Source organism: Mytilus galloprovincialis, chromosome 8, assembly GCF_965363235.1.
Source record: "Mytilus galloprovincialis chromosome 8, xbMytGall1.hap1.1, whole genome shotgun sequence".
NCBI lineage: Eukaryota > Metazoa > Mollusca > Bivalvia > Mytilida > Mytilidae > Mytilus > Mytilus galloprovincialis.
The window spans coordinates 2,520,702-2,592,790 of NC_134845.1; the positions used below are offsets into that span (position 1 = coordinate 2,520,702).

The window sequence follows — 72,089 nt, forward strand, 5'->3', positions numbered from 1 at the left end:
TAATAATCAGTTTAAAGATGTTTAAGTTTTTATCATCTTTTTTTTTAATCTTTTTTTTAATCTTTTTTTAATCAATATATCAAAAACTCTACATCGAGGATACAGATTATGTACTCATCTCTAAAATTCAGCCATGTTTTTTGTATTGGAAGTGTTAACTATGTATTATAATAAGGGCAACCGTAGTAACACATTTTCTTTTCCCAGGCATAAATTACCTTGACGTATTTGGCACAACTTTTTTGGAACTTTGGATCATCAGTGCTCTTCAACTTTGTACTTGTTTGGCTGGATAACTTTTTGGATATGGGCGTCACTGATGAGTCTTATGTAGACTAAAAGCGCGTCAGAGTACTAGATAATAATACTGGTACTGTGATAATTATAGACATAATAGTGAATTAGTGATTTGAGAATAAGTTAAAGTTAAAAGTTTATTAACCGGCACAAAACACTTCTATTACATATATTGAAATATTCTATTTCTCCCATATTGGATGTTACCGGGAGAAGGGGTATTATAGACATATATCTTATATAATGAACCTGTGAGAAGAATCACAGAAAGATTCCTGCACAATATAATGCTAGTATCAATACATTAAATTACAAATTAAGAGAGTTATATGTAATTTATGTGAAAGACTTTTCATATTTATATTTAAAAAAAATTGCGTCTGTATTTTACAAAAACAGATTATTTATTATTTTTAATTTTGAATAATTTTATATTGATAGTACGTATATACTATGGTAATAACACCTTTTCACATACCAGCCTTTGATATTGGGCTGATTAAGTATGATGTCCGCCATATTAGATTTTGACGGAAGTGGTGCATTTTTTTTTAGATAACCTCCCTATCTGAAAGCTTTGTGTCAAGTGTAATGCTTGTTGCAGAATATGCACATTTTTTACTAAGCCGCCGTACTAATATGAAAATTACGATTTTCAACACAACAAACATTCATAAATACCGAAAGTCAAAGATTTAAACAACTACAGGTCATCATACTGTATTCAACAATGACCATAACTCATGGCTATGTTTTATGTCACGCTATGTAAAACAGCAGATATACAATATGGAAAAACTGAAAATAATAAACCAACCGCATCGCATGACTTATAAAACAAGAGGTAACGCAATATAACCAATCAGCGACAACCTCTGGATATTAGGCTCCCCGATTTGCAGGCGCGTTTGTACAAAATACAAAGAACTGATTTGAGAATACAATATTTACTGAAAACGGTAATACCAGCCTAATAACCTTTTTGAGTTCTTGTTGGTAAATAAATTAAAATGAAGTTTGTTTTCTCATTGATGTTTTACAACTTACTGTGTGTAAAATTGTTTCGTCGACAGAAAAATAGGTTAAGCTTTGTTTTATTGATTCTGTTTATATAAAAAAAAAGAAGATGAGGAAAGATTGCCAATGGGACTACTCTTTACAAGAGACCAAATGACATAGAAATAAACCACTAGTATAGATTGCTGTACTTTTTTTTATATACATCGTGTCTGTATTTTCAGGTTTAGGGTATTTCCAACGTTTGTGTCTTTCTGAATTTTAAATGATATAAAACCTACCCACACATATGCCATTCTTTTCCTCGTAGTTATTACAACAAAATCCTGACCGTGCTTCACCATCCCTGTACACACAATAAAGAAACCCAGTTAAACCTTTAGATAATGTTGAGGCCAAAAATCAATAGCAAATAAGCCATTTTTAATACAATTGATCTTAAAAATAAATTTAAGTGTTTTGATAGCCGATATTTATATAGTTCAAGATGATGTTAATACATATTACAAAATAAAAAGTAACCAAACCCTGACATTGATGTGTGTCAATATACTTGGTTGTCGCAATGAATAACAATTGATTTGTTGTACGGTTACTCTATTTTCAACTATGCACTAAATAAGAGTATTGTTTAATGTTGTTGTCATTTAACAAGTTGACCCATTAACAACACTAAATTTGTTTTTCTTTATATGAGAATTTTATTACACGTTACAACATTAAAAAAAAATCAAATTATTGGGAACATTAAAAAAGAGTTATCATATTTGCAATTATACAATGTCTTCATAATTTTGTTTAAGAATATATTAGATTACCTTGCATTATCATAACATATCTCACTCTGAACAGAGCCCAAAATCCAAACAAAAATAAACATTTTCATCTTCTGCAGATTTATGATAAAATATCATGATAAAAAGAATAATTTCCGTGATTCTACAAATATATATTGATTAAACATATTTCTGTCAATGACCAAATTTAACACGAGTAGCTATAGGTGCATTGATATTGAATTTGATTGGAATTTTGAATGAGGAAGACATTTCTGTAAAATTGAAATGTTTATATCTTCGGGGATTAATGCCGACTTGGTTGTCCATGTCAATTGGTTTTAGGGTATTAAATGTCTTCAAAACATTCTAGATTATTGACGAAGTGTTATATACACAAGACCTAACTTTTATTTAATTTTTAGCGTATGTCGAAGTTTTCACCTATGTTTATCATTGTATTTTTATTACAGTTACAAATGTATCACTTTATATTTCATTTTGTTGTTCAAATTATGGTAGCTTCAGTACAGTGCCTTCCTACTTTCTGCTAGTTCGATATCACTTAATGTAATTTTTTATAAGGCGTTTCCGTGGAATGATGGACAGTTGATTAAGGGAAACATACATAAATGTTGATCACATTTATGACTTTTGAACAACGGTATACTACTGTTGCCTTTGTTTAAATATAAAAATGTGTTGTCTAAGCATTCACGACTGCTTAGTGCTCAATTTATGTTAATTGGACTACTTCGCTGAGTGCGAGAGCTTTTTCAACTTAAACATATATCATTGTTTTGAGTCTTTAAAAATAAGACTAACACTGAAATGTGATGGGGTGTGCTGAAATATGTGCCAGTACGAGGTTATTGGAACCGTTGAACAAACTTACAGTTTGGTGAAGGTAAATCATTACGGAAACCATCTATTACAGAAATCCTTTAATAACAAGACATCGAATTCATAAGCATATATAGAGTGCTACAGGGTGACCTAGTTGTTCATTTCTCGATACGTCATTTGATCTCAGAATGATGGTTGTTGGATTTGATATCACATAAGAAACACGACGGGTGCCACATGTGGAGCAGGATCTGCTTACCCTTCCGGAGCACCTGAGATCACCCCTAGTTTTTCATGGGGTTCGTTATATACTAAGTATAATAAACAAATGACAATCCTAGTCGATAACGATTGCAGTAAAATGCACCAACCACGTGTAGGGAACTCAAAGACGTTCTAGACTCGAACTCACAATCCCAGGCTTGTGGTACAGTATTTAGAATACTAGTACTTAGTCCACTCAGTCATCAAGTAACCCTTACATTCTAATAAACAATCGCGTTGTCAGGCCGACTATCATTTATAATTGAGTTTTTTTCGAATGCGTTTTGTATAGTTCAGCTTATATACATGGGAGAAATTTATTCTTTCATTAATATTCCCTATGTACGTTTTTAATTACTGATTATTAAAATTAAACCAAATTTAACCGAAATTTAAACGAATTTGTTATATATTCTTGTTCTGTGTGATAGCCAATCAAATGCAAAAAGAAAATGGGGAATATTTTAAAGAGACCTAACGTCCTTCAATGCGACGGGCTTCTGCTTGCCACTAAAAATGTATACTAATTCAGCGAAAATGACGGTATACTTAACTCCGATGCTTAACATATAACGGTAAACGCATCATCTACAGTGTTCTTCATTTGTATCTGTTCCATTTATGTGTTGACGGTTCTATTCGTCTCCCTTTTCTTATTCGATATATCTTAAATATAAGGTCTGTTGGCATAATAAAATTAACGGTACCAATTTTCTTGCACCAGATGCGCATTTCGACAATACATGTCTCTTAAGTGATACTCGTGACCAAAATATTTGAAATCCAAAGCTTATATAAAAGATGAAGAGCTATAATCCAAAAGGTCCAAAAAGTATAGCCAAATTCGTGAATACATGGCTCGATAGAGTATATAAATTATTAAAATACGTGTTCGTATTAATAAAAAAAGAAGATTAAATAAATATAAATAATCGAATATGGACGACAATCCTACCTTAAAGAAAAAAATCTAGAAGCTCATAACTTATAATGTATAAGTAATAATGAAAACGGAAGAATACCTTTGAAATTTGAAGGTATAAAAAAATCCGGTCATATGTAAGATACATCAGAGTATTGTCACTTGTGTGCAACATGACACATGACATACGGTCGGGTATAGAAGTTGTGAAATTATTGCGACACATGATATTGGTTTGTCATTCATTACATATTTGTATTGTGTTAAATTGGAATAAGGGATACAGCTTTTTACTTATAAATTATCATAGTTTTGATTTCTTCGGTCATCTGCTGCTGTACTTTATGCAGTTGCATTCATTTAAAAGTTTTGTTTATTTAATTTTGCAAGTTAATTTGCTTTACAAAAAGAAGCAATCATTTCTTAAACTAGATTGACCTTCTTTATTTCAGATAAATATGCATCTTGAAAAGCCCGTTTCAAAGTTGCCGATAAATGTCGCACATGACGAATTGTTACCAGATTGATTCTGTGAATTTGTTTGACACAATGTTAATAAAAACCATCAGTTATTATATTTGGGATTGACAGTAATAACTGATCTCGGTTGAACAAGAACTACTGTATACTGTCTCATTTCAAAAGAAGGCCTCTGTATCTATATTTGCTGTACACACATCTCCATGATTTTGATATATAATTCATATGCCATTCCCTCTCAACCCCTTGTAGCAACAAATCAGAGTTTATAATTCGTAAACGATAACACAAATTATTACAAGTCGAAGTATTATTTCACATAATACTGATACCAACCTGGAACGATGTATTACCTTTCTTCATGTGATAGAAGTTTGACGTGAAAATGACCGTTTAATTTATTTTCTTCAAATATTCCTAATAATTTCCCCACTAGCTTTTTAAATTCCTCAACCTTTTTAAATCTGTGTGTGCAGTCTTGCGCATGCAGCTTTAAAATAACTGGAGTTGTGTCTGCTATCGTAATATTTATAGCAATTTTGGTGGTACAACATTTTGTAATCATCAGTACTAAGATGGTCTAGGTCTGAAGCATCATGTAATATACTAGAATAAATATTATCGTTCCGTGCTCCCAGAGCCTCGATAAAGCTTTTGTTTGTGCTAATTCATCGCATATTGATAAGCAACTCAGTAAAAGAGCCCTGACGTATAACACACTTATCCCATTGTATTTCATTCCTACTTGGTTTATGGCTTAATGGGCATAGTTTAACAGGACTGTGAATATGTTCCATATTGTTTGCATATAAGTATAGCCGTGTGTTATCCGTTAACTTAAACTCGTTAACTAGACGTGTTTGTCGATACTGGGCACCCTACTAAATATGATAGACAATCCTACCTAAAAGAAAAAAATCTAGAGTTCATAATTTATATTGTATAAGTAATAATGAAAACGGATGAATACCTTTGAAATTTGAAGGTGTAAATAAATCCGGTCATATGTAAGATATATCAGCGTATTGTAACTTGTGTTCAGCATGACACATGACATACGGGTATAGAAGTTGTTATTCATTTGACATTAAAAAAAATATATTTATCCTGTAAATCAAGATCGTGAAACGTATCACAAATATCACCAGCTTTCTTCATGAAACCATATCTTAAATCAGCATAAAAATCGCACCCTAAAAAATGGTTTTTATCCCCAACACAATTATCTGTACAATATATACAAGTTCGCTCATTTAAAGGAATTTTTGGTTTGGTGTATCTACCCGTTTTAACTGCCAGTGGTAAACAGCCACTTCTAAAATTAGACAAAAACACGTCTAAAGTGCGAGGTTTGGCATGCCACAAAATCAGGTTCAACCCACCATTTTTATCTTTGAAAATGTCCTGTACCAAGTCAGGAAAATGGCCATTGTTATATCACAGTTCCTTTCTGTGTGTGTAATATTTTTATGTTGTGTTTCCGTTGTGTGGTTTCGTGTATTTGGTTTTGATGTTATATTTGTTATTCCCATCGTATTTTGTCTAATGCTTAGTCCGTTTCTGTGTGTGCTACATTTCAATGTTGTGTCGTTGTTCTCCTCTTATATTTAATGCGGTTTTCTCTGTTTTAGTTTGTTACCCCAATTTTGTTTTTTGTCCAAAGATTTACGAGTTTTAAACAGCAGTACACTACTGTTGCCTTTATCTACGCTGCCTCTTTCGAACTGATTTTACATAAGAACTAGATTCTAAAACATGTTTAAACATTTTTCATCTTGGCGTCGCTGGTTGGTCTTGTGTGGACGAAACACACGTCTGGAGTATTAAAATTTAAACTTGGGGTATTTTGCTACCTATTATTCATGTTTTTCTCTGTCCTATTTGTTCCCCAATGTATTTGAATTGTATTCCTGTCATGTAATGTGATCATTTTAATGTTATATTTAACCTTGCCATAAAAGTGGGAGGTTTGACATGCTACAAAACCAGGTTCCTACATCACTAGGTCGATGTCACTAGTACTGCTGGTGGACGTTTCTTTCCCTATGGTATCACCAGCCCATTAGTCAACATTTCGGTGTTGACATGAATATCAATAATGTAGTCATTTTTAAAAATTTCCTGTTTACAAAACTTTCGAAAATTTTTTCGAAAAACTAAAGATTTTTTTTACCCCAGGCGTAGATTACCTAAGCAGTATTTGGCAATTTTGAATCCACATTGCTCTTCAACTTTGTACTTGTTGGGCTTTATATATATATTGATATGTGCGTCACTGATGAGTCTTATGTAGACGAATCGCGCGTCTGGCGTACTAAACTAAAATCCTGGTACCTTTGATAACTATTTACACGTTAACTGGGTTGATGCCACTGCTGGTGAATGTTTCGTCCCCGAGGGTATTACCAGCTCATTAGTCAATATATCGGTGTTGACATGCATATCAATTATGTGGTCATTCTTTTAAATTTCCTTTTTACAAAAAGTTTTTTACCCAACCATAGATTACCTTAGCCGTACTTGGCACAACTTTTGGGAATTTTGAATCCTTATTGCTCCTCAACTTGTACTTGTTCAGCTTTATAAAAAATTGATATGAGTGCCACTGATGAAATTTGTGTAGACGAAACGCGCGTCTAGCGTACTAAATTACAATCCTGGTATCTTTGACAACTATTTACACCACTGGGTCGATGCCACTGCTTGTTGACGTTTCGTCAAACATATATCAAAGGGTTCGTAGTTAAACTAGATAACAAAAATCATAGCATTAACATTACACAATTAGCTGATGATACGATTTAATTTCTCAGTAATAAAACGAAAATCAAAGCTGCTTCAAGTATGAATGAAATAGAAATTTTTGGATCACTTTCTTGGTTAACCTTGAATGAAAATAAAAAGGAGGGTATATGGATAGGTAAACTGAAAAATAATAAAGCAGCCGGGATTGATAAGACAAACAAACCAGTCAAAGCATAAGGAATATGTTTTGGTCATAACAGAGAACAATCTTAAAATATAAATTGGGAGAATAAAATTGAGAAAATGGATAAATTATTTCAATTAATATGGGGGTAATGTAATTTAACTTTGATTGGGAATATTCTTTTTATAAAAAAACATTAGTTTTACCACTTTTTACATTTTTGACAAATGCATGTACAGTTCCGGAGAAAATTAAGAAAAGATGTAGAAAGTAAATGTGATAAATACATCTGGGATAGTAAACCAGATAAGCTTAAAATATATACCATAATACAGTCATACGAAGAAGGGGGTTACAAATGATAGACATACAAGCTGAATACTAAAATTTATGATAAAAGGGATGATTTTTCATTTCCTATCGTTAATTATCCGTTTTTAGATGGTGACGTTCCCTTGTCACCATCTTACGGTGTTTATATATCTCAACTTGTACGATTCGCTCGTGTATGTAACAATGTTTTAGATTTTAAAGAGAGAAATTTATGTATTACTGAAAAATTATTACACCAGGGTTTTCGATATCACAAACTAGTCAAAACATTTACTAAATTTTATCATCGGTAAAAGGACATCATTCGTAAATATAGCTCAACATGCAGACTTCTTATACGTTTAGGTATTTCACATCCAATTTTTTATGGAAATATTCTTTTTAAAGCACAAAGGTGTCAGTATTCACCTCATAAACTTACAAAACCTTTGAATAGACTTATTAAGAAGGGATATAATTACGATACTGTTGTCAAGTCATTAAAGATTGCATATTTTGGCGTTAATATTGAGTCACTGATAATGTCTTTGCGTCGGAACTAAACACATTTATTCTCAAAACAGTTGTTGGCATGACACGGGTTATGTTCTTCTCATATATGTTATGATGATATGATACTAAACCCCTAACGGGAAGAGTTGTGCCTGATGTTCATATGATGAAATCATAATCTTTCAGTCAGTTTAATTGAAGTCTGGAGCTGGCATGTTAGTTAACTGCTAGTAGTCTGTTGTTATTTATGTATTATTGTCATTTTGTTTATTTTCTTTGGTTACATCTTCTGACATCAGACTCGGACTTCTCTTGAACTGAATTTTAACGTGCGTATTGTTATGCTTTTACTTTTCTACATTGGTTAGAGGTATAGGGGGAGGGTTGAGATCTCACAAACATGTTTAACCCCGCCGCATTTTTGCGCCTGTCCCAAGTCAGGAGCCTCTGGCCTTTGATAGTCTTGTATTATTTAAATTTTAGTTTCTTGTGTACAATTTGGAAATTAGTATGGCGTTCATTATCACTGAACTAGTATATATTTGTTTAGGGGCCAGCTGAAGGACGCCTCCGGGTGCGGGAATTTCTCGCTACATTGAAGACCTGTTGGTGACCTTCTGCTGTTGTTTTTTTATTTGGTCGGGTTGTTGTCTCTTTGACACATTCCCCATTTCCATTCTCAATTTTAAAGTTATGTTTTGTCTTTAAAAACCTCTTGGGTAAGTTAACTCAGAAGTGATGATGTTTAAAACTGAAAGTTTACGCATTAAAATATATCAGGGTGATTGGTAATAATTGGTTAATTTTAAAGATGCAATTTGGAAAGAAAAGAATTCGAGAATATTTCAAACATATCCCTGAATTTTATAGATAAGTATTCAAATGTTGTATAGATAACACTGAACCATCAATTGGTGCTAGCAAATAGAAGCGTATTTTTCAAATTAATGAGAACCTTAGTATTAACCAACTATATGTTTTCATCTTTCATTATTTAGAAGAAAATGTATACAGATAATAATATGCAGATGGAAACTTTTACAATTCATATTCCTAACAAAACACTTATTGATTAAATGGAAACATAAGAATGACAGTCTATGTAATGTAAGTAACGAAGAAGAAAATTTCTACCACTTTTTTTATAATTTTTGTCGATTTTTTGAAAAATGTTGGGAAAGTAATTATTATTTAATGATAAAATCTAATTTTAATTTTAGAATATTGTTAATTTAGTGAGTCTTTGGATATAAACTTTTTGACAACAAATATTTTGGTCTGATCTATTTTTTAACATTATTAAGGGTTTATATCATGCATATTATGTAGCTTATCGAAAATTGACAAATTGTTTATCAAATTCTTATTTCAGAATACATTTAAAGATATAACGCAAACAGAACAATGACATTTAATCCATTACTGATGTCACTAAAAAAGGTTTAGACAATTGATAGAATGAAACACAATAAATTAAAATGTTGTTCCAGAAATTTATACATATTATCATAATATGTACATATATACCAATAGCTGATTTCTAACCGGGCAATCGGTTGAACATAACAGGATACATCATAAAAAGCAGGTTTCTTGGTTAACCATTGTAATGAGCATATTCGGTGAATAAATATATAATGTAGTTAAACAAATAAAATAATGCAGATACGTATGTTAAACATTGGCATCATCCTCACATGGAAATTTATTAAATTTCTAAATACTATTTGTTCTGTTGTGCAATTCCTTTTTTACACTGGTTCGCATCTGTGGCAAACTTAAGAGAGTTTATGGTTTCCTCAACACAATCTATTTTAGGAGAAACGTTGACAAACATAAGAGTTTTACTATTTCCTCCTATAGATCTATGTAATAATTGAGTCAACTTAGACTCCCTATAAGGTATAACTGTTTCCTTGTCCCTAATAGCCCTGATGAATTTACCTAGTGAAGATAATGATAGGTTTATAGCTATGGCCTCCTGAAGTTGTTGTCCTTCTGTTCCAGATGTTTTTTGTCTTTCACTACCAGCCAAATCAACCAGGTTTAAGGTACTTTTAGCGTTTTCTTTTGTTATAGAATTTTCTCCCGTTAATTTAAGTGTAAATACACTGTGACTTCTGGATGACCTCAAATTGCTTTTCGTTTCTGCCACTTTTCTTTTTTCAGATGCTTTTTGTAACAAATGATATACCTCTTTCTCTGTAGTGACTCGTGTAGTTACAATGTTAGTAACAGATACTTCATTTTTGACGTCTTGGATTTCTGGTTTTGGACCGCCCTTTTTATCACATAGTAAGTCATTGATTTCTTTCCCGTATATTTCTAAGCACGAAGCGTCTACTGAATATGTCCAGCCTTCAATTGTTAACTTTCTAATTGTATCAAAAATTTGTAGAACGGATCTGGGGATCATTCCCCTATCTACATCATCGGTATTATCATACACTGATGTGCCTTCCATTGTATAGGTCTTTCCAGAACCTGTCTGGCCATAAGCAAATATACAGACGTTATAACCATCCAATGCACTCTGAACTAACTCTGAAATTTCTTCAAATACTTGGTCCTGTGTTGCGTTATACTTGAATACTTTGTCAAAACTGAACTTTGATGTGTTTTCTTTAGCATTTTTAGTTTTGACAACATCTATCTTGTTGGGACCAGGAAAAGATATATGATCCAATTTGCAAATATTTCCTCGTTTTTCATGATCAAGTAAAGGTCGGACCCTACAAAATACTCTGATGTTGCCCTTCAATTCCTGAATCTGATTGTGCAATTTTCTTCTCTCTGTTTCAAAAGTTCTGATATCATATTTGCTTATCTTTATCTCATTTTCTTTTTTTTGTATCTCTATATCTCTTTCTTTCACCTTTTTCTCTCTTTTTGTAATCTCTACATTTTTACTTTTAATTTCTGTGTCTTTGATTTCTATCTCTTTATCTCTTTGTTCCAATAATCGTTGAAGTTCTGCAATCTTAGCATCTTTCGATTTCACAATATCTTTATATTGTAATTTAGTATTTTCTAATGCTGTATCGTTTAAACATAGTTGAGCAGTTTCTTCTGTGGTTGGTTGAACTACCTTTGTTGAAGATTCTGTTGTTCGTGTTGAATTTCTATCTCCAAACATTGGTGATGATACTCTTTCAAGATTTTCCACGTCACGATATATACCTGTAAATTCAAGAGTTTTTATTTATTTTATAAACTATATATTGGAATACTGGCTATCAATTTTATTATTATGGAACTGTATGAGAAGCTGTTGACATTTTCTTCAACTTTAAATATATTCAATATAAAACAGAAGATCAGGAATAATTGTCAATGAGACAACTGTCCACAAGAGACCAAAATCACACAAACATTAACAACTATAGGTCACAGTACGGCCTTCATCAATGAACAAAACCCATACCGCATAGTCAGCTATATAAGGCCCAGATATGACTATGTAAAACGATTTAAACGAGAAAACTAACGGCCTTTTTTTGTATAAAAAAATAAACGAAAAACAAATATGTAACACAAAAACAAACAACCACTGCATTACAGGCTCCTCACCTGGGACAGGCACTTACACAAATAATGTGGCGGTGTTAAACATGTTAGCGGGATCCCAACCCTCCCCTAACCGGGGACAGTGGTATAACAGTAAAACATAAGCACGAACTATAAAATTCATTTAAAAAGGCTGAACCCATCAGATGGACAAAAATACAAGTGAACATGACCGGGTACTTGTACATCCTGACAACAAAAAGACAATGTTTATTAATACTTTACATGGTTTTGATGACTTTAAATATTTGATGAACTGTTCTGAGACTAATCCTCTGAAAGATTTGTAATCTACCTAAACCATAATAACAATTTCATTAGCGGAACGATATGCGCAATTAACAGTTCCGTAGCTGATGAAATCACATCCATTTTTGTATGGGATTTTTGTTGCTTAGTCTTTAGTTTTTTGCATTTTGTTTTTTGTACTTTTGTTTATAAATATAGGAAGATGTGGTATGAGTGCCAATGAGACAACTCTCCATCCAAATAACAATTACAAAAGTTAAACCATTATAGGTCAATGTACGTCCTTCAATACGGAGCCTTCGATCACGTCGAACAACAAGCTATAAAGGGCCCTAAAATACTAGTATAAAACCATTCAAACAGAAAAATCAACTGTCTTATCTATATAAAAAAACGAGAAACGAGAATCACGTATAAATTTTATAAACAAACGACAACTACTGTACATCAGATTCCTGACTTAGGACAGATGCAAACATTTGCAGCGGGATCAAACGTTTAAATGGTAACAAACCTTCTCCATTTTTCTGAAACAATAGCATACCATCACAATATAGAAAAACACACGATAAAATATCAATTGGCAGGCTTAACTCAAAAAACGTAAATTAATACACTATGAACGAATAAATTTGATCTGTGATATCTGAATGCAAATGCATAGTTAATAAAATATTAGGGACAAACATTCAAGGCAAAAAAGCAAACAAACACGTCCAAACAAAGCCATGTTCAAACAAATGTAGTAAGAAGAAGTGAAAATTAAAAGATATTCCAAATAATCAAAGATGGTATATAGACAAGATTCATATTGATATAAAATAACAAAAAAGCATTATAAACAGTATCAACAGGTCGAATGAAAAAAAGAAAATATGATTTTAGAGTACTCGCAGTTGCTGACAACTAGTTAAAAGCCAAAAACAATTAATAATATACATCAGTGACTAAAATCAACTAAAACACATCCCTGGGATTAAGTATTCTACGTCATGAACAGTCCTAGAACTCTGCCTTGTGCAATGCCAAAAATAAAGGAATCGACAGGTAGTAAGATAAATATAGTGAGTAGCGATAAAAATTAACCTGTCCGTGTCTCCATACAACCCGCCTCAAAAGAAGATACCATTTAGTTATGTTTTAATTTGCTAATTATAAAATCGATATAAATGCCTATATAAACTATATTCAGAGATCTAATTACAATATTGGTACGATAACTCTTACTTATAAGTTGTTTAAAGGTTCGAAGAATTTACACGGATCACATTGTGATTTCCTCGCTTTAAGTACAATACTATCATAAAATTTAGGAAGTGAAATATAGTCTTTTCAGCTTGTTATAATTGTGCTGTCAGTTCATTTTCGAATGGTATATATAAATGTAAGTCTGGTATCTTATGCCTCTCTTTTCTTAGTTGGCACACATTTTTTGATCTTTTGGGTCTAATTTTGCTATTTCTCTAAGCTGACCAGAGCGTCACTGATGATTTTTATGATTTTTCATACAATAATCAGTCCGGCAGTGGGCGAAGCTTTAAAGCGATATCTGTATAGTATACAGATACAGCATAGCGATATCTGTAGGGTTGTATCTGTATAGTAGAGCACCCAATTGCAGGATAAAACCTTTTAATGGATCCAAACCTTCTCCCTTTTTCTAAATCAATATCATAACATAGAAAAACACACGGTAAAATATCAATTGGAAGGCTTCACTCAATCAAAAAACGTAAACTAATACATTATGAACAAATAAATTTGATCTGCGATATCAGAATGCAAATGCACAGTTAATAAAATATTAGGGACAAACATTCATGGCCAAAAACCAAACAAACAAGTCCACACAAAGCCATGGCAAGACACCACTGCGAAATATTTAAGCCTTCGAAAATATTCACTTTAGAAAAAAAACGGTTTTAAAACATACAGGTAAATCTTGAAGTTTATACAAATGAGAGATCTGTGTTCTTTTTAACATTGGACAGTTTAAGGTTACATAAGGGTTTCCCATAAGTAAATTATAGTTGAACTTGAGTGTTTAATGATACAAAGTAAAGATTGAAAGAATTTTTAAATTAGGGCAAGTGGAAATTAACTCTAGTGCTACCTCTTTAACGTATGTACATGTGTACCATGTTCTTCAATGTCTGCCGGTTTTACGATAACAGAAAATACGTGCTAAGAAGAGTGAGAAAATACGCATAATCAGAAGCATATATAGATATCCTCTTTTTTTTAATTACCGATTCTATAAATAGATATCTGATATCAAAAACTAAACCGATAGATATAAGAAGACGTGGCGTGGGTGCCACTGAGACAACCATCAATCAAAGACAAAATATGTACATTCATATGTTCACAGACAAAGCACTCATACACCTACATCTATTGCATGATGTTTGTCAAACTTGTGTGAAGTTTATAGAAAAAGCTAAAGCTAGGTATTTAAAGACTTTACAAGAATCATGCCTTTCAAATAGAAATGTATGAAAAAACCCCGATCTATATATCACTTATTAGCGTTTTAAAATGTTTTCACTCAGGCATGGGTCAAGATACGTAATTCAATTAATATAGGTGGTAATGGAATGCTTTCCCTCAATTTTTCTCCTGTATTGAGTTATAAAATATGGTTAAATCTTGGCTAAACAATATACAATTCACTTTCTTGTAAAATAGCACATCCAGAGCATATTACGATGCACCTTCTCGAGATACAGATATCTTTTTTCAGACTTAAAGGTCATTTGAAAATTTAGTTAGGTGTATCTGTGTATACATTTAAGAATTTAATATTTCTAATGCTATTTTTCTGTTCTTTTGGAACTCGCTAATTGATATTATTTCAAGGGCCGTACCAACTTTACAAGCAGAAATATAATTGATAACTCTTACCTTGCTTGCAATTAATTTTCGGTATTTTCTCCCATAAGACAGACACAATCACTGAAAAAGACGTCAAAGAAATATAAATACAACAAATTAGGAGATATGGTACAACAGTAATTATCTACAAGCGTTTCTCGGAAGAAGTTCAAATTGGAAAGTTCCTGGCTAAATGGCAAAATCAAAAGCTCTTACATATCAAACGATGGATTAGATTAAGATATATATCAAAAAGATGTGAGGTTATTGACAGTAAGAACAAATTTTACGAAGCGATACGTGACACAGAATTACTATATGTCACCGTATGCCCCTTTTACACAGGAAATTAAAAGCAAACATTTACAATCAAAGTGAAAACTTTTCATTCGCTATTACTAATGTGTCTTGTTTGGACGATGTGACACAACTTACAGTATGTTTATGTCACAAATCGCCTGCAATCTCCGTGTGCTTATATTTTGTTGTTGTTGATTACATTTGTTTTTCGTTAATGTTTTGTTCATATATAAGCTCAACCACTTTTCGCGTTTGAAATGTTTTACATTTTTTACTATGCGGTATTGATATTGCTCATTGTTAAAGCCTGTACGGTGTGCTATAATTTTTTTTTTTCACTTTTTCACATCAATATATATATATCTATCACAGTAGCATGGGTTCGAATCCCGGTGAGGGAAGAACCAAAAATTTGCGAAAGCAAATTTACAGATCTAACATTGTTGGGTTGATGTTTAGACTAGTTGTATATACATTATGTACACAGCCATGTATCACCATCATTGATGGCGATCCGATGGATAAATCTGTTGTAGAGTTGTCACTGACTCAGACGTACTTATAAATGTAATTATTTTCTGTGACTGTATCTTGCATTAATTTGTAGGATCCTTAACTATAGATAATTGAGCTGATCTGTCACAATAACATCTCCATGCCTTATATATCATGTACTGTAGTACGCCGCTAGATTAAAGCTGACGAGGAAAGGTAACACACGGCCACCGAAAGCTTTATTTTTGTGAAGCCCAGGTGGTCTAGCGGGACGGATGCAGTGCAGGCGATTTGGTGTCACGATATCTCAGTAGCATGGGTTCGAATCCCGCGAGGGAACAGAAAGCAAATTTACAGATCTAACATTGTTGGGTTGATGTTTAGACGAGTTGTATATATATATATATATATATAAATGTGGTATGAGTGCCAATATGAGACAACTCTCCTTCAAAGTAACAATATATAAAAATAAACCATTATAGGTCAAGGTAGGACCTTCAACACGCATCCTTGGTTCACACATAGCAGCAAGCTTTGAAGAACCCCAAAAATAACTAGTGTTAAACCAACGGTCTAATCTATATACAAAACCAAACAAATGTTCTCATTGGTAGTCATACTGCATCATTTTATTTCTTTTTTATTAATTTCTTTTTAATATGTTTAATTTCATTGAAGATGTATCCAATCTTTGATGCGAGTCGACAAATGGTTGCAAATCACATATTTGAATTTATTTCAAATTTAAAAAATAAATTCATTTAGATAACTATCGTTATTCGGTCCGTTTATATGTACTATTTGCATATATAATTGAAAATGCCTGTTAAAATAAATCACCGTTCATAAAAGCGCCTCTTCTATACTTTTCTAATCATTTTTTACAATGAATGAATTAGATCAACAGAATGTTACGGGTATTCAATATTGCGTAAATTGCGTAAAAAGATTATGATAGACACGTTTAAAGCAGTGTTTTGAATATTAATATATTATTTTGATACATATCACATCTATATGAATACTTAAACTTTTGTTTTTGTGGAATAAGAATGCATTTATAAACCGCCATAAGATTTCAGTACTTGTTTTTAATAATTAGATGCTGAATCTATGAAAAGATGCTAAATTTCTGTACGTGTTACTTAAAATAAAAATGTTTCTTCTCCTATTTGAAATAATGCAACGTCAATTACAATCAGTCGTTATAAATGCCTTTTGATAACTAATTTTGTAAAAAATGTGCATATTTGAGGGATAAATATGAGTAAACTTTTGTTTTTGTTGAACAAGATTGCGATCATTTCTTCATTTTAATGGACATTATTGACAGCCATTTGATTTTTGTACTGTTTATGTTTATGTTGGATTTTTGTTCATAGAATTGTAAGATTTTCAGAAAAATTTTACTAACTTGTTCGCTTTGTTTAAAATTACTAAAATAATTCTTTGTTTGATAAAAAAACATATTATTTCTAATTAATCAATGAAGGATTTATTAGTAATCATTTAGAAAGCAAACGACACCGAATCGTAAAGTATAATTTTTTATATTTTGCAAAACTGTCAATATTAATTTTATATAAACAACATATTTCTCTTTTTGCTGTTTCATAAATATATTCATAACTTTTCCTGAACAAAAAATGAAGCAGTGTATCATTTTTGATAAAGTAGTGCAATACCTGTATATACTAGAACAAGAACACACGTGGTGCTAACTGCAATCAAAATGATTCTCGATTGTTCTTGTTTGTCTGAAAGATATGAAAAAGATGTTATGTTAAACGGAACAAGTATGCACAGTAATAAACCTATTATACGAGAGAAAAAAAACTAAAAGAACTTGTGTTTCTGCAATCTAATATTTTTATGCCCCACCTACGATAGTAGAGGGGCATTATGTTTTCTGGTCTGTGCGTCCGTTCGTCCGTTCGTCCGTGCGTCGTACCGTCCGTTCGTCCGTCCGTCCGTCCGTCCGTCCGTTCGTCCGTCCGTCCGTCCGTCCGTCCGTCTGTCCCGCTCCAGGTTAAAGTTTTTGGTCAAGGTAGTTTTTGGTGAAGTTGAAGTCCAATCGACTTCAAACTTTGTACACATGTTCCCTATGATATGATCTTTCTACTTTTACCCCAATTTCACGGTCCACTGAACATGGAAAATGATAGTGCGAGTGGGGCATTCGTGTACTGAGGACACATTCTTGTTTTTAATATAAAATGATCGGTTTGAAAATGTGAAAACAGTTAAAAAAATATACAACTTGCAAAAGATGGTTTCGAATGATAATCAAAAATGGTTAATGTCTATTTTTATTCTTTCAAACATTGCTACCTTTACTTACCCGTATACCTTTTTATAGTTTGCCTCTGCCAACTGCCGCCACTAAACAAAAAAAACAGCAAATCAAAATAAGAAATTAAATAATCACTAACGACATTTAGATATTAAGTAGAGAATTGAATAATTTTGGACGTAATAACGTGTGTGCATAAAACATATGTCACATTTTGTGGTGTTGATACATCCATGTGACGCGCAGTTCATGGTTTTATTTTTGATGACCTGGTGAAATATCATAAATCACTTGGAGGTGTCCGATGTTATTCTGTGGTTTACAAATGATAATTTAATATTATATTATGTATTTATGTATTTTCTGTCAAAAGAGTTCTTGCCTTTATTTGAAGTGTATTAAAATATTCCTCTCAATTTATTATGGCATTTTTGTAGTTTTTTTTACATTGCTATGTAAGCGGGACGTTTGGCTAGTCATACGCCATGTTCAATCCACCATTTATTTCTTCAAATATTCTGTAATAAGTCAGGAATATGGCAGCTGTTATGAAATAGTTTCTTCCTATGTATGTTGGCGTTTGTTTTTGAAGTATTTCAGTGTTTCTGTTGTTCTTTTATTTTATGTGTTTCATTCGGTTTTGGTGTATGACCTAAATTAGTTTTCTGCAATTGATTTATGGCTATTGCACAGGGTATACTACTGCTGCTGCTATAATGTACGCAGAATTTAGCAAAACTAGACAGTTTGTAAACAGTGTAAACTGATTTTTTTTAACACAGAACACGAAGAATCTGGCCTATGACCCTTCTCGCTAGAAATTGCTATTTTGGTATGTTAGCATGTTTAATATGATGTCCTTTTCCGTTTATTGAAATCTCAGATCGGTTAATTCCGTATCCAATCGTCTAAATTCGACTGTGGTGTCATTATCGATTATCGGTTATCGGTTCTTGTCTATATTATAAGTTTTATAATAATAACACAAATATTTGAATCTTACGGGGAGAATTTTTGAAAAGATTGTTCGATTGTTTTTTTTTTTTGTGTATTATGTTGATGAAGTCGAAGTATGACTTTATAGTGTTTTATGTGGTAGCATTAGTTTCACAAAACAATGTTCCAATAGCACAGAGATATCAAAACACGACACAAAGTCTCTAATAAATATCACAATGATATCTGTTATTATACACTAGTTAATACTTTGAAAAAATTGAGAATGAAAATGAGGAATATGTCAAAGATATATCAACCCGACAAAAGAGCAGATTCTCAACAATTGTTGTTAATCAAAATATTCCTTTTATCTCAGAAGATGCACTTATCTTAATTTGATACCGTTTTAAGAAGAAAAAAAATATAGCGGGCGCTACCCTATTGGAATTTGATTTATAAAGAAAATATTTATATACCATTTATAACAACATCCAACTACTAATTAAATTACCAAAACTGAAATCGCTACAGAATAATTACTCCTTAAAAGAGGGACGTAATATACCAGTGGGACAGTCAAAGTCATCAATCGCAAATAAAATGACAACGCCATGGCTAAAAATGAAAAGACAAACAGACAAACAATAGTACACATGACAAAACATAGAAAACGAAAGAATAAGAAACACGAACCCCACCCAAAACGTGGGTTGATCTCAGGTGATCCGGAAGGGTAAGCAGATACTGCTCCACATGTGGCACCCGTCGTATTGATCATGTTATAACAAATCTAGTAACATGCCTAACTCACGCGGTAATTTACGAAAAATCCATGGTAGCGAAAGAGATTTGAACTGACACTGTCCAATAAAGACAACAGTGGTTTACCGCTGTTCGAAATTTTGTAATTTCTTATTGTAGAATACACTCATCTTTTTAAAAACATCTGATCTATTTTTGCTTCTCAAACTCGACTGTAATCAGAAATCTGTTCATCAAATTGTAATACTCTTTTCCACTGCTCATAGAAAGCTTCCCGTCCTTCTCCGCAAAAAATTTCGCTTCAGTGCAATTTTTAAAAAATCACCCAAAAAGAGCACAAATAATGCTGCATTGTAATGTGTATATTCTAAGTACTGACATTGTGTACTTATTTTTACCGTACATTTTTCCATTTGTGTTTTGTTCAGTAGAATCTTAATGTGGTACGGTAATACAACAACTTGCTTTCGGATTGAAGGCCGTAGTTTCGGGTTGGTTTAAATTCAAACGCATTAGGGTTTTATAGTGTCTTTATGTGTAGCTTAATGGGATATATGTTACTATAATCAACAGTCATACATGTGTAGGATGTCATGGACTTTCTCCTATTTGAATTTACATGAGACTTCGTTTTATTTTCTTCAGTTTGTTATATTATAGCGAAACACGAAACATACAATTTAAAAGATTGTGTTTACGTTTCTCAGTTACAATATTAAATAGCGTTATTCTCATATAAGTATTTTTATCATATGGTTGTTTAAGGGCATACGAAACAGTTACAGGGGAGGTAATGACATTGCTAACGTAAAATGTTATTTTCGCGACGTCAAACTATGACAGATGCATTTTTCGACTGATTTTTATTATTCAAACTGATTTAATTTGAAAACGAGTGCATGGACCCCTATTTTTTAAAACGACATTTTGTTTCATTTTGCAGTGTGATTATTTGGACCAAATTTTATAAAACTGTAAATAGTGCAATTTTTTTAATTTTGATAATTACACAGCAAAAAATTACGTTTTTTCCTCAACTCATTTCCATTTGATCCATATGAGTTATTTCTGAATAAAAAATTCATAATTTTTTAGGATACGTATAAAATACAGAATAGACAAATTATCTAACAAAAAACAATTTGTGTTTATCTTTTAAAACAAAAAAGTTATGACTTTCTTTCGAAAGGAAAAATACGGCCACAAATCCGAATCTTGGGCAAATATTCATAATTTCGACCTCATTTAACTCAAAAAGTAGCACATGAAGGTATATTTTTTATTACATATTTGATTTAATCAGGCAAGAAATAGCCTACATGGAAATTTTCATCAAACTGTAAATACGGGATCAAAACTGTATCGTATGCCCTTAAGGGGAAGTCAGAGAATTCTACGAGAAGGAAAGAAAGTCGTTCAGTACCTACTTCTCGGGTCACAATAGTTATGAGAACGTTGTCATTTTCTTTTTCTAATATGTTATCGCATTTGAACCTACGTTGGTTGCATTTACCTGTTAATGATACTACGATGTTTACTGAATATTAAAATTATATTAGTTTTAAAGAGATGCGACTAATTAACCGATTATGTATGTTAGTTTCGTTAACCGAATCTCCAAGAGTTCACGCCTATATTTTAAAATAGTTTGTTGTACTGTCCTTTATTCCCCGACAATTGTATTTAAAAATGGATCTATGAATTGTTGTTAAAGACTTATATCATATGTCTTATCATTTAATCAGATTTAATTGTGTTATCAACGTACTTTATCTTTTAAAGTATGTTGCATATCATTTTCCTTTATCATTGTTAGTACATCAACGTTTAATATGTAGCATTAACCACCAAACAAGGAAATACAAATATTAGAAGAATTGATTCCTTCATTTAAATATAGTTTAGATATTAAGTCATTGATTCAAATATCAAAGGTGCTTTACCTTTCAATCTCTATTGGAGGACACTTCGAGTCAGTTTGCGGTTTTTCCTCACATTCATAATCTGAGAAATAATAAGGTCAATGTCATTGTTAAAAAATTTTTATATACATCAACACAACTTTCAAAATCACCAAAATTGTTTAATAGAATTTGTATAGGGTTCCATATGTTGCAATTTCGTTCTTTTTGTATTATAATTACTGAATTTACCATAGATCGATTTAAATGAAATGCGAAAGATAACAAAGGGACATGTGAAATCAAAATAACCTGACATTGCCATGGCTCAAAAAAGACCAACATTCAAATAACAGTACACACAGCATAGAAAACTAGACTGAACGACACGAACCCCAATAAAACTTGGCTTGATCTCAGGTGCTCCAGAAGGAAAAGCAGACCCAGCTTCACAAATTTCACCCATTGTGTTGATCATGCTACACAACCATTAATAATGATAAATAGGAAAGTCACATTCGGGGAAAAGAAATGTAGTAACAACATTAGGAACATATATCCACCACCATTTGTGAAACTGATATTACATAATGGTTAACCGACTTGTGATAGCCTCATTAAAATTTACAAAGTGTTCAACTTCACCACTTGGAACACTTTCGGTAAATTGTACATTTATAAGCAGAAACTATCTATCAAGGAAACATTCAATTTGATAGAAAATACAACCCCGGGAATATCGTATCTGAGAGATATTTACTCCATATGCAGGCGGTTCTCGAATGATGCTACAAAGAAATGGACACACACGTTTGAATTATAGAAGTGTAGCCCTTTTACCTAATTATAAACCAGATTCAATATAATTAGCACATGTAGTGACAGAGACATGAGGGTCGTTTACATTAAAATGCAAATAGATAATTATATGTATGCCATGTGTAGAAAATCATATGCGCCACACTGTTAAGCTTTTTTTAATATCTTTTAAACAAATTAGAGTGATTATTTGAAAGATGACACATAATAAAGGGAACGATTTTATAGAGACATTTAATCCAATTGTCCATGGTCATTTATACAACTGTAATTCTGTACAGTTCAATTAATATCTATATTTGGAAAACAATTAAGGAAAATATAATGAAGTTCAGACTCTAAAGGAGAAACATTTGACAATAATATGAAGAAAAACATCAACAACACTTACTAGTCGACAAAACACTACAACGAGAACGAAAGACAGAGCATTACGATTCCAATTAAAAAAAAAGTAGAGATTATATTAGTTAAATTTAGAATGGAAATGGGGAATGTGACAAAGAGATAACAACTCTGACGAAGAGAATTTTTTTTTTTTATCAAAAACATATTTTTTTACCAAAAATCTTCGGTTTGAAATTGCAGATTTGATGATTGTAGGAATAAATTCATGTGCTACTTTTACAAATATACCCTTTTTAAAGAATGTAACCAGTAATATAAATTTAACATAATAATTTGAATTCACCGTCAACGAGCTGAAGCTGTATTCTAAATTGAACAAATCATATGCTACATATATAGACCATTTACTGTAACTTGACCCTAATAGGACTAAGGAGATATTAATAAATGTTAAATTTGTTTTATTGGCAATTATTGGCAATTATTATCTATATTTTATATTGGTATTAGTTATCTAGTTGTAAAATACACTTATTAATTAATCATTTACCAGGTGATAACACTGAACCACCAGGACATTCACTGATGTAACAGGAACAATCCTCCTCTGATGGGTTACAAGAACAGTTCTGTTTTGGTCGTTTGATAAATTTATATCCTTTTCTGTAATCGCATCGACATGCTCTTTCTTCAATGAGTGATCCATTATTGATGATGATTTGGCCTTCTCCTTCACATAGTGACTTTTTATACAAACACTCTCCACTTACATTTGACCATAACCGGAAAGGCTGATAACGTTTTGGCGAACAATCTATATTGCGAAGATTGCCAGATATAACATACTTTTCACCTAAAACAACAAATTGTAGTACAAGAAATAACAACCAAGACACTGATTACCTGCCCTTCGAAATGAATAGTTGATTTTTTTTTCTTTGTTCGATCGATCTGCCTGATAATTTCAACTTTAATGTGGTGAAACAGTGAATTTTTCCGGAAATTAATACATGACAATCTTACTTTGATAGTAATGAATGAAGGTAATGAGTGAAAAACAACCAAGATACATTAGAATATGGAAAGCCAACGGGGTCAAAATTCTTAATTCGTAACTTGTCAATTCGTAATTTGAAACTGTGTAATTTTTAAATTCCTAATGCATAAATTGTCAGTTTGTAACTTGCACATTTGTTATTTCAAAATTGTTAATTTGTAAAATGTCAATTTGTAACTTGTTACTGTGTGATTTCAAATTCTTTATCAGTAAATTGTCAATTGGTATATTGATGTTTTGTAACTTGTCGAATTGTGAAATGTCGATGTGTGAAATGTCAAAGTGTTAAATGTTGTCGTTGTATTATGCTAACGATCATTATGACGACAGATGGCGCCCGGTTTCGTCTTCTGTAAGTAGGAGCACCTCCATATTGAATACATTAATAACTAATTTAAATCAATTATAAACAGCACATACATATGATAGAAAACAAATAGACATTAAATATATTATCATACTTCACGTTAAAATGCCATATTTTGGTGATCGGCTCATACTAGGGTGTTAATTTACTCTATCACAAGACTGAGCGGGTGACAATTTTTTATCAATGTCACCCTCTCGTCCAGACCAATCACAAATAGATAATTTAAAAGACAATGAATTAAATTTACATCAAGTTATTAAAGACTATTTTTGAAGTTCTACGTTTCGGCCAATATTTTATTATTTGACTGTCAAAATAAAAAAAATAAAAAAAAACATCTTGTTTCACTTCAGGGTTCTGTTGATTTTTTCTAATAACCGTAATGTCATAGAAAATATAATTCATCTGTAAAAGACAACAATGATAGGACATTCTGTATAATAAATTGAATAACACATAGCTGAGAGAGTGATAGAGCAGATTGACACATGAGGGTCGGTTGAAAACAAAACTTTACGACAAAAGAGATGATTTCAGCTTTCCAATTGTGAACTTTCCATTTCTAAGTAGCAACATTCCAGCAGCACCTGCATACGGGGTATATATCTCCCAATTAATACAATATTCCCGTGCTTGCATTTCCTACCATGATTTTCTTGATAGAGGGTTACTGCTCACAAGGAAGCTATTAAACCAAGAGTTCCAAATGGTGTAGTTGAAATCATCCCTTCGTAAATCACGAGTTGGTTGACCGTTATGGAATAACTGTTTCACAAATGATATCGGATATGTTCCTTACGTCGTAACTACAATCCCCTTCCCTTTCATGAATGTGACCTACCGAATTAGACTATTTACCGGATTTGTAATCACATAAGCAACACGACGGGTGCCACATGTGGAGCAGGATCTGCTTACCCTTCCGGAACACCTGAGATCACCCCTAGTATTTGGTGGGGTTCGTGTTGTTTATTCTTTAGTTTTCTTTGTTGTGTCATGTGTACTATTTTTTTTCTGTTTGTCTTTTTCATTTTTAGCCATGGCGTTGTCAGTTTGTTTTAGATTTATGAGTTTGACTGTCCCTTTGGTATCTTTCGTTCCTCTTTTGACACCCCTCGAAAAAACATTGTCGACCTTGGCTTAGCCGCGGTTGACATTTTCTTCTTGAGTACCAATCTGCTCTATCATCTTCTCGGCTATGTGTTATTTATAAATTGTTTGTTTTATATGGCATGACAGCAATGTACTCAGTGTTATATAAAGGTTACCTTGAATAAATATGTATGATAATTTACTGTACTCGTCACCAAACATGGGAGGGTGTGTCACTTCCTGTATTAAAATATATACAGATGTGTCGCCGAAATGGGCTTCCTAATCAACTTTGCAAATATATTACTGTAACTCAGCAGGATATTTCTTCTTAATATTTGACCGAGTCAAAATTAGGCTAAATACATGAAATATAAGACGGAAGCTTTTTGAGCTGGAAAATTCATACTAATATCAGTGTTCTGGGTCGCAAATTTTTGACTAAATGTATGATATTCCTTTACATTATAATCTCAATATTAAAATTCCAGAAAATAATGTAATTGTCTTATGCTTTATTAATACATGAAGCAAATGGGCGAATAATCTTTATTTATTTGGCTCATGAGTAATGAAGATAAAAAATGTTTTATATCATATTTGTGCTTTACATAAAAAAATGAATGAAGTATTAATTTAAAAAAGTCACTTTGTTAATGTATACTAGATATCAAAACTGTATTGAATATGAAATATCTATAATACTAAAACAACGAGGTCGAATCTGTCAGCCATCATGAGGTAAAAATGACAAATCAAAGAATTCAACTTTATATATAGTTAATATAGGACAATGGTGTTGATTAAAAATAACAATACTCCAGACCCTTATGTTTTTAACATAATTAAAATTGTCAATAATTAACAATTCCCGTGTCGAATCCGATACCGATACAAATATTATAATCACCTCTTACCTATTACTTTATCTGTACATTCCGCATCTTACAGGCGCACCACCAAACGGTGTATTTGAGATTTGCTGTATACACGGGTCATAATCACAGCTTTGACACTACTAAATTCTATCATTGTCACATTGTTTCTTATTGTAGTATTTTAATCAGTATGAATTTTTAAGATGACAATATGAATACTAAAAATCTAGACTAAGAATAAGGCGTATTTGTACATTTTTCAATTTGTTAGCCGGCATGACGTAAAACAGCGAATCAAAGAATTAAACTTTATTTATAACTAAATTAATAGTGGACAATACTGTTGATGTACCGACCGTGCAAGGGCTGTATAGCCAGTCAAGGTCGTTAAAAACTTCCATTTGTTTGTTGATTGGAAATAACTCCATTCCTGGCCCTTTTGTTTTCCAAACAATTAATATTACCAATAATAGATTATAAGTTCAAGGGTTCAAACAGAAAGATTTTGAAACCAGAGAAAACTGTGCATCTTATAATCAGCATGACTTTATCAGATGACAATACCAATACTGAAAATCCAGGATAAAATCAGACTTACACGTAGTTATATATACTTTAATTCAGTCCTGGACCCGGGATATCACGGGTGTGTTTTAGTTTTGTAATAAAGTCTTAAGGAACCAGAAAACTAAACAGGGACCTAAAATTGCTTTTCATATTTCCAACGAAGAAAAGAAGTCCAACTCAACACTAGGATTCCTGATAAGAAATAAGAGATATTGCCCATCCCAACTACACAAAGTGTTTTGAGATCTCAACGAGCAAAATACCACAATATTCTACCTCATTTTTCATAAAATTAGTACTAGTACTTTTTAATTTCATATGAACTGTTCATTTATCTTTTTGTAGCTTTATTGATTCACATCGTAAATCAACTCTGTTAATTAACGATCCAATCGACGAAATATTAGATTTGGTGAGGTTACCGACCTATAAGAAGGGGTGGCAGCGGTTGGGGTTCTTACCGAGAGTACTGGGCGTTAAGGGCATACGATACAGTAAGGGAGGTAATGACGTTGCTAACGTAAAATGTTATTTTTGCGACGTGGAACTATGACATACCGGGAAAAGATGCATTTTTCGACTGATTTTTATCATTCAAACTGACTTAATTTGAAAACCAGTGCATGGACCCATAGTTTTTTAAAACAACATTTTGTTTTATTTTGCAGGGAGATTATATGAACCAAATTTTATAAAACTGTAAATAGTGCATTTTTTTTCAATGTTGATAAATATACATAAACAAAATTACATTTTTTTCTCGATTCATGACCATTTGATAAATATGAGTTATTTCTGAATAAAAAAAAAGTTTTTAGGACACCTATAAAATACAGAAATAACAAATTATTTAACAAAAAACAATTTGTGTTTATCCTTATGGTTTTTTTTCGAAAGAGAAAATAAAGCCAAAAATCCGAATTTTGAGCAAATATACAAAATTTCGACCACTTTTACCTCAAAAAGTAGCACATGAAGGTATATTTTTTATTACATATTTGAATTAATCAGGCAAAAAATAGACTATATGGAAATTTTCTAATATATTACATGGAATGGAAATGGGGAATGTCTCAAAGCGACAACAACCCGACAATAAAGCAGACAACAGCCGAAGACAAATCGGTCATCGATGTAGCGAGAAACTCCCGCACCCGGAGGCATCCTTCAGCTGGCCCCTAAACAAATCTGTACACTACGTCAATGATAATGGACGTCAGTCATACTAAACTCCTAATTATACACAAGGAGCTAAAATTAAAATCATAAAAGAATTACAAAGGCCAGAGGCTCCTGACTTGGGACAGGCGCAAAATTGCGTCGGGGTTAAAGATGTTTTTTGAGATATTAACCCTCCCCCTATACCTCTGGCCAATGTAGAAAAACAAGCGCACAACAAAGCGCACAGTAAATCTCAGTTTAAGAGAAGTCCGAGTCCGATGTCAGAATATGAAACAAAAGAAAACAAATAAAATGACAATAATACATAACAACAGACTACTAGCAGTTTCTGACATGCCAGCTACAGACCTGAATTAAACTGATTGAAAGATTATGTCTTCATCATATGAATATTAATAAATTTCTTATATCTGTCAGCCCTATCCCCTCCTGTCAGAATAAAAAGGTTCGATAGTATACACCTATTGACTGGGTGTGAGGGTAATAGCAAGTTTGTTGTCCCTGAGGTACCAACTATTGCTCGAGATAAAGCCCGCACACCCAGTCATTAGGTGTTTTATTATACTGAACAACACAGACATTAAGTATTTTATATATATACCAAATAAATAATTTTCTAAAAGTGTATATATATATCATCTGAAAGAAAACAAAAATGTCACATAACTTTATATGCACATGATAAACTATACTTTTTTTTATAATTCGTTTTGTATTAATAAATATTTCATTAATTTCGATCAAGACAAAAAATACTTATGTTAAACTTTCTGTGCTTAAAAAAAATTCTAGCTAAAATACACCAAACGCAAATTCACTTTTTATATAAGGAGAGCGAACCCATATTAAGAATAAGGTACTTTATTTTAGATCTTTAAAAAATTCCCAGTGAAGATTTTTTTTTCTTTTTTATAATTGCTTCTTATAAGTGAAATTACAATCAACACAAACAGATTCCACCGTTTACAATATTAGCGGGAGTTTGACGTTGCAAAGCATACGTAACCAAGCAGAGTAGTCAATGACATCATTATCGTCCAATGAAAAACAAGCATGAAAAGTACGGGAAAGATGATTATGAAACTATTAACCGGTGTAATAGTCTTTGAAACTATTGACTGGCAAATGATTCTGTGGAATGAAATAGCACAACTATTTCATTACTTTTTATATAGAAAAAACACACTGAAGTATAATAATAGTATTTTTAAAAGGGGTAATAAATATCGTTTATTACTAGTACCTACCAGGGTTTTCAAGTAATGATGAAGCCTTTTACAGACGACTATATGGTATTGGGTATTCTCATTGTTCAAGTTGCCTTTACTTGCTTACATCGAGTTATCAAGTTGAACTTTGGTGGATAATTGTCTCATTGGCAATCATACGGTTTATTAACGCATCTCCTTATTGTATTTACCTGAATAATTCAGTCGTTTTATTCCGCCGTTACATTTACCTCGCAATTAGGAGATATCGATAACGTGAACTAGTAGGGATGTATTTTTATATAGTTTCCGCTTGAACGAAACGCAGCCTGTCGTCTTCAGTAAACCAAAAAAAACTTGGATCCTGTTATAATGCATTTTTTTGGTTTTGATTTCTTTTAGCGGCAATTACTAACATAATTGATTTAAATTACTAGGTTTATACTCTATATGAAGGTGCTCTCTTACTTATAGATGACTTACACGCGAAGAAGAAACCGAGCGCCATCTGTCGTCATGGTGATCGTTAGCATAATACAACGACAACATTTAACACTTTGACATTTCACACATCGACATTTCCCAAATCGACAAGTTACAAAAAATCAAAATACAAATTGACAATTTACCGATAAAGAATTTTAAAATCACACAGTAACAAGTTACAAATTGACAATTTACGAATTAACAATTTCGACATTACAAATATACAAGTTACAAACTGACAATTTACGCATTTAGAATTTAGACCCCGTTGGCTTTCCATATTAGAAAGCATTTGTATCATATTATATATGTCTACAGAAAGTAATAATAAAAACCAAAATGCTTTGAATTTGAATTTGAATGTCAATGTTATATAATTTCCTTTAATTTTTTATTTAAATATGAAAAAAATCAAATGACGACGTTATGTTAGATTTGAATACGTTGAATATTTCCCTTCAATCCAATAAAAACCAATGAAAACAACACGTCATAAATAACATGTGTCCAAATCGCTATTTTACTTAATCCGAAACACTATAGGCCGAAAAGTTGAAATTCCTCAAATCGTCGATTTTTCCTTTTTATTTTAAACTGAGTTGATATTTACGATGACATATTGTTGTTAATGTCTAGTGTATTATTTTTACAAAAATACATCTGATGTAGCTCAATTTCATAAAATCAATACGAATTCCTTTTCTTCTGAATAGTTGTACATTACAACATAAAAAGATAAAATATAAAATATCATTTAAAATGGTCTTACTCGATCAAAAAGATATTTTAACCAAAACAAGTAAACATACACTGATCGAAAAAGCTTGATTTTTTGCATAATATATGTTTAAATGGACTAAGATGGGTTTCAAATATGCCTTCAACCCCATTGGGGGTATAAATGTGCATTTATTCAATAAACATATATCAAATATCATATTGTTAACCTTACACCTTAAATTGATGTGAATCGATCATTGTTCGCTAGCTGAAATATCACCCCAATATGTAAATTTTGGATTTTTTCGTATTTATTACACCAGCTTAACTTGCAAATCGCGAAATGTAATCGCTGCGATGTGGGCTAGAGGGCATGTAAGTTAAAATATCAAAGCCTACAATTCTACTAAATACCATGTATTTCGGATAATATGTTTATTCTAATGTTTTATAGTGGTCCATCCTAGAAATATATTCAAGTTTTTTAAATATTAACCTTTTGATTAGTCTCAAACATTCAGATATAGAGAAAATGATACGATGAAACCATGGCCGCTACGAGAAGACCCAATACATCAATTAGCTTACCGTGATCACATGGAAGCACACAACACATATGAGTATCCGGTCATTTACTATTAAATATTTTTACCTGGAGTAACAAAATCTGGATTTCGGTTACACTGTTCAAAATACGATAACATATTTGTATCATAAAGACATGTGTATTTCGATCGTAGTCTGCTAGTGCAATATCCCGATGCCCTCAAGAGTCTCTGAGATATATCTGGACATTGTAAATGGTAAGAATGAGTTGAAGAAACTAAGTGAAAAACCTGCAAAAAAAAGACAAATAATACATATTAGATACATATTAGTTAGAATATGCATTGGTCTCTCCTGTCATTGCGTAACCACACATACAAAACCGTATTTCAGTAATGATAATGAAATTAACATAACTTGATTGATAATTTTAGGAAGACACACACTCTATTAATTTTTCTTTCAATATCTAACGATCTATGTCATTGAACTACTACTATACTGATAACAGAGATGTACAATCTGGTGCGAACCAAATTTAAACATTGTGTTCACGCCATGACAAACAAAAATTTCAAAATTTCGTACGCACCAAATTAAAAAATTAGGCGCACTCAATAGTAATTTTCGAATATGCTTACGGCAATGTATATTGTGGTGTGTCGAATTATCCGTTTTTGTCAGAAATCTCAATTATCTAAACCTAACCGTATCAATTGGAAAACATATACCATGACTCGTTGAGTAAAGGCAACAGTATTAGACCGGTGTTCAAAGGTCATAAATCGATTGAGAGAAAACAAATCCGGGGTACAAAATAAAACCGATGGAAAAACATCAAGAAGAAAACAAATAAACAATAGAAACACGGAAGTGCAACGAAATAAACTCCAACATACATAAAAACGAACTGTTTGATTTCAACTGCAATATTTCTTTTTTTTTATAAGGTTTATATATTTATTGAAATCTTTACATTTGTTAGTTTGAAACATCGATTACTGGTACCTTATCCCGCCCTCGTTAACATTAGTAATGATATTTATATATACAGGAGTTAGTGGCTGTTAGTAATATTCATTAAATATATATATATGTAATATAAACAAGTCTTAATTGAAAACTACGTTCATACCTATGATTACGTTGGATAAAAACCGCAATTTTTATACGTGTGCATGTAAAAAGAAATTTCGTTGTAGAAGGGTCCAAATACAGCACCAACAACATTTTCCAACAGACCAAAAAAGTGAAAAAGTATATTTTAACAAAACGCAATAGTAAATCAGAATGACACATTACGCTGAGGACGGGTTCGCAAAAAAAGAATCTCGAATGGTCAACAATAATACATCGCTCAATGTGAATAATTATCTATTTTAACATAATAACTAATTTCAACAGTAAAAACTAATAACAAAACATTGTCAAATTTGAAACAGAAGTTGTACGATTTGTCCTAAGCTTCAGACTTGACATTCACTAAACTTGCATGTTGAAATTGACATGGTTGATTTTGTAACACAATCATACGCATTCAAGTTTTGAAATCGACAATTGTCATCGTCATTGGAATGCAACTGGAATACACATTCTGAGGTCACACAGGTTCAAACAGTACTCAGTCCGGCAGTGGGCGGAGCTTTAAAGCGATATCTGTATAGTATACAGATACATCATAGCGATATCTGTCGGGCTGTATCTGTATAGTAGGACACCCAATTGCAGGATGAATATATAATATATATATTATACCGGTATAAATGCATGTGAGTTTAATGCTCATAAATATAAAGATGGTTCAACATAAATGTAAATGTCTTGTATAACAAACAAAAAATAAACAATTCTTTATAAATGAGATATTATTAAGTTTTGAATTTTAAGGAATCAAACAAAGATTATATAAATTATAAATCAAGAGTAATTTCATTTCTTTTTTCTTTTCCTTCTCTCTGTCCTCCCCTTTTTAATGCAATATGTGTTTAAATGATTTTATTAAATTTTAACTCCTCCTCCCTCCCAAGAAAAAAAATATAAATAAATAAATAAAAAAAAAATAACTAAGATAAACTTTAAAACACACCGAAAGTAATTAAGAAATAAGAAAGAAAAAAAGGAAAGGGTAAACATTTATGAATAGATAAATAAATATCAGAAATGACCAATGTAAAGAGGTAAATAGGAAAAAGAAATGAGAACCACTTGCATTGACTTTCACTTTCTCTCAGTCTCTCATACGCACATACAATTCTTACTAATGTACACACATACACACATTACTTACTTATGTACATAATAATGGTTTATGATTATATGCATCAAAGTTATATCAAAATCTAATAAAAAAAATATGCTCACAGATTAATATCATACTCTATCGTGGAAATATATATTGTAATGGGGTCCAAAATTTTTCATTTTCTGTGCAATATAATATCCATGTGACTGATATTGTTTTATTCTATTTTTAAAACTTAAAATATTAGGAGTAAGTTCCTTAAACTCCTTACAACTGCCATATTCCTGACTTGTTTCAGGACATTTTAAGAAAAAAATTGGTTGGTTGAACCTAGTTTAATGGCTAGTCAAACCGTACGCTTTATGGCTTTTCGACGATGTAAAACATGACAGAAATTCAGCACAAACACATACAAGGACATTCATCACAGGGAAACGAACAAACAAGTAATACAATAGTCGATACATCATGCCAACCACAGAATAATAACGAACATATTCCACCAACGACAGACAGAATATAAGAAATAGTGACGCATTTACGAAACGAACATGCAATCGGACTGTATACAATTCTTTACACAATACTCGTCCGAAAAATTTCATGAAAATGATGTTATGGAAAGGAAATTTTATAATTATACAATCAGTTGATTTTTTTTATCGCCAAGGAGAAATGACAATCTGTTTCTTCATTGATTTTTTGTGGACTTTTGTTTGTATTCCTCTTTTTTTTATCATGTTGCATGTTTTATTTCTTCGACTTATTTGGGTTTTAAATACCCGTTTATATCGTTAACAATTTTTAAAAAAGAATTTGTACTTTATTTCCTAGTTTAGGTATTTAACTAAATTTGAAAAAAGAAATGGGAAATGTCTCAAAGAGAAAACCACCCGACCAAAAGGCAGAAAACAGCCGAAGGTCATCCATGGACCTTAAACACCGCACAAGAAATCCCACTAACCGGAGGCAGGCTTAAACTTGCCCCTAAATAAAAAGGTGACCTAGTTCAATTAAAATGGACGTCACACTTAACTTCTATACATACTAATAAACTAAAATAAAAAAAAGCACAAAAGACTATAATTTTTGCGCCTGTCAAAAATCAAGTGCCTCTGGCCTTTGTTTAACTTGTATGATTTTCCATTTTAGTTCATTTTTATGTTTTGGAGTTAAGTATGTCCTCTTTAATCACTGAACTAGTACCTATTTTGATTTAAGGGCCAGCTGAAGCATATCTTCGGGTGCGGGATTTTCTCGCTGTGTTAAATCATATAGGTGGAGTTCGGTTGTTTTTACTCTTTGATGGGGTTGTTGCCTCTTTGATACATTTAAAAGTTATTGATAAAAAAATCACACATTTTTTAAGTCTGTGAGGGAGCAATTGCAAATACAAATGTGTCATCATACTTAATATTACGACAACCAATAAATAAATATCACACGTTTGTAAAGCGATTGGAACTAACAATACGGACAAATAATTACATTAGATGTATGTTTCATTATAATACGTTACTCTGATTGGCCAACTGCACATCTCGTGCTATTCCTGAAAGAATTGTATTAGACAATAACATTTATCATTCATGATGACACGAGGTCCCACAATAAAGTGCACAGGTAAATTAAATGAAAACTTGTTAAAAATCGTGTTTTCATGATTCTAGCTAAAAAAATGTAATTATAAGTATTGAATGCTTCTTTTTGTAACTTTATAGGGTTGTAAAAGCGTTGACCGTGCGCACATTTTTAGTATGAAGCGCTTCCGCGCTTCATACAAAATGTACTTCGGTCAACGCTTTTACACCCCAATAAATTTACAAAAAGCAGCATTCAATTCTTAAATAAAGGGTATTTTGTGCTCTTCCCTATTATATTTATCTGTCTGGTTTACACGTCGTAATCAATATGATGGAATGATAAGCAACTGTGATACAAGTTAAAGGTTTCGCTTGCTATAAAACCTGGTTAAATTCATCATTTTTCACAAACAAAAATGCCGAAATCAAGACAAGAATATGACCATTGTTATCCATTCGTTTGATGTCTTTGAACTTTTTATGTTGCTATTTGATTAAGGACTTTTCGTTTTGAATTTTCCTCAGACGCTTTTTGATTTATTTTCAAACCAAGATGGACGAAGACCAAAAATAAACCATGGCATCAATATCTGCTTCGATATTATGATACACATTTCACTCTTCCTCTAATTCTAATCCCGTTAGTCCTAGCTTGAACACCGATACATGTACAGAGGACACATCAACAAGTGCTCCGGAAAAACATATCCTATCATTGTCATACATCTCCAAATTCACTCATATAGCAACGGTTTGTTGTATTCCAATAATATTGCAAATCAAATATTTTTCTTTTGTTTATCTTAAAAACCAAATGTGGTCCATCAAAAACTTCAACAAGAGTACAACGAAGTGAATATAAAACTGATTTTGAAATGGTTTAATCCTATGATGATACTTATGAAGACGAAATGCGGATCTGGCGTTTTAAATTATAGGCGTGGTACCTTTACTAACTTTAAAAAAAAAAACTGGGTCGATGCCAATGCTGGTATACATTTCGTCAACGAAGGTATTACCAGGTCAGTAGTCAGCACTTTGGTGTTGACATGGATTTTAATTATATAGATATTTTAACATTAACTATTTGCAAAAGTATAAATTATTCGAATGATTTTCTTATCCAAGGTATAAATTACCTTAGCCTTAGCCTTAGTCTTATGTAGACTGAACGCGAATCTGGTGTATCAAATTATAAGCCTTTTATAACTATTATCTACTCTTAAATTTCCCATCGATTGTTTACCGTCGAAACATTTAGCACTTGCATATCAAACTGTCACTTTGAGTCCGCCATAAGCATAGGAATGAAAATTTTACTGCATTCTTTTTCATTTGATTGGTATTTTCATGTTCGTACCATTATAAGATTTAAGAGATCAACAAAGGTCTAGCAACACCCTTGGTCCTTTTCCCTGAATTTTGGATAATTTTAAATGGGTAAGTGACACTATAAGTCCTCCGTGCTTATCAAAAGGACAGAGTATAACAGATTATTAAATTCCAAGAACATTGACAGACTAACGGGTTATCATGGTCATTGAAGCAGTAACTTTTCGATATATATTTTGAATTGCAAACTAGTATTTTGAGCCATCTGCAAACCTTGTAGACGAGAATTTTCCTCGATTTTGTCTTAATATCATTTGTATCTATGTATCAAATAGCTATATGCTTAATATATGAAGATCGAGCGATCGAAATCTTGCCACCGTTGTTGATCCTTTTACCTCAATATGTAAATGATTTGAAGTAAATCTAAAATTAATTTTTATCGGCTTGCTATTTTGATTGCTTCTATATTTTATTCCAATATAACTTGATTTGTTTTGCGAAATGTTTTAAAAATATATTTTTGATTATTTATTGATCTTTAAAAAATATAATATGCGATGTTAAGGAAACTTTATATTTGAAAATGACGATATACGACGATTACTTAAAAGTTCCATGAAACGATCTCCTGCAATTTTTCTTTAACTCTTCTTAACTATGATTAACATGAGGTTGGATATAAAATAATAAATAATGAATAACTGGCCGCTAATTTGTCATACATGACATACTAATAGTAGTAGTTTGATTTTAAGTATGTTAGCCTCTATCTAAGGTCATGAGAGTTTTGGGTTCATATAAATATGTTTAATCCGACTTAGATCGGGACATTCTCAAGAAATTTTTTGGAGGAATCCATAGAGTACGATTTTTTTATCATTGATTTTGTCCAGTGATTAAGATTTCAAGCCATTTTTCAAACGTTAGAACAAAGTGCCTCTGAAAACCTTCCGCAAACGATTCGACTGCAACTCCTCTAGGAAAATTACGAAACAAAAGAAACACTTAAGTGCAACAAAAAACCAAACGACAATGCAACACACAGTAATGAATTAAAAGACAATACTGCCATTTTCCTTACTTGGCACCAGACATGTTAAGAAAAATGGGGTTGACACTGGTTTTGTGGCCAGTCAACCCTCGCGGTTTTATTGCAATGTTTAATAAGCCGCTAGAATGACAACATTACCTGACAGGACTATAGTACAAATAAATGCAAGAACATTCAGGACGTAAAAATTAACAAATAAACAATACAATAGAACATTTTGACATGCTGAAATACTAATTGTCATGATCCCTTTGTTTTCTAGAAAGCCGGAATTGTTTTAGCATAAAAAGTAGCAGAAAACCTTAAAATATTCGTTATTGTTAACAGATTCGGATATTTTACCGAGAGTAATTTCGCTTGACGAATGATGCATGTATTTAGAGTTAAGTTTACCTTTTCGACACATCCAGTATCACTCCATTGCTATTCAATTGATGCGTCTCGTATTGATCTATTTACAAGATTTCTTTTATATCAATATGAAAATCGGTAAAATACAGATCATTATACAAAATCATGGTGTCCTTTTATGTGGCCAATCACATTTGACAATGTTTGAAGTAAACTCTATTAAAATATAGTCATAACATTGTCAAATTTATGATTTTTAGTCATAAGAGTGCAAACATAGAACGTCATGATGCTATCAAGAGTGTTAAAACTTTTCAGATAGTTTGCGTGTTATAGTTTTTATAACTTTGGTTATTTTTCTAAAATGGGATAGCTAACATTTTACCAAAACTTCACTCTTGTAGACTGCGTTTATTTCTCTGTATTCACTTTTAACGAACACAGGTGTCTGATTTTCAGTTTTTGCTTTTTCACGAAGCCTTGTTTCTTCCAAGTTATAGGAAGTAATTTGTTTAAAAAATGGGAACAAGGATCGCAGGCATATCCATACGCAAATTGGTCATGCAAATCTAGCATAAAGGGGCCTGGAGGTATTCCAACTTCGATGTAGTTCGTATCAAAATCAATATGCACTTCTTACAACACGTGTCATAAGAAACCTAAATCCATGTTATAAACTCTTATAATCCGAACTCCGATAAGGTCATGATCTTAAAAATATAACTTGCCTCTTTAAACTCATTCATGTGTTTCCCGATTGTAATTAAAAGATACTTACCAAAAGCCAATGGATTTCAAACATTTCGATGATCGACAGTCCGTATTCCTGAAAGCAAATAAGCTACAGATTTATAGTCTGTATAACTAAGTTTAATTATACGGTTGATGTGTGAATACCAATGGCTATACATAGAAAAGCCCAGGAAACAAGTATTTAATAGTCAAACGTTTATCTTTATATCTTCTTAGAGTATGAACAGTCGTTAACTTATGAGTCTTATGTAATAGCGCGTCTGGCGTACTAAATTATAATCCTGGTACATGGTAACTATTAACATCACTGGGACGATGCCACTGCTGGTGGACGTTTGGTCCCCGAGGGTATCACCAACCTAGTTGTCAGCACTTTGGTGTTGAGATGAATATCAATTATGTGGTCATTTTTTTTTATAAATTTCCTGTTAACAGAACTTTGAATTTTCGAAAAACTAAGGATTTTCTTGTCCCAGGAATAAATTACTTTAGCCGTATTTGGCACAACCTTTTGAATTTTGGATCATCATTGCTCTTCAACTTTGTACTTGTTTTGTTTTATAACTATTTTGATATGAGCGTCACTGTTGAGTCTTTTATCGACAAAACGCGCGTCTGACGTACTAAATTATAATTCTGGTACTTTTGATAACTATTAACACCACTGGGTCGATGTCACTCCTAGTGGACGTTTCGTCCCAGAGGGTGTCATCAACCCAGTAGTCAGCACTTCGGTATTGACATGAATATCAATTATGTGGTAATTTTTTTTTATAAATTTCCTGTTAACAAAACTTTGAATTTTTGAAAAACTAAGGATTTTTTGTCACAGGAATAGATAGCCTAAGCCGTATTTGGCACTACTTTTTGGAATTTTGGATCCTCAATGCTCTTCAACTTTGTACTTGTTTGGCTTGATAACTATTTTGATATGAGCGGCACTGATGAGTCTTTTGGAGACGAAACGCGCGTCTGGCGTACTAAATTATAATTCTGGTACCTGTGATAACTAATTATTCCACTGGGTCGATGCCACTGCTGGTGGACGTTTTGTCCTCGAGAGTATCACCAACCCAGTAGCGAGCACTTCGTTGTTGACATGAATATCAATTATGTGGTAATTTTTTTATAAATTTTCGGTTAACAAAATTTTGATTTTTTTTAAAAAATAAGGATTTTCTTCTCCCAGGAATAGATTACCTTAGCCGTATTTGGCACAATTTTTTGGAATTTTGGATCCTCAATGCTCTTCAACTTTGTACTTGTTTGGCTTTATAACTATTTTGATATGAGCGTCACTGATGAGTCCTATGTACGCGCATCTGGCGTACTTATTTATAATCCTGGTACTTTTAATAACTATTAACTATTACCTTATCTATACGTTCCGCATCTGACAGGCGCATCACCAAACGGTGTATTTCGGATATTGCTATATACACATACCCATGGCCATAATCACAGGGTTGACACTACTAAATTCAATCACTGTCAAATTGTTTCCTTTTGTAGTATTTTAAGCAGTAAGACTTTCTAAGATGACAATACGAAGACTAAACATCTGGACTTTAAAAAAGGCGTTTAGGCGCAGTTTTCAATTTGTTGGCTGGCATGACGTAAAACAGCGAAACATAGAATTCAACTTATAACTTATATAGGACAATGCTGTTGATTAAAAAATACTCCATTCTAAGACTTTTTGTTTTCCAAATAATTAGTATTACCAATAATTGATAAGTTCCAGGTCGACGGGTTCAAACAAAACAAATTTGAAAGCAGAGAAAATTGTACATGTTATAATCGGCATGACTTTATCAGATGCGATCCACATACTTAAATAAGGCTTACGCATAGTTATATACTTTAACTTAGTCACGGACCCGCGATATCACGGGTGTGTTCTATATATAGCTCGTTTTAGATTATTGAAATTTAACTTTTAAAAAACCCATCCTTCGTGTAATGTTTACAATAAAACCTAAAATTGAACAAAAGTAATATTTGTACATGATATTGATTCAAAATGCATACCATTTTTACATCTGTGATTAAAAAGCTTTTGGGGAAGAACAATAATAATGGTAACTTACATTTATGGTATAACTAGACTATAATAAATAAGGACAGAAAGAATGTAAATAACATCCATTATGATTTAAATATTTTAGTTATGCATACATGATACACCATTTTCTTTTGTAGAGAAATAAAATGACACACTTTCAAAGTGAACAGAATAATTATATTGATAAAATAGTGCGTTAGTCAGGTTAAGTATTTTTTAAATGTATAGATCCACCCACATATCGACAAGGAAGTGTACCTAGAATTCATGCATTTGTATATACAGGTAATTCAGCAAATTTGTATGGATGCCATTCAATTATATATTGACTATGCTGATGATAATTTAAATCGGTATTATTTTTTCCATTACCAACAGTAATTATTGTTTTAATACATTCCTCTTTATTTATACTCTTTAACAAATATCGTAACGTAATGCCAGTATGATTTGCTCCTTATATTAGCAAAAACAATGTCCTACCTGGAAAGTGCTGCAAATTAATCTTAATTTGAATGAAAGATCACACTGATGTCGGAAAGTTTAAGCACAGTATTTTCTGGATTGAGATTATGTTATGCAATCTGTTCCTTGTTTTGTAGATGTATGGATCCATTAACATATCAAACATATCAAACATGTACAATTCACTCTTTTAAAATTACAGGTAGTTACATGATTTTTTTTAACTTTTACCTTGATGATATTGACGATACATGTAAACTTGCCTTATCTAAATATACAATCATTTATATAAAGGGAACCAAATTAAGTAGTGAATGATTAGTAACTCCTTTCCGTCGATTGATATACTTTAACAGTATGATGAAATATCTGTAGACTTTTATGTTGCAAAACCAAATACTGTTTTTGCGTGGCCTTAATTATTCGCAAAAATAATTCGTCAATTGTTTTTCTCTTTAACTTTTAACTATCAATTTAACAATATTACAAATAAAACAAACGTTAAGGTACAAATTATAAATCTATGCATTCATACTTACCCACTTGTATTCAACTTGTCTCTAATTCTATTAAATGCTTGACTTGCATAAATTGCCGATAAAAATCAACGAATCACATGATTAGCTCTTATATATAATATCCATAATTCTCAGTAAAAGTTGTCTTCGTAGAAATATTATATACCTGTTTTCAGAGTTATTTATACTACTTATACCTTACATAAAGATGTATTTTAAAATACAAACAGAATAAAGGTAGAAGAGTTATTTATTTTTGTTAAAGGCCTGAACCATTATCATTAAACTTTGTACTCAGGAACGAATTTTAACCCGACCCGTCTATTCAAATGTGCAATTGATTTAAAATATACGTGTAAAGAATGCTTTAGAAGCATAATCTGTCTACTGATATTTTCATTCTTTTATAATAGTAGAGTGCAAAGTATTATTTGTCTCTTTGTCATTTCATTTTTAGTCATTACATTGTCAGTTTATCTTAAATCTATGAGTTTTACTGTATCTCTGCTGGTATCTTTTATCTCTCTTTTATGTAACTTCAGGCGACGATTTTACACTAACTCCGTTGGGTGTGTAGTGGTTGATTCTTTAGTCTGCTAGAAAATAATATTCTTATGAGCTGTAAATAACTTTGAACTAGCTTTCGGTAAATGCGAGTACTCTTATTTCAATTTAATCTGACTATTCTTTGTATGTTAGTTGGTTTGGTTTCTTGTACATGTGTTTTAAGTTAATCCAATAACAACTGATTTTACAGTTTATTCTGCTGAGTTGTTGCAAAATTAACCCCGGGTAAGGGAAACATTGATAGCCCACAGACATCTTTAGTCCTTCTACATTATTTAGGAACCTCTAGTACAAAGTAAAATCACAAAAAACCTGAACTCCGATGAAAATTCAATCGGAAAGTCCCAAATCATATGGCAAAATCAAATTACAAAACACATGAAACGAATGGACAACAACTGTCATATTCCTGACTTATAGCAGTGTTTTGTAGATTTATGTTTGGCATATTTGTATTTCGTAAACTGTTTTGTTACAAAATTTTCCGCAAATTTTGTTAAAGTTGTATGAATTGTTTTACGTTTTTTATGTCACAGCCTTTTCTAGCCGAGTATGCTGTGTGGTATTTTCCCATTTATGAAGACTGAATATTGTCAAATCACTGCTTACTTCCACTGTGAGTGATTTCTTGTGGATAGTTTTATCATTGGCAATCATTCCATATCTCTCTTTTGGTTAAGTAGATATAGGAAGATGTGGTATGAGTGCCAGTGAGACAACTCTTCATCCAAATAACAATTTATAAAAGTAAACCTTTGTCAATGAAAGGTATACATTCCTACCCTCACGATTTCTGGACTGACTGTATGCGTGTCATTATATATATACAGCTTATTTACAACCACTGGGTCGATGCCACTGCAGGTGGAGTTTTAATTCCCGAGGGTATGATCAGCCCAGTAGTCAGCACTTCTGTGCTTACATAACAAATCATTGATATGGTCATATTTATAAATTTACTGTTTAAAAAAGCTTTTGAATGATTGAAATACTAACGCTTTTATACCTCAGGATTATATTACCTTAGATGTATTTGCCTAAACTTTTAGGAATTTAGGTCCTCAATGCTCTTAAACTTCGAACATTATTTGGCCCTTAACTTATTTAGATTCGGGCGTCACTGATGAGTCTTTTGCAGACGAAACGCGCGTCTGGCGCAAATAAAAAGTTTAATCCTGGTATCTATGATGAGTTAATTTACCTACATAAAACCTTTGACGTATATGTAAAATATATGATGCCACAGAATAATGTTTTCTACTGGATTATGTTTTGTCGATTGTCATTTTATAAGTTTAAATCTGATATACCTTCAACGTATTTGAAAATGCCTGTTATTGCAGTTGAATTTCCGATATAAGTTAATATAATGTTCTCACAGTGTGTTGATCAGCCCTTATTGACAATAATTCATAACAAAACGTTTAAAAAACTTCATTAAAGAGGGGTGAAAGATACCAGAGGGACATTCAAACTCATAGATCGAAGATGAACTGACAATGCCATGGCAGACAGACAAAAAATAATACACAGAAAACAACATAGAAAACTAAAAACCAAGCAACACGAACCCCAGTAAAATCCAGTGGTGTTCTCAGGTGATGGATTCTATAAAAATTACGAAGGAATAATATCGACTTGTCCATTTGGACCTCTTAGATTTAACGCTTCCCTGTGAGTAGGAAAATTATGATCGGAAATCCGAGCCCGGTACTATTTTATCAATTAGGAAATATATACCCCGTATGCAGGCGCTGCTGGAATGTTGATGCATAGAAATAGAAAGTTCTCAATTGGGAAGCTTTTGTTATAAAGTTTTGTTTTCAACCGATCTTATTATCAATTTCTAGATGTAGCTCAAGATATGAGCCAGACTTAACTGTATTTGTTGTATCCCGTATCTCTTGTTTGATGGGATAGATGCATTAAACATAGTCGCCAAATTTTGAATTATTTAGTGAGAGCACATCATCTTTATAGTGGAAAGTAAAGTTAAAGGATATTGCTTTTTTCTACAATAATTGTGTAATTTTGTAAATAATATTGTAAATAATATTTATTCATTTGTAAAATGTATACACTAGAAACCAGTTATGCATGACGAAAACATAGTCCGATATACATGTATATTCAATATCTCACTATTATGAATGTAAATAGGATAAAGAAAATTTAAGAGATGCAATTAAATCTTAAAAACGTATTAATTGTAGGATAGGAAAATACTTATACTAGTATCACATTTATCTTGACTATTATCCACCCGTAAACTATACGATTATACTACTATAATATACAGAGACTTTCTGTATTCTGTCTACTTTTTTTCTGAAATATTTACTATCTAAGATCTCATACCAGTTGCATATATAAGGAAAACATGTGGAAACAAGAATGTGTCCATAGTATACCGATGCAACATCGGCACTATCATTTACTGTGTTATTTGAGGGAGGCAGGACTTATTCGGGACGTCGGGATCGGATGTTTTTAAGCTCGGGATTACGGGATTCATCTTTACGGGATGCGTGAATATTTTTCTGAAATATTTACTATCTAAGGGGTCATACCAAATGCATATATTTTGAAATAAGTAAAACATGCGGTAACAAGAATGTGTCCATAGTATACGGATGTCACATCGGCACTATCATTTACTATGTTTAATGGACCGTGAAATGGGGTAAAATCTCTAATTTTGCATTAAAATGAAAAAGATCATATCATAGGGAACATATTTTTTAAGTTTCGAGTTGGTTGGACTTCAACTTAATCAAAAACTACCTCGACAAAATCTTTAACCTGACGCGGGACAGACGGACGGACGAACGAACGAACGGATGAACAGACTAGAAAACATAATTCCCATAAATGGGGGATAAAAATTTATTGCTGAAAGTGAAAACTTTAACCTGAAGCCGGACAGAAGGGCGGACGAACGAACGAACGGACGAACAGTGAAAGTAATGATTTGGCCAAAATGAAAGGCATGACTTAATCGGGACGTCGGGATCGGTGTTTTTAAGCTCGGGATTACGGGATTGATCTTTACGGGATGCGAGAATATTTTTTTTTTAAATTTCGGGATGTCGGGATATGAATTTCGTTAAAATACGCACCTCGGAATTTCATGTTTTTAAGCCCGGGATTTCGGGATCGGGGTCCCTCAGACCACCCCTCAAATGAGCCTTAGTCATTTATACGAGATTCAAATCCTACCATTAGCATGTTAATAGGGCTCTCAAAAGGAAAAGCACTGATGGATTGTCCTAGAAGCACATTTTATTAGAATAATAATGGTCTGTTAGCAGTTTCATTTATTTCATGTTTGAAACGGTGCAAATTTTTAATTTAATTTTGACTTTTACCAAAAAATGCATTGTAGCAAAGGGGAAGAATAATTGTGGTATAAGGCCAGAAACACGAAAAATTGAATTTAACAGAAAGGAAACACATAACGGACTTTGGAAAAAAGGGAGAGGGCTTTTGATACCTTATATGAATTTCTCCAGTCATATATCTTTTACAAAAACTCATCCTAAAACAGTTTACAAGCTGTATATATGCCCGCGATTTCGCGGTTGTGTTCTAGTCATTTTTATAGGAACGAAAATGTACGTGACTAAACATTATTTAGTCATCTGAGAAAACAATAGAGGGATAAGGAAAGAAGGTAACCTTTTCATCTTCTTCAATTGACAATGGACATGGATTTAAAACCATTACACGGTTATATCCATGTTATTTGTTTAAGCCCGAGAAACTTACTGTAAAGACTGTTATCAACAGTTGACACTCATGCATAATGCTATCTTTCTTGTCTATATGTATCTGTTTGCTTTACATTCAGTTTTGCATCATTTTTTTTAAATTACCAATATTTTCTATTTCAAAAATTTGCGTGAAACTGTAGGCATTCAATTATTATTTGCAATAAAAAAATACAATTGAAAATAACACCTTTTTTTGTTAATATTCTTGTACCGTTAATTGACTACATTTTATAATTGCGAATAGATAGTTTCACATTCAGGAAAATTGAATTATTGTTCAAAATTGTAAAGTCGTTTTCTGCATCAATATGAGGTGTCAATTTTTTCCCATTTAAACTTATTTGCATCTCAAGATTGATAGTTTTACACAAATACAATTTTGTACAGGTTAACGTTCTCAGTGAAGGGCAATCACTTCTTTTAAAAGTGAACATATTATCAAAACTTGACTTATTTGTAGATCTGCCTTGCTGATGATTGGATAAGACGTTTGTTACAATTTCAAAAGTGATGTGAAAAGGTCCTTGCTATGTAGTCAACGTGAACTACAAATGTAAGAATTGATATATCAATTTACCAGCCTGATAATTAAGAATATTCTATTCTTCAGGATGGATTGTAACCGTTGTTATTCATTCGTGTTATATGTTTTAGCGTTATATATTTGATATTTGATAACTGATTTTCAGTTTCAAAATTTCGTCAAACTTCGGTATTTTTATAATTTTACTTTTTTGTAAGTCATATATTCATGATATATGTCAGAAATTGCAGTTTAAGATTGCACAATTAATTGTCGCATCAACAAAAGGTGCACAAGTATTCGTATTTAGTAATATTATACAGCGGCATTCCAATTCTGTTTAATTCTTTTGGTACCTAAGAATGAATATTTTTACACTAATTGAGTGTGTCTATCACATTTTTAAATCCACAGTTACTTATATACATATATCAATACCTATACAAAGTGACAATAATTCTTTTGTATTATTATTATTGCTTTGATGAACTGACAAGTGTGTACTTTTATACGAATGAATGAACAATTTGATAATAAAGTGCAACCTGAATTATAACAATTAATTATATTCAAATATGCAAGTAATTTTTAGTCAGTAAACTAGGCTAATGATATCCTGTCATGATATGATACCAAACATATTATGTTTACCATTATTGAAAAACATGAATAAATACATTACATACAGCTAAAATTAAGACAAAAATAGAATAAGGCACTATATCAGTTGGCATAACATTGTCTAATAGTACAAAGGTTCTATCTGTATATATCTAAGGATTGACTGTTTGACGAAAAAAGAATAAATCAATTTAAGTATAAAAAAGCAGTTTCTGTGTTTTGCATATTCATATCTTCGTTAAGCTTCAGAATAAATAAAGAAACTTAGATATACAAATTATTCTGTTAAGAATCTGGACGAAAAAATTTGTGGTTTCTTTTAATCCCGTTACTCCTTATCAATGAACTAACTATTTTTTTAACTAAGTGTTAAGCGGTAAACATTTAATGTAAAGTCATTACCATATCAAAGATAAACAAAACAGTGCTGACTACTCGGCTGGTGATACTCTCAGAGAATAAAAACTCCACCAGCAATAGCTTCGACCCAGTTGTGGTGAATAAACTCATCATAGATACAAGGATACAAATTCTATATTGCGCCAGATGCAAATTTCGCCTACAAAAGACCCTCGATTAAAAAAAATGTCGAAAAGCCAAAATAAAGTACGAAAAATAAGAGCATTTGGGGACCCACGAATATCCTTAAAGTTTTGTCAAATAAACCTCAGCTAAACTTTTCCAGAAGTAGAAAAGCAATCAAAAGTAAAAATCACAAAAATACTGAACTCTGAGGAAATTCAAAACGGAAAGTCCCTGATTTAATGCACGCCAATATAAATTTAGTTCTAGCAAATTGTTTAGGTGAGTGTCACGAGGTCTTCAATGCATTGAACACAACCAGGGAGTAAGCACTCATCAATTACATATTGAAATTTTAGTATTGACTCTTAGCTTTTAGAATAGGCTTTCTCAGGTTTGATTTTTTGAATACTGAACTTTGACCTAAAACTTTGGTTCTTGTTAGATCACATATATATTCCAATGATGATGATTAATCATTAAAATTCAGGGCTGTTCTTGAATCATAGATGGAAATTATTTGTGATGGATAGAAAGACAAGCTGAATTCATTCAAAGTGTTCAGACATTTTAGATTTGTTGTTGAAATCCGAATTACTTACTTTCAGTAGACATCCAAGACCAAATGTCTGTATGTCAATAGTATGTCCAAGCTGTAGAGGCAAACCACACTTAAGACATGCTCTTAGACCAGTGGCAAGGACATGTAGCTCAACAATTCTTCTCCCTTCTCTCCAGTCTTCAGATGACCTAGTCTGATTTCCTTCATAAGATACCTCTTCCTCCCTTGTTGCATTTGAGATGTTTGGAACTGCAATTATAAAAAAAATGATGAATGTAGGTACAGTGTACATGTATACATTTTATATTCATTCATATATATATAATGTTTATATACTCTTAGTGATGATACTCAACTAGGATGCATTGCTGTCATTTTTGGAATAATTGTGTATTTATCAACCATCACAGTCACATCATTACTGGTGTCATTAATCGTAAACATAAATGAATAATAAAAGATACAATGACGGAGAGACCCATATAAGTTCAGGATTTATCATAATAGACTAAAATGTATGAAGGTTTAATCTTGGGGCATGTCAACATTTTACATGAAACTGTTATCTTAAATTAGTCATATGAGATTTCAAAAAAAAAAATATGTTTTATACATGTATATATTTGAATGGCTATTCTGTAAGTATATAAAAACAAATGTCCTCCCTCTTTCAATTTGTTTTTTGTCAGGTTTTCCATGTGCACTGTGGCAATAAGCATAGAATATAGAAAATTTATATATAGCTATTTTTATCAATCATGCTACAAAAATGTAACCCCGCTCAAAAAATAATTTTAGGCAACAACTATTTAACTTCAACGGGGTATATTTATTTCCTAAACACATATTTTGGTCAGGCAGATGACAAATACAAATATTTTGAATCCAGATTTTCCCAACAACCTACAATGTAACATGTGTAAGTATTAAATTTTGATAAAATAATTTGATTGGTAGCATAAAAAAACAACATGCACCTCCCCTTCCCTCCCCCACCCCCATTGAAGTGAAATTGTTATTCCCTTATGTGATAAGTACAACATATCCCCTGCCTTAAAATGCTGGAGACACACATAATTGTTCTAATGTAAATTTTAACATTTGTACCGGAGCAACATTTTTTTTTTATAAAGAAAGGGGGCTTGGATTAGCTAGATCTTCAATAAAAGGTATCTGTTAGGGAGGAGTTCAAATTTGTGCAAGTCGTTAGTCCTGCATACTCAATTCCCGACCCAGAATCTATGATTTTATTTCCGTGTCCTATACATGTACATCGAATCCAGGTCTGTTTGCCCTAATTCACTTTCGCACCCTACATGTTTGCACCCAAATAACTTTTGTACCCTTTTTATTAGTTTTGTGTTTAATAATTTGGTAATTGAGTTTTGGTATAAAGTATATTGTTATAAATAATTTTTTTTCATTTCTTCAAAATAAAGTGTTATCATGACGGGTTTTTTTTTTGTGTTGCGATCTTTCATGTTTTTCATTTAAATTCTTCAATATTTCACTCATACCTGGCTGCAGTATTTACATAAAAGGAGATAAAACATGATTTTCATGTCTGTTTGCAATCTATACATGTTCACACCTTGTAATGTTTTTCTCGTTCCTATCTGCAGTATTTATATCAAAACAAGAGACCAAATTAAGCTTAAACCAATTAACAGCAATCATACATGTACATAAATAGCATTTAATAATTAATCATCAATTTGATAAAAATAAACAACATTTGATATGGTATGAATCTTATTTTTATTCTGGAAATATATATATTTTTTATTAGGGAAAAATATATCTAATAATTCAACTGGAATTTCAATAAAAATTGGGTGCAAATGTGTAAGGTGCAAAAGTATGTAGGGCGCAAACGTGTGTGACACATATAGATTATCGCCGGGTTGATATCGTAAAATTTCAGTCAAGAGCCACAATGTGAACCTTTTTTCACAAGTGAGCGCAGAGAACGAGCTAAAAAGTTTCACATTATGTCGAGTGGCTGATATTTTAAGATATATATATATATTTATAAAAAGAAAACTTGATTATCTTTTTATTGTTCTATTACTGGTCTTTTCCCTCTTCCTAAGACAGTTTTAAGCTTGACGAAAGCAAGCTTGATAACATCTCCTCTCACATTGTGACATCGCTGATAACTTCTCCTGTCACATTGTGACGTGGCTGATAATGCCCAGTCTTGTTATGAAGCCTTGATACGAGAATTACGGAGCGACTGAGCAGGGTGATATAGGCATAGGGAAGGACGATAAACATGTTTATTGGGCGCAAAATAGTCCAAATAATTATGACGTCTGGCAAGGCTATTTTAATTTTTTGGGACACCGTGATAAGAAGGAGTCCCAAAAACAAAAAAATAGCCTTGCCAGACGTCATAATTATTTGGACTAGGCGCGAAACAGACCTGATCCATTTACATCCTGGGGCTAACTTCAACCTTTACAGTTAATAAAGATTGTATTACACATGTTACATGTGATGTATGAGAGAGTATTAGATTTTGATTTTTATCAAATGGACCTTTGAAAGTGGAATTGAAATATGACTAGTCTGGGACCTTTATTCTTGAAAGCAAATGTTAATCTTACTCGGTTACTGGTGTTAAAACTGATTAGTCCAAGATTGGTCTGACGTCCAACGGCTGTTTGCCAAAACTTGCACAAGCTGGCTGTGGCTGTGCCAGCGTGGGTCCCTCAGTCCAATCATTTCTGGCGAAACAGCCGTTGGATGTCAGAACAATCTCGGATTAAAACTATATAAGGATTATCTTCATGGTCAACATAATTTTACGTATATAATTTATTAATTTGATATTATATACTCATGATACTATAGTTGTGTTGATGTTGTCGTGTATTTTTCGGGCATTGAATGGATTACTTACTCGAAAAATAGTTGTGATCATTGCAGTAAGTCGATGCTTTGGTCCATCGGGCATGTTGACTCTTCGACACCTTCAGATATCTTTTAGATTTAAAGCCATGGTTATGTATTCTTGTCATAACTGCCTACCAAACGTTACGTTACAGCAGACGACTGTTGTTGTTTACAAATGGCGCCGGAAATCATACGATGTCGTAATCGTGCGATTGCAAAATTGTTTCCATAAAACAACACTAAATCAACTTTCATTTAAAACAAAAGTTTCAATATATTCAATCTTTTAATAAATTTTATATTTATTGTTTATTTGTACAATAATGAGTTTCGTACTTTACCGACAGTTCGAGTTGCGCAGAAAATTCAAATTCGTCAGGTTCATATCTCCTTAAATGGCAAAATCGAATGACAAAACATATCAAACTAATGGAAAACAACTGTCATATTCCTAACTCGGCTCTGGTATTTGTAAATGTAGAAAATGTCTGTTTCAATCTTTTTTAATAGCACTAAACATCTCACTTTTATGACAGTCGCATATCATTCCGTTATTTTTACAACGATGCGTGAACAAAACAGACATAATCGGTAAAATAGTCAATATATGGTTACATAAACTCATCATAGATACCAGGATTGAAATTTTATATTTGCCCTAGATTGGGGTACTAATCGATACTTAAGTCTTAGATACGTGATTGTTTAAGGAGAAGTTATTGGCCACATATAAAAACGAACTGCCATATTACAAACTTTGTACAGTACATTCTAAGAAAATGGTGCGATGAACCAGGTTAACTGCTCGCCAAACAATGTTAAAAAGACCACTTGACAGAGATACTACACAAACACAACAACAAATATATTCCATCAACGACCACATGCTTACGTAATAGACATCCGATTATCTACCGACTCTATTGTTTCACGTTTTATTCATGAAACAAACCTATTCAGGATTATTTAAGAATTGAATGCTCTGTTTTGTAAATTCATTGGGGTGTAAAAGCGTTGACCGAAGTACATTTTGTATGAAGCACGGAAGCGCTTCATACTAAAAATGTGCGCACGGTCAACGCTTTTACAACCCTATAAAGTTAAAAAAAAAAAAAAAAGCATTCAATACTTATAATTACATTTTTACCTATAAGATCCTGAAAACACGCCTTTTATCAAGTTTTTATTTCATTTACCTGTGCACTTTATTGTGGGACCTCGTGTCATCATGAATGAAAAGTTTTATTGTGTGATACAACTGCTTAAGGAATAACACGTGATGTACAGTTAGCCAATCAGAATAACGTATTATAGTGAAACATACATTTAATGTAATTATTTGTTGATATAACCTATCAAATGTTGTATGAGTGTCAATAAAACAGCCCTTCATCCAGGTAAAGATGACAACTCTCCGAAGGTTAATATGTCTTCTTGATGAAGCTGAGCATTGAAACATTTTTAGACGGTTTTTTTTTGGCAGATTTGGGTATAACTTAAGCAGTCTTATGGATTAATTCATGTATGAATCCAATGCATTGTGACGTATTTGTAAATGGATTTTATGCATTGTTGAGGACCGTATGCTGATATTGCATTGCTTCAACATTGTCATTCGGTCATAATTAAGTAGTTATCTTAACCTCATTCAGTTTATACTGTACGCTTTCAACTTAATGTTGCAGACTCATTTATAACGTTCGTCATACTTACACATCTTTAAGTCCCGTTCATTGATATGTACATTAATAAGTATTAAACTTTCTCGATTGAATTGTTTTATTTTTGTAATTAAAATCTGACTATCCAGTGTGGGTTGTGCTCATTTTTGAGGAACGTTCACACATGTATGGCTGTTTACTTCTGTGTCATTTGTTTTCTTGTAGATAGTCTCTTTTAATTTGCATTACATTCCCGTATTCCGATTAACCAACATTTAAAATAAGATAAAAAGTATTAATATTACGGCATTTTGATTATACATAACACAGAGTCAATTACGAAGGAAATTGAACGATTTTTCTGAAATGAACCATTCAAACATTGTATCAATCAGACAAAGAAAAAATTAAGACAAATAAATAACAACAATATCTGTTTCCTTTTGTTGTCAATACCACTAACATACGATGCGTTATGATTCTTTAACGTCAAGGCTTTCTTCAATACTGATATTTTAGGTTTTTACGTCCTCAGATTTCCCTGTCATTCGTAAACCTTATTTGAACGACACCAACACTTGCTTTCCGGGATCAATGGTAGAACCAAAACCGACGGTATGGGCGTCAAACATGATTTGGTCATTCTCCGGATGTTCTGATACTTTTTCATCTATCGGAGTATGTTTATGTACATCAACGTAGGGTATAATTGGATGATACGAATGAATCTTTCTGTATGCCTGAAGAGAAGTCGATATTATAGACCCAGAGTTTTCTGATGCTATCATCCCTGCCGTGCTTTTGGTCTCGTCGCCTAATGTGAGGTAAGCATGGACGTCGGCTTCTATAATGGGCTGATAAGGATTTAAATATCCGTCACCTAAAGTCTTAGTAACATCATCTTCCAAATATGAACTACTGCTTCTACCTTGGTTGACAGATGCATACAGTCTTATTCTTTGTAGATCATTATGTTCATGGCTTGTTACGCTACGTTTAAATATATCATCATCAATCATATTACCTTCATCAATTACATCATAACCACCATCGTTGGTCCGGCTATACTGAACATTTGCTCGTTCGGAAGACACTTGCTGGTTATGTGTTCTTCGAGATCTCGATTTGTATAACTGCTCAGCTTTAAGTTTGTATTTAAAACAAAATGAGGCTAGACCAATCATAACAACAATGCTCACTGCGCTCATTAAATAAATGATCAAACGCAACCCATCTACAAATGAAAACAGAAATACATACGACAATTTAAGTTAAATATGTTCAATGTTATCAGAAAAGTAGATAGTTAAGGTGGTACCTAACACTACAGGGAGGTAACTCTGTAATGTCAGCTAAACGTTTAAATTACGCTGTGTTTTAAGGGGAATATAAGCTTCTCAATGATCAAAATTGGTGTTTGTCAAACTGCTATGTAACCAGTGATTTTTACTGACAAAACGGTTGGTTCAAATTTTTTGATTTTTTGATATTTTTGATGAAGGGTCAATTAAATACATTGTCAAAATTTAATGTAAATTAAACGAGCCAAATTAATTTTAGGGAAAGTGTTGGATACCACCTTAAATAAAAATTAGCTACACATATTGAAGTTATTGTATTATGACTTAAAAAAAAAAGAAAAGACGTTATAGAATAAAATGTATTTCGTTCTGAGAACTTTTCTGGATTAACCTAAGTCAGTAAAATATGAACATAGACTTTTCAATGATACAATAACAGCAGAAACGTTTTGAGCAATATTACAAAATAAAAAGAGTTATAAAAGAACAGCCAAATCATTAGATCTTATTTATCGTTAAGTAGATATTTATGTTTGTGTACTCCATAAAAGATATACGAGATAAAACCAAGTTTCTCCTGGAACGTACAATTACGACATGTAGTTTAAATATCGTTTGATCAAGAACATCTTTTCAATTTTAGCCTTTCTTAATCATTTTTACCTAACCTAAAAGTAGCGGAGGGGCATTAATTTTTACTATCGTCTGTATTCACGTTCGTACGTCCGTATGAGCCTCCAAAAATTGGTTTCCGTTCTCTTACTTTGGTTTGCCTCAATTAAATGCTATGAAACTTATACCTAATACTTATTACCACAAAACACATATCGAGTTTTTGTGGCGTCCCTTTTAAAGTTTGAAGTAATGCTCCTCTACAAATAAAAATATTGCTAAATGTTTTGTGTCCTTTTTTCTAACTTAAGTTTGCCTCAACCAAATGTTATACCACTTATACACTATGACTCTAAACCAAAGACCAAGTTTGAATTTTGATTGCGTCACTACAACTTTCTAGGATTATGCCCCTTACAAATGAAAATATTGCTAAATGTTTTTCTGTTCTCTAACTTTGGTTAGACTCAACCAAATGTTAGGAAACTTATGCATAATAGTTATCATTACAAAACATAAATTAAAGTCATAAGAAACGAGTGACCGGTGAAAAATAATGTTCTTCCAATTCTTGAACTAATGCATACAAACATCCTAAACTTCGTCTTCTGTGCTCGAATTTATAATTTTTTTCGTGTAAATTTCGTATAATTGTCAATTTTTTTTCTCAATCGGTCAGTGTTGTTGTGAAAATATGGCAGGTAATTAAAGTTCGTGTTTTGAAGCCGAAGTTTAACGATTGTCACCTGTTTGTCAACAATTGACGAAAAATAAACAAAAAAGCATGGAAATTGAGCACGTGTTTAACATGTAAATTCAGATAATAGTTTATTTTAAGGACATCCATGCGTATTGTGGTCACCGGATTTTTACGAGATGGGTCACACTGAGGTCACCTTGCATACGGAAAATATGTCGGGGGAATAGCTTGCTGGAAGGAAGCTATTCAAATAAAGTAAACTTCTTCTAAATATGAATAAATTAAAGAATTTTCTTCAGAAAAAAGTATATGTACATAAGTTTTATAATGAAAACTATCCATTGAGTTATAAAAATCATATGCATTATTTTTTTTTGATTTGAGGTTTCTTATGACTTTAAGTTCGAATTTAGATGACGTCCCTTTAGAAAATCTAGAGTTATGCTCCTTTACCAAAGGGAAAATTGTTGAATTTACGTTCCCGTTCCCACCCTTAAGTTTGTCTCAAATCTTATGAAAATAAGGGGGAACACTTTGACTTTGACAGTTATTTTCATTACAAACGGAATAATTGCTGAATTGTTGGTATCCGTTCTCTTATCGTAAAGTTTACCTCAACCAAATTTTGTGCAAAATTCACATAATACTTCTTTCAACAAAATTCAGATATATAACACATTTGGGTAGTGTCACTTTCACCGTACTTCAGTTATGTTTTTTTTTTTATTTATATAACATGAAAGCTGTGTCCCATGGACACATTCCTCATTTATTACCATGCGTATCAGGTGTAGAAATACTATTCACTTCTGTTGTTGAATTATATTTTGTTTTTTTCCCTGAAATATATATTTTGACTAATAAATGTTGGGAATGGCAAAATGATTATCATTTCATGGTAATTTTACAATATAATTCTGATTTTGAAAAAAAATGACATATATTTTAATATTGACCGAAAAAAGAGAGGTCATTCAAATACTAAAACATTAGCGTGCATACGGATGGTACGGCTTGAAGAGTATCTATTGTCCTTCATCCTTCCTTGTGTAGACAATTCATTGTCTATTCTTTTAATGAGAGGAAACGATAATTAAACAAAAATGTTTCCCTCGTATAATTATCTAACAATATGTAATGAGTATTATTTTCAACCTGATTTTCAGGTCAAAATGTTACTGTTTTTCTTTATTTTTTTTATCTCCTAAACTGATGTTTAAAAACCGAATAATTGTTTTGCAGTAAGATATAGTGTTACCTGTTTTTACACATCCATACACATTATCACATCTGAAAGATCAAAATAACATCTAATACAGTGTGTGTCTTCAAACTGTTTTCCTGGATAACCATCATATAGTAAAGCGTACGCCTAATCATTTGAAGATCATGAATTTAAAAACCTGCATATATTAGATGAGCTTAATGACTAAAGGGACATTTAACAATAGTCATACACTCATAGTAGGTACACTTTTCCTGAATTATATAATTCAATTCATCTAATGATTTCATAATTTATAAGCTTGGAAATTTAAAAATATTTGTTACAAAAAGCATGTTAATTGTAATAAATAAAATAAGAACAGCCGAACCCCCAAAAAATAAAACCAACTGACTACTTATCTACGAATACCCACAAGAACTAAAAGACAAACATCAGAATTATCGACCTTTTGCTTAAAAAAATATTAACTGATACATTGTTCATCCTGCGTCAAATTTGATTTTCGGAACTTATCTTCAAAACCTTAGCGTTAGAGGGAAACGGATGTTACTATACGAAGATATGATAAGGAGATATAGAAAAGGCAAAATTCATTTGAGGTATACTTTATCTCAGATAGATGGAACCATTATTCCTAAATAGTCGTTAATTTAGCAATTTAGGGCAACAATACTCAAGTGATAATTAAGGTTTTTTTTACTTCATTCATGCAAAATTCATTTTGTTTCTGGTTCTGTTTCTTATATATACAGAATGTAATTATCAGTGTCATTTAGTCTGATTTCTGGTAGCCTTTGATCCTTCAGCGTCGTTATCATAATGTACAAATCTATAAGTTATCAAAGTGTCGTGACACAATTGAGAATGCATCGTTCATAATTTCATGTGGAACATTGAAACCGTATTATTAAGTAAAACTGATTCAAGATTGTGGATTTTAAAATATCACGCAGTATGTAAAATATACCTCTCGTTGTTTTGGCAGCTACACATATATCCACATTTTCTCCCCCACCTTCCTGGTAAACAAGACATGCATGGAAATCCGTCCTTTGAAACATATCCAATTCCACATCCTGAAAAAAAATTACCACGTTCCTTGCAAAAATCGGGATCGATCACAAATAAGCATTTATACAATTTTGGATATATCACAAAGGACAACAAAGGAATGTAACTTTCCAAAGATGAAAAAAAGAATCATTTTCATGCAATAATCAATATTTTTCATTTTGGACATATTTTTATACAATACAGTACAATACTATGAAACTGGATTTTCCAGGCTAATTCTTGTATGATTTTCTTTCACCGTTGTATTCTGAATCCTCTTCAACGTCGTACTTTGACGTTTAGTAGCGTTTGCAGAATAAAAAGGCTAGAAATGCTGTTCTAAAATTAAAAAGACGAAAGATGCTTTCAAGTATATTTAGGACGATAGATTTTATTGCGAAGATTTTTTATTTGTTAAAAATTTCTGGTCATTGCGAATTTTTGTTTGAACAAGACTAGCTCATGGTAAGGTAGCTTTCTATCAAACACATTTAACCATCAACCATCCAACTGTCCAACCATGTAACTGCCAATACTTTCATTGTATACCATTATTTACTAAACGCCATTGATTTAACATACAGTTTGCAGCGTTTTGTATTTTCATTTGAGATTTCTTCACATCAAGCAACACAGTCTTTGTTTATTTGTATCAACAAAAAGGTCAATAGGGTTCAGTCAATACATTGTTTATAGTATGCTATTATTGGAAACTCATTAAATGTATTTTTGAAAATTGGATTGATTGATTGCTCTGCTAAGCAACACATCATGTTTCTACAGATGTCAGAGTTTACATATTGCATACACCTGAAATGCCACCAAGTAAAGCTACGATTATATCGCTATCATCTTGCTGAAAAAAAGCGGAGAGATTCCTGGATTGGTAAAACATCAACAATTTCGTAAGACATGTTATTTCTTACATCCAAAAGTTTTTCACAGTATGAAATTAAGTGTTCAACAACTTCTGTGGAATAACATCCGCATCAAGAGCACTAGCCATCCTTTTTTGCCATTGAGCCCGGTTTTATCATGAATTATGATTTATAATTTAAAGTCTGATAGACAACAGCAAGACGTACAAGTCTATGAATAGATCTTCTGTTTTGAAGACGTAATAACGACAAAGTTCTGGTCGACTCTGTACAGATGATTCTAATATGACTTTCTTCTTTAGCTTTGGGTGCAAAGCCATATTCTAATTCGAATAAAACATGGGCTGCACGTGATTGACATCACAATTGAAATTGCAACGTCGGATAAATTTTGAACAACGCCAGAGATCAAAATGGACGTTTTTATTGGTGTTGCTCGCTAGGAAATTAAATAAAAACATTCAAAAAGTAAGTTTATATGATTCTGTTCTTCTTTTATTGATAAAGTGCTGATTTTTCTATAACGTTTTGTCCATCAAATCAAAATTGCGACATTTCGAGCGTCTACTATAGGTCCGCTTCGAAGTACAAAAGTTCAAAATATTCCTATTAAAATCAAAATAATTCTATCATGCCATGCTCTATGCTCATTTTAACATGGGTAGGCATTATATTAAGTATCTATTTTATTTGAATGTCCTGTATTGCCTAGATGCATGATAACTTACCTACACACTTGCCATTTTTCTCCTCGTGATTGTTACAACAAAACCATGTCTTTCTTACACCTTTGCTGTCATAACCACGTAGATATTATAAAACATAGAATACTTATACTTTATCAATGAACTATTAATGTAATTGCATAGTCATTATTGACGACAATTGTATTGAATTATATCTGTATAAATACTATTCATATTTTAAAACGAAACTTTGGATTTGTTGTTATTTATATTCCCCATGCTGTTTATAACAAAACTAACATTTCCCTTAAACTTTTTGCTGCTCAGGTGCTGTAATGTATGTAAAGTTATCTTATTTTCCTGTTTCGAAGATTTCTGTGAACCCATCCATTAGAGAATTTGATGTTTATATCAATCTTATATTCCTCTAAATATTTTTTTTTATTTATAGTCTTTTTATGTCTGTTATATGATCAAAACTTTTAAAGGCCGACATCTATTTTATTACAACTTATATATCTTGTTACTGTGGTTCAAGACACAATTTATATCAGATGGAAACATAAGTGATTCTCATTTACAATCAGACTGAATTTATCTATATAATGTCCCTATAAAAAGAATTCCCAAAATATAGTTACCTTGACTTATTGTAGCATTTGCCGACTTCATCAGATCCTAAAATCCAAACACAAAAAATTCATCATCGCGTTTAGCAGTTTATAGTAAAATGTTATCATTAAAGAAAAATAAAAGAATAATTTCTATAAATAAGTAAACACAAAAGTACTGACTTCTAAGTAAGATTTAAAAAGGGAAATTGATTGAAAACTATGCTATCAATCAACGGAACATGTAAAACCAACTGTCATAATTTTAACTCGGTACAGGCATTTTCTGACGAAAAATGGTTATTTTAACCTTGGTTTGATAGCTACCTAACACTCCCGCTTATATGACAATTGTTTACAAAAACACCTTTTTTCTATTCTACATTTTTAAAACCCTAAAGATTTGACTAAATATTGTCCTTTGCTTGTTGTATGGTTTCAGATATTTTGTTTATTAATTAGGTTTTGAATTTTCAAACAGTTTTGCCGTGTACAAAACTGAAAAAAAATCCTAATCGGAATGTGTTTAAATAATGAGGTAAAATGGATACGATTTACTTCTGTCAAAACTAACATTCACATAGATATAGGAAGATGTGATGTGAGTGCAAATGATACAACTCTCCATCTAAATCACAATTTATAAAAGTAAACCATTGCATACACATATACAACAAGTTTTGTTTCTTACATTGGTACACGAATTTTCCTAATACACAAGATATTTTACTCGCAGTAGTACAAAAGTTATGATACGTTTAAGTCAACTTGTCATTTCTGCCGTCAAACAACCGACGGAATAGTTTTTACTATTCTAACCCTTCATTTACAATGTCATGCATGAAAGGAAATGTAAGCTTTGGATTTTCATGTAATCGTAGAGATGTATTCTTTAAAGTTTACAAATGTGGTGCTCAATAATTCATTTTGTCGTAACGTTATGATTACAACCGACACCCATAGTCAATTTGTTAGGTTTGCATCTTACAGATTATTATATATATTATCATCATTATTATTATTATTATAGTAGTAGTAGTAGTAGTAGTAGTAGTAGTAGTAGTAGTAGTAGTGAATAATCAATGAAATTAGTCTCTTATTACCTGAGATAACAGTTTTATCAACACATCCATATACGCTATCACACCTAAACAATTTAAGGAAAGATGCATTACCAAAACTTTACATATAGAAAAAATATAAAATTGTCACAATCAGTTACATGGTATATAACTAAAAGAAAAAAACGTAAAAAGGGGGGGGGGGGTAATCGGATATGAATTACATAAAAACGAAAATTGATGTTCTGAATCATACAAAAATATAGTATTAAACAGTTTCAACCTTTTGTAACACTATTTTGAAGAACTGTTCTAGATTAGATTACAACAGTTTTCCATATACCATCACGTTTATACCCCAGAACAGACAATAAATCAGAGATGTACACGTTTTATACAATTCTTTCACAAAAAACTTTTATACAATTCTTTCACAGAACAGTTTTCATCATTTTTCGACAGATCTATCAAATAGCAGATTCTGTCATGTTTACTCTTAAAGATTTTTTGTTTTTAATGTTAGTAATTTTTGTTGTCTATTTATTCGTTTACAATTTTGCCGTTCATATCAATATATATCAAGTGCTGAATAGCTTTATTCAATGCAAAGCAAGTCTTCACTTTTTCAAAATGTTTAATGGAAAGATGAAATAAACTTGCTCTTTTCAAAGGATTTTGAACTTTATCTTAATTAAATCAAATAGACACGTAAATATAAACACGATATGAATAGGTGAGTTAAATAGTGGTGCAAATAATGATAAAACTTTTAAAAAGGCCCGTAATATTGAACTGATTCAGCATTAATAAAAACATACATTTGTATCATCCATTACGTAAAGTGTACCTTTCGTTCTTTTGACAGCTACAAACGTATCCGCATTTCTTTCCCCATCTTTTCGGTAAACATGGTATACACGGGAACCCGTCCTTTGACACATACCCAATGTTACATTCTAGATATAAGATAGATTGCTTTTATCATAAACAACAATTCGATCTGCTAAACTAAAGAATATTTCATATGAGCGTATACATGGTATAGCTAAATATTCATTTTCAAAATAAAAAAATGCATAAACAAACTCCTTTGGCACAATGTATTTATTGTAATATTGGTTAACAGAGAAAAAAACACAGATATATTTGTGTTGTATTTCTTTATATTAAAGGATGTAATGGCTTATAATAATTGCAAATAAAATACATTCTATACTGTCACCAGAAGATATATATGTTTGTTTGATTCTGCATAAAAAGACTGAAGCTTCGTTTTAATCAGGATTTCGATGCTATAAGAATGTCGAATTGTATTTAATTTTCCTCTCCCAATGATAATATAATTTTGGAGAAAGATTTTAAAACAAACATATATTAAAAGCCATCAGTTTCCTCAATCAACTATTTTCAAAGCAACAGATATTCGACTTTATGGATCAATTTGCAAAATCAAAAGCCCAAACGCACCAAACTATTTGATAACAATTATGATATCTGACAAAGGACCTGTATTTTCTGATTTCGAAAATGGTGGATGAAACATTGTTGTAAAACAAGCTAAACCCAATGTTTGGTTCAGTCGCAGTTATTACCTTGTAAATGCAAAGAATGTAATTATACTTGATACCGGCATTAACATACAATTGTTAGATTTGTTTGTTTGCATCAGCAGCGTGCGATTCATTTTGACAAATCCTTATTATTATTTGGCTGTAATTTTGCCTTTTACCTATACTTTATTTTTTTGACACTTTGATTAGAAATAACATTTATCTATGATGAAAATTTTTCCATTTTGTTTTATGGTTTCAGATATCTCGACAAAAACATACCTATACACGTGCCATTCTTCTCCTCGTGATTATTACAACAAAACCATGACAAACTTACACCATTGCTGTACAAATACAAGATGTTGTTCAAAAACAGTTTAATTGAAGCAATCCTTCTCTTTCAAACACAACTTTATTTTCAAACACAACTTTTGAATGCTTAATTATAAAAAAAGATCAAAGAGAGCGTTAATGTGTTTGCATTTATATTCACTATGAATATCAAACTGATGTCGTAAGTATGAATTCCGCTTGTTTTAAATATGCCCGACCTCTTAACTAAATATATATGTCATTTGTCCTACCAAATTTTGGTGGTTTCCCCCTGGCACTCCGATTTCCTCCGACAATAAAAACTGACCGCAACAAAATAGCGTTTTAGTGCTGAAAATGGCGTTAAATCATTGTTGAATTCTGCCGTCTCTTTATAATACGACACATAAACAAATTTGAAACAATCTTCATTCAAAGCTATTATATTTGTTGAATTCTTCACGTATGAACTGTACAAAATATTCAAGACATAATACTACGTTCTCACCAGACAGTATAAAATTTTACCTTGCATTATTGTAACATTTTTCACTTCGAACAGAGCCTAAAATCCAAACAAAAATATAAATAATCATTTTCAGTATCTTCATGACAAATTGTGATAACAAAAACTCAATAATTTCCTGGATTCTACAAAAAACAGGATGAAAGGGTGTCACATTTGCTCAATTTCCGGCAATGAATCCAGTGAAACACATGTTCAAGCATTGTCATTAAATGAACAAGTCATTGCTAACGACGTTCACTGATTAGACAAGAAATTATATATTCGGAAATAATATTAATTTCTGCATGGGTATTTGCATCGGATTTAACACATCTATTCTATAACCAGTTGTTGGCATCATACGGGTTATGTTTTTTATGTATAATTTATAATGGTATGATACTAAACCCCTAACGAGAGGGATTGTGTTTGATTTTCATACCACGTGTTTTGGCTGTCTTAAGTTTTTTGCACTTTCGGCGGGTTTGTTATCTCTTATGAATGGTTTAGCTAGATACACTACAAACCATTAAAAGTCTGAAATGGCCTATATCTGTACTCGACTGTACTGATTTTTACTCGACCAGTCTGAATTCGTCTGAGATTTACTTGATAGTACTCGACTGTAGTCTGAACCATGCTTAACAGTCTGAATGTGTACTTAACCATTTTATACGAGTCTGAACCGTACTCGACCTAGTCTGAACCGTACTCGACCTAGTCTGAACCATACTCGACCAAGTCTTAACCAACCTAGACCTATTCTTTGTATCTATCAACTGAATTTTATCAATTTAGGAATTCTTTTAATAAAAATGAAATTTGAACAGCAACTTGAAATTAAAAATGTATTCAATACAGTATTGAAATTAAAATTTCACAATAATCAATCATAATATAACTTCAACTCAATATTAATCAACACTTACATAATGATGTATATGTATATGTATATTTTCAATATTTTTCAAAATTTTATAAATATTTCGGAAGTATTTTATGGTAACTGGACTATTTTCACCATTAACTTAAGCCTAGTATAGATATATGGTGTCAGTTGAGTTCAGGTAATAATGCAGTGAATGTTTTTATTAAGATATATATAAAATAGTATATAAAACAACTTAATAAATTTTAAAAAAATGAGAGCTTAATTGTTTTGTTTTTTTAAACCAAGAATTTAATTTAATCATGATAATAGAATTTCCATAGCAATCCTTGATAACCTTTTTAAAAAAGGAAATGTATTCCAAAGTAACAGTAAAAAAATATTTCAATTAATTTAAGTATTTTTTTGTCAAATTAACATGGCATACATAAAGCACTTTAATATGTTCTTATTACCTCAGTACATGTGTGTTTTACAGGTAAAAAGAAAACCTTATTTTCTTAAATTCGTGTATTACTTATCTAGTACATATAGGTATATTCGAAAGGCCTTGTTATTTAATTTAAACAGGATGTTGCAATTTTGAATCAATGTTATTTAGAATTTAATACATCTGGCCAGGTGTGATGTTATTTATGAGTTTGCCCTCAAGCAGAGGTTATACTTTATATTTCACCACTAATCAGAAAAACACTTTTATTTATTTATTTAATTTTATCCCTTTTTTATATAAGCTATATATAATATTTTTTTTTATCCTAAATATAATCAGAGATATATTTCTTTTATAAGGTTATTTTTTTTATAAATTTTGTTGGCTGTTCTTGTATATATATATATATATATATAAGTTAAAAAAAATATATTTTAACAGTTTGTTGGTCTAGTATTGTTCAGACTGGTCGAGTATTGTTCAGACCTTTGGTTGAGTATGGTTTGGACTGGAAAAATAGGTCAAGTACATGTCAGGAATGGGTTAAAACTGTTTCAGACTGGTCGAGTAATAGTTCAGACTATTTTCAACGGCAAAGATAAGGGTCAAGTACGATTCAGTACAGTCAAGTATGGTTCAGACTGGGGTCGAGTAATGTCAAGTAAAAGTCAGACCAATTCAGACTGGTCGAGTAAAAATCAGTACAGTCGAGTACAGATATAGGCCATTTCAGACTTTAATGGTTTGTAGTGATATAAAACCAGGTTCATTCCACCATTTTCTACATAAGAAAATACTTGTACGAAATCAAAGTTGACAGTTGTTTTAAATTCGTGTTGTGTTTTTGAGCTTTCGGTTGTGTTGTATCTACCTGCGCCTGGAAATATATTCAAATTCAAATACAAAAGAGGGACCCTTATTGTCGTGTTTTTATTTTAAATTGTTACTTTATACAGTTTCAAAGTGCTCCTACTGCAAAATCTCACTTTCACTTTCAATTTTTGTTTTCCTTTAATCAAACATAAATCCATGTTGTGTTTTTATTCCAACTATATTTCAATATATAAAAAAGTAAATGTTGTATGAATGTCAATGAAACAACTCTCCACAACAGACCGAATGAAAAAGAAATTAATACCTATAGGTCATCGTACGACTTTCAACAATGAGCAAAGCCCATACCACATAGTCAGCCATATAAGGCGCCGAAGTGACAGATGTAAAAAAAAAAAAATCAAACGAGAAAACTAACGGCCTAGTGTATTGTATGTTAAAACAATTAACGAAAAACAAATAAGTTACTCATCAACAATCTTATATCATTTGATCATTGTAATTCAGGTGTTCATCGTATTTTGATTAAGAATTGTGTGCTTTCTAATAAATGTTCGCTAACTCGAAGAAACTTTATTGTCTTATGTGATTGAGTCTTTTTGTAACATCTTATTTTCTCTACAATTGTTGTCCGGATTGAATCAAATGGATATCGTTTATAGTAACGCTGGCTAGTTTCACAGTTTATTTTCCACTTTTTTTTGTTAAAAATGATATGAAATTCTATATAGATGGCATGACATTGATCTTCGTGTAAAGGCATAATTCATGTAAGTATATACTTTGATTAACAGTAATAGTAATATTTGAGAACATTTTTAGTGCATGTGCACGTTCAAAAATTATAAAATGTTTATTTTGAACTGTCATTGAATCTGTTGACATCTTAATGATCAACAAATGTAGGTATACAGATGTGTTTTTATTATATCGGGTGATCGAAAAAAAACATACCAAGACGCTTTTCTTTGTCGTAATGTATGCCAAGTGTCATACTTAAAATATTAGTCTCCAACATAAGAATAGTACTTGTAAAACTATACTAATGTCATATCAAAACTATTTATTCGTTTAACATTTTTATTTTATATTACCTACACATATTTAAAGAGTATAAAATTTCTTTTAATGTTTTTCTATTGTATGGTATACAAACGAATGTGTCATCTTATCTTGATCTTGAGAAGTCGGACACTTTATCATTTGAGGAATGTTATCAAAGTATTAATGAAATAATATCGTCTGAGAAGCCGAATTAAAACATAGTTTGTCATACAAATGTGCGAATGTTGTATCCGTATTATGATCCTGAATTTGCAATATTTTTTAAACAAATTAAAATGCTACGATAAGCTTGAAATTCATTTATTAAACCCAGGTCTAGTCCAACATTTCCCACATACTGTTCCATCGCAGGGATATAAACGAACTGTCAAAAATCATTTTAAAAAGACGTAACTCATCAGAAAAGACAGATGGATACGAATTGGTATACATCTTACAAAACAGAGTGGGAATGACAGGGTACTTGTTCATCCCAACAACAAAAGACACTAAGCACAAATCCGAAAGTACCCGCATTTAATGACATTTTGTTTAAATATACTTATATTTTACAACTCGTTCGCTATGCCCGTGTCTAATTTCACGTTTTAGATTTCAACGAACGCAATCTATGTATTACTGGTAAATATCGTTACCCTAAATTACTTTAAAACTTTACTAAATTTTTAGATATAAAGATTTGGTTTTGAAGTTTGGTTGTACCTGTAGAAAACTTATTTCAAACGGGATAGCACATCCGCAGTTTTACGGAAATGTTGATAACAGTGCCCGGAAATTTAGAAATGATCCATGTTAACTTGTCGATCCATTAAATAAACTTATTCTAAAAGGTTACCTATTCAACACTGTAATAAGATCATTGAATATTGTTTTTATTTGTATAAATATTGATGTTGTTATCAGTAAATTAAAAGCTAACTAAATAATACTAGTATGTTATATACATATACATATTAATGGATCTACAATCTGTCGATACCGGTAACTTGGCATTGCACAAGGTCATGTTTTTTTTCTGGCTGTTTATGACGTCTTAAAACTAAATCAATTGGATATTGGATGTGTACGGATTAATAGTTTAGTCTTAGATGCATGATTTTGTTATTAGTTGTTAGTGGCTTTGAACTAGCTGTCAGATAACTGCGAGTACTCACAGATCTGTTCATTGTGTCTTTTATGTGTCGGGATGTATAAGTACCCGACCACGTCCACTTGTACATGTGTATGTTTGTCCATCTGATGAGTTAAGCCTTTTTCAACTGATTTTTTTTTTCTAAAATAATATCTTTATTGCACTTTTCTTTGCTGTTGTGACAAATTACTCGACCTACAGCAGTTGGCCGAATATCCCTGTGTAATAGTCACTGGATAACCAGGGAATTTATTCAGTGAATTCATATTTATAGATAGTTAGTTTTACAGTTCATGGTTATTACATGTGTACATTTTGCAAATAACAATTGTTCCATGATTACGGAAAGTGTACAGTATTGTCCGGTTCTGTTTCTAAAGATTAAAACTTTATGATCATTGACCTTAACCTTATTGATGAAAACCGTTAAACATTTTACGGCTGGTTGATCAATTGTCCGGATTAATTTATACGTTTTATTTATTCTCACGAACAACTTAAACTTAAGTTAAAAATTATATGTGGTAAGTTTCGACATTGTCATTGAAAATTAATTTGATTAAGTGTGCATAAATGTGTTTGGAGACAAAATTCTGTACATTTTCACGAAGCATGCTGTTTTGGTTTATTACCACGCGCTTAGATATATCAAGGATTTGTATAGTAAGACAAATCCTTGGAAATATTGTCAACTTTTGCTTAAAAAAAATTCTATACATGAAAATATATTATATCTAGCTATTCATGATCATATGTATCTTTTTACATCATTTAAAAATTTGCTGTTTTTAGCATTGATATATTTGTTAATTTCGTATGTGTTTAAAAATTCATTTCTGAAAACTGCATAAGCGTCTATGCCTTTTTGTTTATAATTTGATATATGAACACTTTTATGAATTGAATATATTAAGACAGTTAGGAAGAGATTTATATCATTATACATAGGATCATGCATTTTATAGCCAAGTACTAAAGTTTTAAAATTAAAAATATGTGACCCAATTTTGATTTTGCTTACAAGTACATATATTTTCTTCCAAAATTCATGAAATAATTGACATTTGAGAAAAAAGTGTTCGTAATCTTCAGTAAGGTTACACAAGTCACACATACTTGTTTCTTGTATGTGCCATTGTAGTAATAATTGTTTACATGGGAGGATGTAATGGAGTAATTTCCATCTTAACATTTTATATTTGTTATTTATTAAATAGGTAAAAGTAAATTGTAGCACATTATTTATTGGAGTGATTGATTCTAGATTGAAGATGCTTTTCCATTTGGAGAATCCTATTGGTCTCTCATCATTTTTGTTATTTAAATGGTTATATATATCTTTGGATGACATATTTTCAATTAATTCTGTTTTTTTGTTATCAGTCAAGGACAAGTTTAATTTTGTTTTTACAAAAGTTTGTAAGATTGATCAGATTTTAGTGTACTAATTCATTCTTTCGGAATACAATTTTTCAATTTTAAAAGTTCAGAGATCCAATTAGTTTTTGAGGTTGGTTTCTTCAATATAACTTTTTGTGATATGTGCCTTTTTTGATCAATTATATAATTAATGAAAATAATACCATCTTTTAATCAATTTAGGTAAACTAAACATTTTCCTTTAAATTTTATATTTTTATTACCCCACAACTTTGGCTGCCTAATATTTCTAAAATTTATGAATGGTGTATTACTTGTTGGTGTATTATTTGCTTTGTACCAGCTCTTTAATATGTTCAAGTAAAATGAGGGTAGTACATTACTTAAATTAGGTAATGATTTTATGTTGTCTGGCATCATATGAAATATTAGGTTGTTTTTACCAAATGTATTGAAATAATATGTTGGAATGACTTTCCAATTAGCAAATTCCTTTTCCGTTAATCGTTTAACCCATGAAATTTGTAATGCATTTAAGAAGTAATCAATGTCTGTCATTTTCAGACCTCCATTTGTGTAATCTTTGGTAAGTGTTGAACTTTTTACCTTTTCCTGTTTATTATTCCATATAAAGTTGTATATAAGTTTTTTTTAAATCTTTTATGTATATTTGGGGTATTGAAACAACCGAAGCTAAAAAAGTACGAATAGGTTAAAAAGCGACTTAACAACTGTTATTCGACCTATCATTGTTTAATTTCTTTTTCCCAATCTAGTATTAATTTTTTTGACCGTTTCATTGTTTTTTCAATATTTAATTTGTCACATTCACTTTTATTTAATCCAAAGTAGACACCTAAACTTTTAATTGGTTCTTTGCTCCAGTGTATATTTTCAATTTTTTCTTTACAATGTTTAAGTCTACCTAACCATATACCTTCTGTTTTAGATTTATTCAGTTTTAAATCAGAAAGTGTTCCAAATATATCTATTAGGTTCAGTGCTTGGTGTATTTCATTTTTTGAACTGATAAAGAGTGTTGTGTCATCAGCCAATTGGGAAATTTTTAAACTATGTGTTTTTTCATCAAGTTTAATTTGAAACCCTTTAATGTTTGAATCTTGTCTTACTCTGCAGGCCAGGATTTCAACTGCTATTACAAAAATAAGAGAACTTAACGGACATCCTTGTTTTATACCACGGTGAAGTCTATAGGTTTCTGAGATCCAGCCGTTATTAGATAGGCATCCTTTAGTATCATTATATAACGTTTTAACCCATTTTAAGAAGGAATGTGGTATTCCAAATTTTAGTAGAGATTCATACATGAAGGGCCATTCTAAAGCATAAAAGGCTTTGGAAACGTCTATGAACAATAAAACCCCATCTATATTAAATTTTTCTGAGTAGTCTATTATATCTTGAATCTGGCGAATGTTAAAACCTATGTACCGATTTTTTATATATCCATTCTGATCACTATGAATAATTTTGGACAACACCACCTTTAATCTTTGCGCTAAGGCATAGGCCATAAGCTTAGTGTCTACATTTAATAAAGTGATTGGCCTGTAGTTATCTAATGATAATGGATCAGTTTTTTTATATAGTAAGGAGATAACACCTATTTTTTGGAGAGTTGTCATTTCTTCTTTTTCATAACATGTATTAAATACTTTCACTACAGATTCTTTAAAGTATGACCAAAATGTACGATACAATTTTACACTTAAACCATCTAATCCAGGGGATTTATTCAGTTTCATATTAAATATAGCATTTGTACATTCTTCTAATGTTAGGTTGCCGCCCAATAGTTCACTATCATTATTGGATAGTGAGTGATCTATCTTTGTTTGACTGATATAATTTTTTATTTCTGAAGGGTCCGGTTTATTACTTTTGTACAAATTTTGGTAGTAGTTTTTTCCAAGAATAAGAATATCTGATGCGTCTGTAACGATATTGCCTTGGTCATTTCTAAGGGCGGAAATAGTTTTCTTGGTTTGTCTTGATTTTTCTAGACCCAAAAAATATTTTGTGTTTTTTTCCCCTTTTTCTGCCCATCTGACTCGGGATCTGATTTGTGCACCTCTAGTTTCTTTTATATATAAATTTTGTAAATTGTTTTCTACATTACTTATTTCTAATTTAAAATGTTGAGAATTACTTGATTTTTCATATAAGAATTTTAACATATTTTCTAAATGTTTAATTTCATTTTTACTTTCAGCAGCCTTTTGTTTGCAGTATGCAATGGTTACCTCCCTTACTTCAGTTTTGAAAATGTCCCAAGTAACTCGAGGATCATTGTTCTTGGTGAGTTTTTTTTCTTTATGAGTGTCAATTAGTTTAATTATTATTTCTTTGTATTTAGTATCATTCAGTATACTGTTATTTATCTTAAAGAATCCTTTGCCTTTATTTTGAGCTTTGAGTCTTATTTGTAAAGAGATTTCTTGATGATCTGTATGCGATATTAGTGCAGGTCTTATGTCTGCTGATATTATGTGAGGTCTTATATCTGGGCTTATTAGAAAAAAATCAATTCTGCTTGCAACACTTCTATTGTTTTTTCTTCTCCATGTACATTGACTGCTGTTTTGATTTAGTTCTCTCCAAATATCAATAAGTTTATATTTTATTATTAGTTGCTTTAAACTGTTAACAGGTTTATTTTGATTATTATGGCTAATACTTTTTCTATAAAATGAAGTTAAACTTACATTCATATCACCCCCCATTATTAATATTCCTTAGCGGTTATTATTAATGATATTGTTTACTTTTTTGAAAAATGAGTTTCTATTTCGACGAATGTTCGGAGCATATACATTCAGTAGTGTGAAGATATTACCATTAAGTTCTATATTAATGAGTATTATTCTTCCGTCAGTATCTCTAGTTTCATTAATAGTATTATGTCTTATGTTTTCTTTTATAAGAATTGTTACGCCTCTTATTGTGAATTTCCGAAACTATGGTAAAGTTTCCCTTTTATCTCATTGCTTTTAACATTTTCATGTTTTTCAATAAAGTGTTATTCTTGTATGAATAAAATATTACACTTTTGGTTTTTGCACCATAGGTTTAATCTTTCTCTCTTTTCTTTTTGCCCTAAGCCCTGACAGTTTAGGGAACATATATTTAGTTTTTCACTCATTATAGAGGTTATTCATTTCTATATTACACATATCTTCAGAATTATACAACAGAGACAATAGATTGAGCTTAAAAAGTTAATAAGTTGATGTCATATTGTTAATATACACATTGAAATTGTTTACATACACATATAAATTATACACATATAAATCATATAGATAAGGGTTGATTTCTAAATTACATAGT

The 72,089-nt window shown here is 31.6% G+C and overlaps 2 protein-coding genes across 2 annotated transcripts; both read right to left on the bottom strand.

The window, feature by feature from the left end:
- Positions 1-10,030: 10,030 nt before the first annotated feature.
- On the bottom strand, positions 10,031-31,297 carry LOC143084864 (carboxy-terminal kinesin 2-like). Its single transcript, XM_076260920.1, has 7 exons — positions 31,119-31,297; positions 23,457-23,759; positions 21,782-21,842; positions 18,186-18,226; positions 17,530-17,601; positions 15,077-15,127; positions 10,031-11,536 (listed from the first exon to the last, which is right to left on the bottom strand). The coding sequence occupies exons 1-7, from the start codon at positions 31,168-31,170 to the stop codon at positions 10,080-10,082; spliced, it is 2,037 nt and encodes a 678-aa protein (XP_076117035.1). The 5' UTR covers positions 31,171-31,297; the 3' UTR covers positions 10,031-10,079.
- A 24,993-nt stretch (positions 31,298-56,290) lies between these two features.
- On the bottom strand, positions 56,291-63,212 carry LOC143042943 (uncharacterized). Its single transcript, XM_076215448.1, has 8 exons — positions 63,026-63,212; positions 62,465-62,529; positions 61,480-61,588; positions 60,675-60,718; positions 59,602-59,638; positions 59,003-59,067; positions 57,311-57,419; positions 56,291-56,405 (listed from the first exon to the last, which is right to left on the bottom strand). Exons 1-8 carry the CDS (start codon positions 63,106-63,108, stop codon positions 56,291-56,293), a joined length of 627 nt encoding a protein of 208 aa, XP_076071563.1. The 5' UTR covers positions 63,109-63,212.
- Between the last annotated feature and the right edge of the window lie 8,877 nt (positions 63,213-72,089).

What these genes read in the sequence shown, in the direction of transcription:
- LOC143084864 (XM_076260920.1), bottom strand. Translation starts at nt 31,170, where the DNA reads ATGTTATCGTATTTTGAACAGTGTAACCGAAATCCAGATTTTGTTACT. An exon ending in TCCAGATTTTGTTACTCCAG is followed by an intron (nt 23,760 to 31,118) that starts GTAAAAATATTT and finishes TTGTTGTTTTAG; the next exon opens with GTGAAAAGTATGTTATATCT. An exon ending in GAAAATTAATTGCAAGCAAG is followed by an intron (nt 11,537 to 15,076) that starts GTAAGAGTTATC and finishes TTGAATTTACAG; the next exon opens with GTATATATCGTGACGTGGAA.
- LOC143042943 (XM_076215448.1), bottom strand. Translation starts at nt 63,108, where the DNA reads ATGAAGATACTGAAAATGATTATTTATATTTTTGTTTGGATTTTAGGC. An exon ending in AAATGTTACAATAATGCAAG is followed by an intron (nt 62,530 to 63,025) that starts GTAAAATTTTAT and finishes GTATTTGTACAG; the next exon opens with CAATGGTGTAAGTTTGTCAT. An exon ending in AGCTGTCAAAAGAACGAAAG is followed by an intron (nt 60,719 to 61,479) that starts GTACACTTTACG and finishes TAAATTGTTTAG; the next exon opens with GTGTGATAGCGTATATGGAT.